This window comes from Vulpes vulpes, chromosome 1 (assembly GCF_048418805.1).
Source record: "Vulpes vulpes isolate BD-2025 chromosome 1, VulVul3, whole genome shotgun sequence".
In the NCBI taxonomy this organism is placed as follows: domain Eukaryota; kingdom Metazoa; phylum Chordata; class Mammalia; order Carnivora; family Canidae; genus Vulpes; species Vulpes vulpes.
In genome coordinates, this window is record NC_132780.1 from 181508844 (window position 1) to 181580932 (window position 72089).

The following is a 72089-nucleotide window of genomic DNA, read 5'->3' on the forward strand; positions in this document are numbered from 1 at the left end:
AAATACTTTTTTCACATGATTTCAGACACTGGTACATTTTGGCAAAATATTACCAAATGAGTATATAAAACTTCATCTGAGCTATGAAGATACAGGGCCAATTAGATTTGCACATAAAGTATTTGGATAAGTGCTAAAAAATTTAACATGGTCAGTCTTCGTATCTTCTAATGAAGAAAATGCTTGAAAAGAAGACCTTTTTAAACTTCAGGAAACCAATCCAACTGAAAATTATATTTATTAATGACTGATTCATCTACATTTTCTTTAAATTATGAAATTACAAACAGCCTTAGTTAATTAAAATCTTTCAATTAATCACTTAGAGTAATTACTTATCACTATAAAGAGTTATGAATATCTTAGTGAAAAAGGAAGGAATTTTCATTGGAATTTAGAATTTTTAAATATACCATTTAGTAATTACACATTGTCCAAGTACACATCCAGCAGTCTGTGGTGAATGCATTTGTGATGACTGCACATGTGTGGGTCAATGAACTCCATGAGAAATCTACCTTAGGTACCCATGATCAAGTACGGACACATCACCAGGTGATCAGCCAATGGCAATATGATTCATGGTTAATTTTTCACCTTGGTCAGACACTTTAAAATTAGTGAAATCCTCTCTTATAATTAGTTTCTATGAATAGTAACTTCCTATTAGAGAAGAGTTTTCCCTTGAAATATTACTTTACATTCATTAAAAAGCATTCTCCTATCTTTTCAAAGACTAATGCCTGGAACTAGATTTGTCTTTAAAACTGTTTCTTTCAGAAGAAATATTTTCTGTCCCTTTTTTACTACGGAGTAAATGTTCAACAGTAAAGATTACCCTTCAATGATTTTTTATTTACCTATGTGTGTATAATTTATACATGCATAATTTTTGTATATATAATGATTTCTTTTGCTATTTCCATTTTGTTTGACATTTATTGTACTTAATCAACAATACGTCCATAATCAATGTCATTTATGGCATTAATTTATTGTATAAAGAAATTACCATATAAAATCATGCAGCCAAGAAATAAAGTTAACATCTGTTATCTTTCCCCTTACTTTTTATTAGAATGTATGCTTTCTAATTATGGCAAGCAAATTTAGCTAGCTGCATAGCTACTTTATTGAATGATTTTGTTTTTTTAAATTGGTACTATTTTCCTTTTATAAAAAAATGTAGCAACTGAAACTACAACCTAAGCTTTCCAACGTAAAATGAAAGCTATTTTGTGCATATGAACCATTCGTATATGACATTGCTTTTAATAATTATATTGTCTAAATAGTTTTGTCTTGTGCTTCTTTTTTTTACATTTTTAAAACACATGTTCATGGTTTGTGATTGACTTCATGATTTTATTTTTAGTTTTTTATTATTTTTTAAAGATTTTATTTATTTTTTTCATGGGACACGGAGAGAGAGAGAGGCAGAGACACAGGCAGAGGGAGAAGCAGGCTCCATGCAGGGAGCCCGATGTGGGACTCGATCCCAGGTCTCCAGGATCATGCCCTAGGCCAAAGGGAGATGCTCATCGGTTAAGCTACCTAGGCGTCCCCGACTTCATGATTTTAATGTTAATAGTTGCCTTGTATTTCGTGAACTCTAATCTAATTATTAATTTGTTTTGGGATATTTAGGTTATTTTAATTTATTTAGTTATAACATTTATGTTTGTTTCGTTGCATATCACAATGAAACAAATTTATTCATGCAATAGTCATCATTATCTTTTGAAAATAATGTTTATTTCTCTGAGATAAATTTCATAGGGTATCATATTTCATGTGAACATGATCACTGAAATGTTTTTGTTATAGTTTTTCAAGCAGTGAATAACCTAGTTTATCAAACTCAGTAGTTTACTGATATGGAATGAGATAATAAATCTATTTTCATCTGTATTAAATAATCCTTTCTAAATAATTCTTAATAAAAATATATCTTTAACCATTCATATATTTTCCTGAATAAATTATTTTACAGAGAAAATTTGAAGTATAATCATGTCAGCACATTTCTGTGATATTTTTTAATCTCTATAAACTTTCAAGTTATTATATAAACTGATAAATGTTCCATTTTCCTTATACTATGTTTTTGTATATTTTTATATGCGATTTACCAGTTCATCATGATTCTATATTAATATTTTACTCCTTTGTTTTAATTGTTTCTAAGCAGATAACATCACATTGTATATTCACAAAAGAGTACTGTTTCAGAGAATAAACTGATTTTGATGTTACTCTAAGAAATGCAAAGAAAGTATCTCTTATTTCCCCTATCAAGGGGTGCCTGGGTGGATTAATCCATTAAGTGACCAAATCTTGATTTTGGCTCAAGTCATATCTCAGGGTCAAGACTGAGCCCCACTGTTAGCTCTGCCTTCAGCGGGGAGTCTTGCTTGAGATTTTCTCCTCTCCCTCTGCCCTTCTCCTGACTGTACACACACACACACACACACAAAAACTCTTTTCTTTCTTTTTACCTGCAGAGAGAAGAGTTCCAGCAACACTGAAAAAATGAAAAATAAAAAAATAATTTTCTAATTATATAGGATAATAAAATATAGTTTAATTATAAACAGAGGAATAGATGTCTCCTTTGTTCATGTTCTATTGTTATTTGATCATGCATTTCTAGAATAACTTAAATATATGTAACTATGTATCAAATTTGACCTAAAAAAAATCAGTTAATCACTGAAAAGTACTAAAATCAATAGTTATTTCTACCATAGATTTACCAAGTTCAATCCACGGAAGCCTTTGGATAGGACACAAAATTTTCCAATTTAGAGAATCATTTATTACTTATAAGGATTATTATTGCACCTAAACTTAGATATCTTTTATATTTCTATGAAATATTAGAATAATCAAAATAGCTATAAATACATATATAGTATATAATGTTCTACAACTATATATAGTTTATACAAAATTGAAGGATATATAATTAATAATATAATGTATGTCTTATAATTATGTGGTAATTAAATGTAAATATACTTAATATATTTCAAAATCTTAATGGTTTTTCTGTTTAACATTTTTCATTCTACCAGCATAGTTATTCACAATGTCAAAACAATTTAATATTTATAAATATAAATTGTCATGCTAATCAAAGCTATTTATAGGATACAAATTCCCCCAACTTTTATGTTGATGTTATTTTGAATTCTATGCCCATAAATAATTCAGTCTTTATAAATGTTTTCAGTAATTTATTTCTTATAATCAATCCATGGTTTAAGTTTGAAATTTGGTAAGTTAGTTTACATGTTTACTAAAATCCTTTGTAACTTTTAATTTAGATTTCATAGTCCCAGGTTATAAGAACACAATATTCTTTGCACCAGTGCTATGGAGGAGAATAGAGTCAATCAGGGAAACATTATAAGGAATGTATGAATAAGTACATAAGTTTCAAATTTGTTGGTGATTTGGAATGTCTTTTTTTTTTTTTTCTTTTTCAGGATTAAACCCAGTGAGAAAACAAGTCAGTTTTCAAGAAAAGGGAAAAGTCAACTTTATTCTTAATTTATTTTTGATGTATTTTTAATTTATTTCAATTAATTAATTTATTTATTTTCAAAGATTTTATGTATTGGGGGGGCGGTGCAGAGACCCAGGCAGAGGGAGAAGTAGGCTCCATGCAGGGAGCCTGACATGGGACTCGATCCTGGGTCTCCAGGATCATGCCCTGGGCTGAAGGTGGCGCTAAACCGCTAATCCACCAGGGCTGCCCTGTATTTTTAATTTAAATTCAACTAATTAACATATAATATATTATTGATTTCAGAGGTAGAGGTCAGTGAGTCATCATTTTTATATATAATGAACACTGGGTATCATATAGAAGTCAACTTTAATTGGAGCCTAGTCTTGTATATAACAATGGTGGATTCTAAAGGTAGGAGGAAATGGCAAAGTCAGAAGTCATAAGTTCAAGTCAGAAAATACACAGATGAATTTGAATTTCATTCTATGTGCAATGCACATAGCCAGTTGTATTCAGTTGGAATTCATAGATTCTGATATTTTAAATTTTGATAATAGAATATGCCAGTAATACTTGAATTTTCTTTATTCTTCTTAGAGTCTTTTGGTCTTCTAACCACATAGAATATGCTTGATCCCCAATTTCTAATCCCATTTTACCGATCCAAATTATGTTTGCAATTGTTTAAATTTATTGAATCATATAACAAACAACAATAACAACAAAATCCTTAGTAATCATACTTCAAAGAAGAGATGATAGATAAGGTCAACCAGAACCACAATAGCTAGTAGACAGCATATACTTGTCTTTCTCCATTTTCTAAATGTATTATTTACCAAAGTGGAGAAAACTCTTTCCAAATTACACATATACTCCACTATGGCTCAGTTAGATATAATCATTAGTCTTGCAGAAAGTACAGTGTTCCTATAGTTCTGACAAGTTAAAAGAACCCGAAATCTGTGTTGCATCTCTGCTAAGGAAAAAAACAAAACAAAAAACAAAAAAACAAAAAAACCCAAAAGACTATAAAAACAAGTGATAGAACTTTGTAGAGGATATCCTCAAAGGATATAAAACTAAAATAAGAAAAATGCTGGTCATATAACTGAAATAGTAACAACAATAAACTTCACTTAAAACCCACTCACACACAAAAAAAAAACCCACTCACACTCTAAGGAGTTTTTAAATTTGTGAAATTTACTAAGTTAAAAGATGTTATGTTTATAATTTTATCCTAGGAGATAAAAACAGGATATAATTTGAGTGCTCATAAAATTTGTATATAAACATTTGTGTTGCAGTCTATTTTTAAATTTGAATGCAATATGAGTTACACATAAAACTTCCAATCATGAGGGTAAAATAAATAATGTACTTAAGAATTATACTCAGTCCACAAAAGGCTTAGAGAAAAATCACTGAAACCACAATACAGCCTAAATTGAAAGCATAAAGAATATGACAAAGTTAATCTCAAATATTTAGTTTGACAATAAATATAAATGGTTTATATTTAAATATAAACTTCTCCATTAGAGAGCAAGGAATCCCAGATTGGTTCAAAGCAATATTAATAACAAATAGAGGCAAGTTTCTATGCATTCCACAATGCATAGACATTAAATAAGCAATGAGTGAAACAGAAATGCAAAAACAGAGAAAGCAAGATCTTGAATATTAATATCAAATAGAACAAGAGGCAAAGCAGAAGTTTTATATTTGACTTTATATCACCAAACATATATTACTTGATAAAGATGATGAGAACATTGCTGTTACAAATGACATTACACTGAAAATAAAAAATAATGTTGATTATAAATAAAAAATCATTTTTGGATGGATCTGATGGATACTAATGAAAACTACAGAGGGTTTTTTAACATATAAGGAATACAGCAGATTTTATTTTTAAATTTACCTAATTGCATACCTTGAAATAGAGAATATGTTTACTTTTCAAATGCTAGTCCAATGAACAATTACAATAACTGATCATACTTAGAAAAGCAATATCAGTTAATTATAAAACATTAGACATTCGACTTAGCACACCTCTGGCCACAATGCAATGCAACCAATAACTGCAACTTTATTTTTTTTTTTTAATGAGAAACAAATGTGAAAATATAAACCAAGACATAAAACTCCCGCAGAAGAAAAATAAATGTTAAAAATTGTAAGTGGACTATGATTCCACAATCACTGGCACACAGAATGTCAGAATTTATAAGATTCAAATTTAAAACTATGATCAGATAAAAAATTCATTGTTATATAGATCTTATTATTAATGCAAATTAAGATAAATGAACTGGATATTTAATTTAGTTGAATAAATGACAATATAGAAAGACCAAGGAAATGGGAAGAAAAATTTAGTATAACTAATTACTTGTGTTCAACTTTGACATCAATCTGTCTAACAGCTGATGGATGGATTTGCCCAGAATTAGTACTTTTTTTAACTATGACTTTAAGGAGAAAAAGATTGTTTTAAAAATAGACAAAAAGTCACAATATATTAGCAATCTAAGACAATTGTATTGACTTAACCAGGAGTTTTTGCCACATAGGGGACTAAAGTAATAATTCCATTTTGTCCCTCTTCATTTTCTTAATTATTGTGTGCTTCTTTCTTCTTCCTCATTTTCCTTACAAAAATTACGATTTCTCTAATATTCTTTTCACAGTTATGGAGTCATCCCTCCCAATGACCAACATTACTTTATAATGTTTATTCATGAAGTTATGCCACTATCATTGCTAAATCCTAGCTTCAGTGGTTTCTCAGATGAAATTTATTATTCTTTAGGTTTCCTCTTTATATGCTGGACCCTATTGCTATGTCATGCTGTGCCTGGTTTCTCTCATGTTCATTTTTGAAAGTCATTTTTGAAATTTATACCACTTTGAAAAAATTCACTTATCCATTATGCATTGAGTGCCTTAGTATTAGTCAATGTGGAAAGTAAATCCAGAAATGGAAATAAACAAAAACTAAAACTAAAAAACATGTCCTTGACCTCATGAAGTCGAAAGTCTAGTACATGGTTGCCCAGATGTGCTTGTTTATAAAACTCCTGGGACATTTGCTAAAAATTCAGATTTTCACTAATATTTTTTAAAGAGTCTAAATTTCAAGATGTAGTCATTTTTTACTAAGCTGAAACCTTTATTTTTAATAAATTTGCCAGGTGATATTTAGGATCAAGCAAATTTGGAAAATACTTGTCCTTTAACTTTAATCATTGATTGCTTAGGCTGAAATATGCATGTAAATTCTCCTGATAGTCTATGAAAAATTCATTTGGATTATCTGGTCATGGGTGTGACCTACATAGTACATCATCTTTTTTTTTTTTTTTTATTATGTTGATCGTACTGAGGAATAACTGAGCTGATAAATCCAGCCTCAAAATTCCCCACTATGATGTTTTTCAGGGCTCTTCACTGGAAAGAAGTGAACTTTTAGGTACTTTGGTGGTTTGGGACAGAAATAAGTACTTCTCAAAAGAATCCTACTTTAAATAACTGGAATTCGGAAGAAGAAAATTTTCTTTATTTTCTTATTTATTTGATCATTTATTTCTGGGAATTTGTTCCAGAAATAATTTCTGGGAATTTATTTCCATTTTTATAAGGCCTTTACTATTGGCCATTTATTACCATATGCTTAGAGGTTCAGCTGCATCAGAATGAGCAATTGAAATTAAAATTGTAGTACTAAAACAAATCCCAGGGTCTCATACCTCAAAATTCTCATTCAGTAGGCATGTTTTGGAAAATAGCCAAAAATTCTAAATGGGGGCACCTGGGTTACTCAGTAGGTTAAGTGTCTGCCTTCGGTTCAAATCATGATTCCAGGGTCATGGGATGGAGCCCCATGGCAGGCTCCCTGCTCAGCAAAGGGTCTGCTTCTCCCTCTCCCTCTGCCACTCTTCCCTGCTTATGTTCTGTTTCTCACAAAAATTAATAAATAAAATTTTAAAAATCTATTGTAAATGAACACTCTCTTTGATTCTAATGGCATAATAATGGTTAAGAAATACTTCTAGGTGGCCAGCAATTTCTCTGAATGGCTACACTTTTTCTCCAGCTGACAAGAGACTGGTCACGTTGTATTAGGAAAAGCATAACTTTAGAAAATGACTACACTAGTTTAGATTCAAGTATTTTATATCTACATGGCTCAGGTTCATCATTTTCATATGTATCATATATGCAAGTGTAAATACTCACCATCTGGACAAGTAATAGTTATAATGTAAATTGAGGAATAAGATTGACTCTCCTCTGGTTCCCTTTCCCTACTCTGATTAAAAAACACTGGTAAATAGTTTATATCCCTGGGCAGGGAAATGGAATACTAGTATTTGTAGGAAACAAATAAACAAGAAAAAATAATACCTAATCATTATATTTGATAATCCTCCTGATAGAATGGCAAGATCACCCTTAAATCAATCATACCACACTGTACGTTATCGTTCAAAAATTCCCTGACACATGTATCCATTCACAGAGCTTATTACAATTAGCTTTTTGGACCTTCATTCTCAAATATTAACAGAGTGAACACCAGATTCTCTAGTATAAAAGATAGAGAATAATATAACCACATCAAATCAGGTAAACACAGAAATAGAAATGACTGTTGGAAATTGAAATAATGGAGAAAGAATTTACACACACACACACACACACACACACAAAGATGTTACGTCAATGAAATAAAAACAAGTTGTTATTACAGAAAAGAAGTACATAATCAGAGAACAGCAGAAACTCTCCCAGGGGTTAAAAATGAAATAGCAGAAACTGAAAATTGGATAGAATGTTTAAAAGAAGAATCCAAGAAAATCTTCCAGAAAAAGAGAACAGAAAGAGAATGTCAGAGGAAGTCAGAGAAGTCAGCCAATGATTTATAGTATTAAATTAGGAGTCCTGGGGTTAAAACAGACAGAAGCTTGCCTGGTGTGTATACATGTCATAGATATAGAGGAAAAGGAGAGAGAGAGAGAGAATGAGAGAGAGTCTGAATGAGAGGAAAAATCAGAAGTCCCATCTAACACAGCCAACAGAGAGAAAAGAGAACATAGAAGAGAAGTAATCTTTAACAATCTTTCATAAAACAATTCCATAACATTCTCAGGACTGAAGAACATGGTTTTGCATATTACAGAAGCTGAATAAATGCCCAGCAAAGATAGATTTTTTGTAAACATCCACACCAAGGTGCATATATATTTTTTTTTAATTTTCAAAACATGGGGGAGAAAAAGAAGATCCTAAAACCTTTCAAAGATGGAGGATGGGGTGGGGATGAAGTATACAAAGAAAATACATAAGCTACATGAAATACAAATTCTCACTGTATCCATTTGCTTTTGAACAGCTTATCGCACTGTACCTTTTCACTGATTCTCATTATAATATATCCTATTTCACATAAAGAGTACAATAAAGAGGCAAGGTCAGGGTGAGGGAGGGTGGGGTATGTGGATGAGGCACTACAGACTTTTTTTTGCTTCACCTTTGCTTTTCTCTAAGACACTCTGAATAATGCTTTTTCTTTAATCCTAAAATGAGCTGATCATTTTAGGATTCAGTTCTCATTTTGGCTTTGAAGTTTCCTTTCCAACTTTAATTGCCTTTGATGGTAGGGTAAGACTCTTGCACAGAAGAATTTATATACTTAGGTTAATATAGCATAAATTAAAAAAGAAAAAGGAAAAAAAACCCTTTAGCTTGAAGCAGCATTTTAAACTGTAAGGACACATCACATTGACACACACTCAATAATAACATTTAACAGCTTTTAACTAAGCTGCTAAGTGTTCTTTTTCCCCACCCCCTCTTGGAGACAGCTGCCCCTTCCAGCTCATGTACTGTTTTTTTGCTGATAGACTGATGTCTTTATTTAGGGAGTTATAAAGCATTGCTTCTAGTCATCAGCAGTTTCAAAAACTAGCCATTGAAGGAGGGATAAAGCCTATTCAGAAGATGGATGACAGCTTTTCATTTGAGGATCATACAGAAGGATATTTCCTTCTATAAAAATAGATTCTACAGTGTAGCTTGAGACTTACATTTTGCAAGGGATAGCCACTCTAAAAAACGACGCTGAAAATTGGAGACTAAAAGACAGAGGCATTCTTTCTTTTCATGTAAAAAGGGCCACACATGTCAAAATTGTTTCAAATCAAGTTATACTATTTAATACAAAAAAGAGGTTTCTAAAACTTGTGCTTACCATAATTCCATTTTTTTAAAAGATTTTATTTATTTATTCATGAGAAACAGAGAGAGGCAGAGACACAGGCAGAGGGAGAAGCAGGCTCCATGCAGGGAGCCCGACGTGGGACTCGATTCCAGGTCTCCAGGGTCACACCCTGGCCTGAAGGTGGCGCTAAATCGCTGAGCCACCTGGGCTGTCCGTTTTTCTAAAGCATTATACTTGGGGAAAAAATGGCAAGCTATCCTATATAAGTAAACATTTTGTTTTCTAAGACCAAATTCTTTCTAATTAAATTAGTTTTGAATGATGGTTCATTACATTGATTAATAAGTAACTTAATAAACATTAAAAAACACACAAAGCTTCACTTCCCACTTCTGCAAAATAGGGATAATAATGCCTAAACATTAAATGTCAGAAAAATTAAATGTTAGAATCTATATAAGGAATTTTGGTAACATTGGTAATAGGCAGCTATGTAGATTAGCCGTAGCACATTCATACATTTATAGGAGGCTTTTACAAAGAGGTGTTAATAGATCAAAACTGCACATCACAAATCATATTTTAGAATATGTTATCATGAAGATTAATTTTTATATGAAGATTACTTTCATTAGGAAATGTACTCTATAATTATTAATTGCCTTTAATCCTTTTGTCCTGATTTACTGTTCTTTATACACTTAACACTGCATCTATGTATCTATGTGTCTATATTTTTTCATTTGACAGTTGTCTCTCTCACCTACCATAATGGAATCCGTGAGCATAGCAACTTTGCTATGACTCTACTATGTCTCCAGCTCCAGGTATAGAGTACACGATTAATATGTATTTGTTGAAAATATAAGTAAGTAAAAATAAAAGCGACTTATTTTTATATTTAGGCATTTAGGCACTCAAACTATACAGAACATAACAAATTCATGCATATGTTTGTTAATTAAATTTATATCATGGTGAACGTATAACATATGAACTTAAAAAAAGAAAACAATATTAGCTTGTCTCTCACCATTTATCTGCTGCCACTATGTAAACATTTGATAGAGAACAACAGAAGGCAGCTATAAACAAAATGACTTAATTCTAAGGGGTGGAAGCATCTTCCTGATAGCATTCAAACTAGGGACTATTTATTCAGGTAAATTCCTCTCACCACATCAACATGGTGAACTTTATAAATAAAGGGAATTTGGAAGAGTAGAAGTAATCTCATATTTAAGAAAGATCTATTCTCACTAGGTTAGAATTTCTACATTTTCATTTAGCCTATACATTTAGGTATTAGCTAATAAGGATAGAAGAGTAATAAATGTGCTTTCAATAAATTTGAACTTTTTCACTGCTGAATTTTGAGCAATCTTAAGAGGACTGATAACTCTTGGTGATCTAAATGTTAGGACTCATGTATTGAGAAGGGGAGATGACAGTATGGAATTTAGGCTATGTGGACCACAGATGTAGATCAGCCCAAAAGACAAAGAGAATATTAAGAGATCATATGAGTCAGGAAGAAGCCATTTAAGTAAGACCTTAGAATGACTGGACATTATAGATGGGGTTTAGCAGGCTAAGACAGAATGGAAGCATCCAGGGGCAAAACAGAATATGATGGGAACAGAGTCAGGGAGTGGAGGATGTTTGAAGAACTGAGCAGTGGTATGCTAGTGTATGTTTAATAAATGGCTTTTTGAAGGAAAAAAAAAGTCAAGTGTGATTTGTGGCATTTACAATTTCCATGGTACCAATACCTTTACTATGGCTTAAGTCAAGTTAAAAAGATTTAATAACTAGATTGCAAAATTATTGAAAATGTGTCACATATACTTGGCTCAGCATGCCAATTGTGGTCAGGAATCATATCTAGGTGAACATGTGGTATGTGGGTCCTACTGGAAATGCAAGTGAGAAATATATTAGATTTCAGGCTAATGAATTCAGACTAATGAATTTGCTCTTTATTCTGTAGGAAATAATGACCTGTAGTAGGCTTTGAGGGGTGTGATGTGTTCAGACCAGACTATTCATAGGCTTTATAATGTTAGAATGAGGTTAATGAATTATAAACTAAAAGCTAAAATAGAGCCATATATTTCAGATTGCCAGAGGAAGTACACACTGAATGTATAAATGTATTTAATGGGAAATAAATTCCTTTCATCATTCTCCTTTTCCTTTTCCCTCTAGTGATATCTCTTTGAAATAAAATCTTGTATTAAAATAGATATTTTACTCTATTCTCTCTTTCCTTTAACTCTCTGTGAAACTTGCTTTTCTAAGAGATCACACTTGCTTTGGCATAATGCAACTTCCCCACATATGAAAATGGAAGAAACATAAAAATGCTGTTATTTTGTTGGCTCTATATCTATCAATAAACCTATTCTTTAGTAATAGTTCTAATTGGTTTGCCATTCTTCACAGAACATGTCCCCCATAACCATCTCTGAATTCATGTCAAACCCCTCTGTGGCAGGAGTGGGAAGGGGAAAAAAATGGAGGCAACTATGAAAAGAGAGAAAAAGGCAAGCAGAGAGGTGCCTCTCCAGAGAGATATGTTTAAAGGCCTCATTAAGGAGGCCCATTTCTTAACCTCCAAGATACGAAAATCCCCATAGATAAGTGTTAGCTCTTTGATATTTATACTTATTTTTGTCTTGCTTCTTATTTTGCCCAAATTAATATGAGCTCTTGAGAGCTAAAGCAAATTTTTCTACTTTTTAGGAATTTTCCTGGATTCTATGTGCTGTGACACATGACAGGTCTGAAATCTATTTTATTAGTATCTCTAATGATCTTACTCTGAGTTTAAGCAACTTTCATTAAAATGTTCAACTCATCAAGTCATGATAAGTAATTTAAAAACTCCTTCACTTCTTTTCTTGATGAAAGACATGTAAAGCGTAATTGGATGCTATTGTTGCAGATAGCATTTGGTATGATTATTCCTGACACTTTGCTTATCACAGTACAATCTTCAGATAAATAAAATAACAACTCACTTCCCTTCACAACAAAGAATATACTCAGAGATAACAATGATTGGGGAATTTTGAAACTCTACTAAATTCATATGTTAATGAACAGCTGTGATGGTTCCCAGGCACATTACTAAAGAGAAGACAATTCCCAGGTTTCTGTACAATCTGAAAACTTTTTACAAAGACTCAAACTAAGAGCTGAAAGCAAAAATATCAATATTTTTCACAGTATGTCCATATGCCTTCGTGATTCTGAATTGTCACTCTGCTTGGGTAGGAAGGTCTAAATATCCTATCAGTATTTTTCTTTATACTCTTCAATCTTTATGAAAAAGCTGATGTCTTAAAAGAGCCAACACTGTTCAAGTTGTTGCAATTGTTTATTTTTTTCTCCTGAAACATTAACGGAGAAACTGAGGGTGCATCAGGAAAGAGATGCTGTTTAAATTAACAATTATGTCAACATATTTGTAAGATAATTACAGCATTTGTTTATTTTCTCCCTCAATGCAGCATGGAAACCTATGTGCCAACCAATGGAATTAGTAGATGGATACAAAGATGATTGAGAGTCCTCAAAGAGCTCTCAGTCAGATGAACTTTCAAAAACATATTCCTTGCCATCACAGATTTTAGAAGTTAGTTGGAGAGGCAAGACATATGTACATGAAATGTAAAATAACCACAAAAATTTGAAATTAGATACATTCTTATATTTCTTCTGTGACTAAGTCCTCTTGGAAATAACACTGAAAATTTATGATTTTCTACCTTTCAGTATAAATTAACATGAAAAGCTATTTAGAAGCATATAATGCTGCTTTCATATCAGGGTAGGATATGGCTACTTGGTTTACTTTATTTCTAGTTGGTCTGTTAATATGATTGGTAAAGATTTGTCACTCTGACATTCACACTGATAGGACATTTTCAATGGAAAGCAATTCAAATAGTTCTCATTGTCTGTTCAGTCTGCTGTGCCATGAATACATGAATGCATCCAAATAATATTATGTTAATCAAGCCTACCAAATGGTAGGTGCCATGAGAAATAGAACTCTTTCTCAACAACCATATATATCCACTAGTATTTGATTTTTTTTAAAGAAGATATTTCAAAAAGAGGTATTAGTTTATATTTACTGTAGTTTGTATCTATATTCAACTTCTAGAAACCTGGGACACTTCTCAACAAACCACCTCAACAAGCTTGCCAAGGCATAACTTTATCACTTAGTTTGGACATCAGGTTATATGTATCCTTTATTTTATTTTTTTGGTCACAATCAGTGTTAGCTACTTCAATTCTGCAATTGCGTAGAAGGCAGGGATAATATCTAACAGATTTAGGGAACTTACTACCTTCTACAGGGCTCAGTACAAATAGTCTTAGTAAATATTTGCACAAGCTTATTTTCATGGTAGAACTTCTTTAACCATTTCTTCTGTTGAATCTTACCCTATCTGTTGATTTTCATCGCCTGTCTTCATTTTAATCTTCTTTATGTACTAATTACTTCTCTAAGGCTACAAACATGCTGAAAACTCTTTCATATTAAAGAATTCTCCCTTGATCCTGGTTTCCTCCCTTCCTCCTTGCTACACACAATAAATTTGCATTCCCCTTCTGCTTAAGTACCTCTAAGGAATATTTGACCCCCTCTGAGCAATTAAATCATAGAATCAGAACTGGTAAACCCCCTAGTGGACTTCTAATTGCCCAATTCAATATACTTCATTTAATTCTTTAATTTGACTTCTGTGACATTTAAATATGTTGATCATTTCTTGAAACCAGCATATCTGGGCCTTTATTCTAATTATCTTCTGACCTTTAAATATTCCTTCCTTTTCTTCACTAATTCCATTTATTTGCTATTTCTTAATCTGATATCTCCCAGGTGCAGTCCTTGGTCTTCCTCTTGGCAGTACCCTCCATTCAAGTGACTTCAATCACCATGCATATGAGGGAATCTAAATCTAAAGTGCATATCAGAACACAGGAAGAAGTTTGCAAAATAGTATCTATGTCCCTCCCCCAGGAATCTGTCAGTAGATTTGGATTGGGGCCATGGTCTCTGGAAATGAGAGAAAAAAAGAGTGATTCTGATGTATGCTCCTGTTTGAGAAGCCCTGATGAATATGGTATTAGGTCTCTAAGCTCCAAACCCATAGATCTAACTGCCTGCTGAGTATATTCATTGTAAGCACTCAGAGATATTTCTTAGACTAAAACAGAAATCATCTTCTCTTCTAATATAAAACTACTGAATCTTCTATATTCCTTAACTCTGTCATTAGCATTATCACCTATGCAATAACCCAAGTTGGAAGCTTGGAGATATAATTGATTCTTCATTTTAATCAATCTCATATGCAGTCTTTCCATTTCTAATGTCATCTTTGTTTACAATTTTCCCTTTGTGTGAATGCTATTGTTTTTCATTATATATATATATATATATATATATATATATATATATATATATATATATCAGAATTCAGTTCTAACTCAATTTTCTAATAACATCTAATCCATCTTTTATACATCATACCTTTCTCTCTTTTCCCTAAAATAATATTCTTGTTTGTGACTCTCATTGTTCTCTATATTATTTCTATAACTATGCTTGAAATTCTAAAAAATCTATATGAATATCATTCTAATAGGCTGAATGTGCCTTGATGCAAGAACCATCAGCTTTTATGATTTTTACTGATTAGCAGAATATCAAACCTATCGTAGAGACTTAAATGTTTGATATGTATGTGTGTGCATGTGTGTGTGCTTAATATTCACATGGATGTGACTAAAGACCTTATATTGCTTTTATAATCTATCATTTTATACATTATTTATGGTTTTCTACATTTCTTTAAAAGAGGTTGGGTTTTGAAACAGTATATATATTTACTCTCTGACATTGATGTTATTTTTAGTTAATGTATAGCACACTAAAGTATAAAGATTTAGAACTTATTCAATTTCACATGGTACATCATTAGTAAAGTCAGAAATCTATCTATAAGACTTCTTATCTAGTGCTATTTCAAATGGAAGAATAAAGTCACAAATATCAGGAATACCAAGATAGTTGCCACTATTCTAAATGTGAGATTTGGAAGAATTTTCAATAGACTCCAATAAGGTTGCGAGTGTCTCCATTTAAATTCTGCTTGAGTATTTAAAACCATTTAAAACCACCTGTTTGTGCATTCAATTTCTCATGTTGCACACATAAATGTGAGTTTTTGCAAGCAAAAACAGATGCACTCCTAAAATGTGTCAGCACATTTTCAAAAGCCTACTGAAAATGTGTCCTCATATGTCTCCAGACTTTGTTATAACTTACATCCAGTGAGCTGTATAAATTGGTTTCTTAAATATCTATTAATGCAAATTACCAGGCCAAGAAAACACCACACAAGGACCTGTAAAATCACAAAATTTAACATCTTTCCTAGGAGGGCACTAAAGAGAACAAAGTTATGCTAGAATTTTTTTTTTATATATCCTACAGGGAATCTTGGAGGTAAAGATAACTTATTAGGATATGTATGCATATATTCTAAATCATTAATGAATTGGGTCATGCCAGTCACCGACAGAAGCCCAAGTCAACTCTTATACCTTGGACCTTAATCATTATAAAATTCTGCACTTTACCCTTATTTTACCCTCTCTCATGTTTTCCAATCTTTAAACCATGTCACTGTACCATCTAGATCCCAAGGTCAATAATCAACAAATCCCCTCCATCCTCAATCTCTGTGTCTTTTTGTTCTAGTTGAAATCTGGCTTTCATGTGATGCTGCTTCCCAAGAAGTCCTCTTTGATAGGAGTGTTTTTTCTTCTGTATCTTTTGTACTGGGGGGCTGCAACTGCCTAAAACACAGGGTATAGGTTCATTCAATATTTACTGAGTCAAGTTGTTTGATGAATTTCGCTCACATTTTCTTTTTTCCTAACTTTTATAAGTACCTTTAACTTTTAAACCTTTAACATTGTTTTATACATTAAACTGCTAAATTATATTAATAAATTATAATTGTTTTCAGTGTACTCAAGGAGTCAAAGTTAGTAGCACATGATTCATAAATGTGTCCTCACTGTCTTAGGCTGATTATTGTAGTATAATGACTGCCAACATGGTATCCACAGAATAGCAACAGGACCTGGGAACTGTTAGAATGCAGACTCTTAGGCTCCACTACAGACCTACAGCAACAGCAATCTGTTTTCACAAACCCTCCTGGTGACTCTGGTAGCAACAAAACTTTGAGAATCACTAGAACATAGATCGATAATGACAAGGTTGACTGTATCAGGATTCTTATGCAGGTGCTTTATTTAGGAAGTGTTTTGGAGTGAAAACTGCAGAGAAGTGAGGGAGAGCATGTTGGCCAAGATGTGAATTCAGCTCAAGTCTAGCCACAATCTAACCCCTGGGGAAATTTGCAGTGTCAATGAATCCTAAATTGAGGCAAGTGAATAGAATTTGTTACTCCTAAATCATGATGGTGCTCCTAGAGTAAAGGAATAGCCTCAAGGCATTTTTGCATAAGATGGCTCTAGTAGGCCCAAGGAAATTCTCACAATGCTACCATTAAGCCTTTGACCTTCAGCACTCACAGAACTTTGGACTAGATGGACTATTGAAAGAGTATAAGAAGGACATGCGTGGCACATGTACTTTATGCCACATTTTATTTGAAATTCCTCAGAAAGAGAGAGAATATTTAGGTTTTTATGAATATTTTCCTTTGGAAAACAATAAAAGAATATTTTATCCACAGACAAAAAAAATAAAGATAAAAATTTCCAGTGCCTTCAAGATAATTTTAATTAGCCCTTCAATCAGGTGCATAATTTACAGTCTTTCTCAACATTTTCTTTAATTTTTGCCAATTCATTTTATCCTCAGTCTTAAAGCAAAAAGGTTTTCAATTTTTTTAATTTAAAATATTTTTATGAAATGACCTCTTGACCACATAATGAATCTATCCTCTTATCTATTAATTCCTTCAAATCCTGAGTATTTTAAATTGCTCAAGCCCTATTTGGTCTAGACGATTATGCTGTTTCTTGTGATTTTACTCCTAAAAGTTGATAGTATGTTCATTTTAGAATCATGAATTAAGCCATAATCCTAAATAAATTGCTCAATAATAATTTAAGCTTCTGAAGGTCTGATTAAGAATGCTAAGGGATTATAAAAAGAGTATGATGACCAAGTATAGGGGAACAAAACGGACTGTCTTCTAAACTTTTTTTAAGTATCCATACTTGGAAATTAATAATATTAAATATTGTTTTCACACTTTACCTTTTAGAAAGAAAATGCAGATGCAAAGTTAGTTCTAAATAATTAGGCACTATTTGAGTAATTTTATAAAAACGTATTAGCATATTATCTTGTCTTGTATTAATTTAGAAAATAGTCCCAAAAGAATTAAAAGACTTTAGATTGTCATTTCTACTGATGCAGAGAACCAGAAATTATATGTCTTGTGTTCTACTGGTAGGCCCATGCTCCTATCTCATCCATTTTAAAATAGTTATGCTTTGTCTCTTTTGTAAATGTGTATATGATAGACAAGTTTTTTTCATAGTTGGGATCAAGATACGTTTTCCTCCAGGTTTGTTTCGAATGCTTCTTCTTTCCTATCTTCTTCCTCCATCAGTTTTTCTGTAGGTTATTTCTCCTTTACCAATTGCTTTGGTGTTATCTATTTCTCTTGAGATATAACCTAAAGAGGATGGAAGTAAAATTATTTTACGCATAATTCTGTATCTATATGTCCTTGATTCCTCTCATTGACATTTATCTTTTTACAAAAAAGTCTAGTCATACTGGTACTCTGGATAGCTCTCCATTTTTTTTCTACTCTTTTCTTTTCTCCTCAATCCATGTAAACCTCTCTGCTCCCCTGTGTGAGGTGATATGCCAAGTTGGTTAAGAACATGCATTCTGGGATGCCTGGGTGGCTTAGTAGTTGAACCTTTGGCTCAGGGAGTGATCCCAGAGTCCTGGATGGTCCCACATTAGGCTCTCTGCAGGGGGCCTGCTTCTCCTTCTGCCTATGTTTCTGCCTCTCTCTCTGTGTCTCATGAATGAATAAATAAAATCTTAAAAAAATAAAAGGACGTACATTCTGGTGAGAGAAGCCTGACTTCAAATTTTGAGTTCTAAGCTGTGGATCAGGTTAGTGAAGCTTTCCATTGCCTACTTCTGAGCTTTCCCATGTGTAAATTGTGGGTAGGTAATGATCTACCTGTAGTAGACATTGTTTGTGCCCCACTGAGATTCCCTTCCTATGGCTGGTGCATAGGTCCCCACAACTGCCCCTTTTCTCTAGCTGATACCTTTCTGCTGATAGCAACCCTCCTATCCAGGAGGTTGACCACTTCACAACCTTACCCTTGTCCTGATAGCAACCAAGAAGCAATGACAGATACATCAGTATGGAAGGCTGACCACTTTTTTCCAGGGGATACAACTCTGGTAGATATTTGTGCTACAGAGATTTCTACTTGCCCCAGAGATTAGGCCAAGAATAGACACTTGAGGCCACATCCTTGCCCAATTAATTCCCTGTCTCTATCCTACTTCCCACATTTCCTTATAGGTTTTACTGCAGTACCTCTTCAATTCATCATGTATGTCCAAATTCTTGTCTCAAGCATTGCTTCTAGAAAGTCTGATCTAAAAATTGTGCTAGCAGGAGTGATTCTAGAAAGCAGGCACAAAGGATGGGATTCTGGAGCTCAGTCATCTATTGGTCATCAGGCAATTAAAACACCATCACTGATGGTCAGTGAAGTATTGATAGATCTTGGAAGTGTGACTGCTAAGACTTTAACCTGTAGTTTAAAAAGATGGAATACAGGTATAGAGTACATACAGGATGTACTTGTCTGTGAAATATCTCTGGCCTTTTAGAAATAGTGAGGGAATAGTAATTATAAGCAGTAGGGATTTTGGTGACTGCTGCTAAACATCATTAATGCTTAAAGAGGGAAAATGACAGGCTCAGGGAAATCAATCATTAATTCAAAACATAGTGTGATAGTCAGAGTATCTCCCTGGCAGCCTCTTACCTCCTGCTGACAGAGCTCAAAGCTAAGCATTGAGTCATCACTGAATTCAAACTAGTACAATAACTACTTGTATTGGTAAATAAGCCACCAAAAATAGGTTAAATCATGGTTTGTATTCTTTGTTTAAGGATTCAGGTAAGCACAAAATATAGTATGGACTGACTTCAATAAAAATTTTTAAGTGTTCTTACTGAAATAATTTAAAAGATATTCATTATTTTTTGTAAATAACTGAGTTTTAGACTGAAATGTCCACATTTTGCAGACAGGAAAGGAATATTGCACATTTTTAATGCCTATGCATTATATGTAATCACTTTTAATTTTCACAAATATCTTAGGGAGGCAGATACTATTCTAATAACCATTATACAGATAGAAAATAATAGGTAAAGAATGGCTAAAACTTTTAAAGGTCAAGCACTGCAAGTGGCAGAGCTAAAAGTCAAAATCAAGTCTTCATTCCACAAAATGCTATGCTGTTTGCCTATATAGTTCTTCCCTTTTCTGAACAGCTGGAGAATTTTTCAATTATAGTTTTTTTATTCTTTATTTTTCTTTGTTGGACATGGGGGAAATGTGTAGTCTGCATACTTAAGAACTAAGGGTGTTGTGTAGAGAAACAAAATTGCCTAAAAAATTCACTTAGTGAAATCATATATGAGCAACATAATCCTTTGTGCTAAACATAGCAGTGGTCTAGACTTAGAGATGCCGTTTCGGACACATAGAAGAGTTCATTTGCATTAAAAGTGAGAAGTCTCCTGGAAAATAAGTCATCTAAGGCAGGGGTAGGATGGGGTGGGTATGAGATGTTTAAGGGCAATGGGAAGATGAAGATTTAAAGGAAGGAAATCTAATTGTGGTCTGTTGTGTTGGTAAGAACTTTTGGGTTCAGCATCTGCAAACTCACTCAGATGATATTAAGAAGTGAGAGATTTTACTGCAAGGATTCACATAGATTGGAAACACAGTCATTTGGAATCTGAGACATATCTATATGCTATTATCTCAAACCTTGAAAGGTATCTTTATATCCTCTTTTCTTGCATCTGTTCTCTTGTCACTAATTCCCTTCATAATATGTTGTCCAGATTGATTGACCTAGTTTATTGGTTCAATGCCTAGTAGGTAGAGATCTTTTTTTAGAATCACTGACCAGTCTCTATATTCTACCTGTGTATCAGATGCTCACCCAAAGAATGTTCAACTTTGCACATGGTATATTTCTTTCATTTTCCTAAGCAGAGGCCTTTGCTTTGGATAGGAAATTTCAGATGGGAGTATTATTTTTTGGCAGCAATATGACTGAGACATTAGTATATAAATTACATTACTCTAATATTTCAGTGATCAAAAATAAGTCATTTCTGAGAGGGAAATGGACGCTCTTAAAAATTACATTAAATCAATACGCATAATTGAGACTCTCTCCCAAAATGGAATGCATATCCACTTTTCCTATGGCTCTGACTTTTATTCTTCTCTTCTAAAGTTGGGAGATAAATGCCATGTTCATCTGTTGAGAGTTCTAATGCAACATGGTATCATCAGTGTTAGTAATAAAGCCCAGATCAGTGGTTTCAGAACTGTTCAAGATTTTAGTTGTCAAAAAAATAAATAAATAAAAATAAAAAAATTAAAAATTAAAAAAAAAGATTTCAGTTGTGGAGCAACTTTGTGTCTTAAATGTAGCCCCATAGACTTACAACCAAATATCACTGAGATATTTCCTTGTGGGTTGATAGCAAAATGCTGGAAAATAAGGACTATTAAGGAAGTTATAGAACTGGAAAGGGAAAATGCTTATGAGAAATTCCCTACTCTCTGTTAGTGCTTGATAAATTGATTTCCTTTATCCTCAGTTCCTGATGGTGCTTCATAAAGACTGACAAGCATATGCAAAAAATAAGTTTTGTAGATTTGAAGCAATTAGCAGAAAATCAATTGGATTCAGAAGATGAGTAAATTCTTAACTGCGTATTTTCAGTCAAGTCACTTAAACTTTCTGGATTTCAGTAGCCTTGATTAAAAAATTATTACTCCAATATGAAATCTGAAAGTATTTACTTTGATAGGTTAATAATATTGGAAGAAAGTAATCAGAATATCAGATAGAACTGATTTTATAAATGAGACCAAAGCCACATTTAGAGTTATAATTTGCAATCTGTGTTAATCTGGTTCCTTCTAGAAGCAAATACTAAGAAAGAATTCAATGTGCAAGGACTATATTAAGCAATTACTTATAAGAGAAATGAGGATGGATCTGTGGAAGGCTGGGAGTGCTGCCAGACAATACAAGTCTGATCCATGAGAATGAGAGAGAAAAGGATGGTTGGTAGAAGTGTCCTACACTGTCATGCATTCTAAAGATTTGGTTAGGCTCTCAAAGAGACTGCAAGTCTACCTTAGTACTAATATATTGCTGTGCACAGACATTGGCTTTGAATAACCCATGGGGAATATGGTTTTGGTGCAAATGTGGCAATGGATTTCAACGTCAGAAGCTTTGCTAGAGGACTGTTTCTCTATAAAGATTCAGGGTTCAGCTCCATGAATTCATGGTTCTCTTGAGCCATTCTTCCTTAAAGGAAACTTATTGTGATAGAACACATCTCTCATTTCTGTGGTTGACCTCTAGCATGTAACTGGTACTCATGTTCTTCTCCACTATCCCCATTCTAAATTGCCCTCACTCTGATCACTTGAGCAAGCTCTGGTTATTTGCCAGGTAAGAACCCTCATTACCAAGGAGTCTCTCTGTCCTTGGTAGTTTTCTCTTCTCAGTCCTGTGCACATTGATGCACAGGTAAAATGGGGCAAAGGAATACCAGGAGGTGCCCTGGTAGATCCTCTGTGTTTAACATATATTTTCCCTTGTTCCCTTTGTATAAAAGCATCCCTAAACAACAACAGCAACCAAAAAACAAACAAAAAAGAGACCAGAAAACAAAACAAAAAAACCTTAGGCTGTTCAGAGTTAATTAATTCTGTCAGGACAGTTATTATTGATCATGGTTGTCTGGCACTGGGCACAAGAATGTCAAACTTGTAATTCAGTGGGACCCTTTCTGTGTCCCCTGGTAAGCTCGTGTTTGAGGGACTCGACACTCCACATAACTCACTCTACAGAGCCCAAAGCTGTCAGACAGAGGGCACAAAATTCCCAGGTGGGTCATTAGGAGTAATGGTAAAAGAAGCACTCCAGCTTCCATATTTTAGTTCCTGGGATCATATATCCCTCTTACTGAAAATGCAGCACAAAAGGATTCTCTGATTTAATAAATACACTGTGTCCTATACGATAGTATCCCATTTTTTTAGACTCTAGAGTTTCAGCTTCACTTTCAGAAGGCCATTCTGGTGTTCCAGGAACATGATGTGTTATGTGATAAATAACAAATTCCATGGTCATGGGCCCACTCTTCCTCCTCTTTTACCAGAAAGTGTGCCCCCTGCCCATACTTGTGGATCAGGCATTATGAAAGTCCCAAGATATTAGTGCTGGTCAAAGATTTGCAGGCAGGAAAATTGATACCTAGAATAGGTATCTAATCCTGTCAGAACAAATGTATGGAACATCTAGGATAGACAGGAATCAATATAGAAAATTTGCCAAAAAGTGACTGATCGGTCATCTAAAGAAATAATGCCTTATTGTGTTGCTGAAAAGATAGGCACATGCAATATAATCATCTCATGAAATAAAATCTATGGCTTACTTGATTTAGAATCATTAAAATCCAATTCATGAATGCTATTCTCACTCATGCCAGTAGCCAAAAAGTTCTTGCAATTATTTAGAAGTATGGTGTCTTCCCTCTAGCAGCCAAGCAAGTTCCTAGAGAGGTTATGCTGGAATTTTACCTTAGTTTTTAGCCTGGCAGCCAGGAGGTCAAGGAAGGGAAGCTCCTGAGAGGGGCATCCGTTGCTTCATGTGGGAGTGGTTTCTGCAACATCTTCTACCACAGTAAAAGTAAAGTAAAAATGTAAAAGTTAGAGCTAATATTATAGAATCTGATTCCTTGTACAAGTTTAGAAAGTCTGAGGGAAGTTGAAAACTTAACATCTTTGGGGATATCCTTTTATATATTATTAGTCAAGATCTCAGGTTTTCCCCACCAGGGCCCGACTTTAAGTAGCTTGGCTTTGGATGAGCAATCAAATGTCTCTAAAACACTGTGACTCTAAAAATTATGACTTCAGCAACACACTTCAGAAGATAAAGACACTTTACAAGTTATCACAGAGCCCTCTGGCTCTCACACTTACCCATTAACTGTGTGTTACCATCCCACAGCCTCCACACATTCTTCTGCAGGGTATCAGTACAATAGCAGTAACCACCCAACTCTGTTGTAGGCATAATTCTTTTCATAATTTTCAAATTCCTTTATCATCACACCTATTACAAAGTAACTCTTCTCTATACCAGGATATTTTCCTAGGTTACTTCTCATAAAATCTTTGATATTGAGGTGCTATTTTTTCCCAATAATTATCCATGTTCCAGCCTATGAACCAAACCTCCAACTCACTGCCTACATTCTGTGACAAATATGTATACACATACACACAAGTAATACCAAAACAAGTAGTATCTATACAAAGTATAAAATGTATATTTAATATACCTTATATTTGATTTTGAGGGAATACAGACAAAAAGAAACCTATGTGGAAACATTGTAGACCACTATGCATTTATACAATCTAAGGAAATTTTGACAAGGCTGCCACAAGACCCTCAGGCCAAAAGCAACCATCAGAAGAGTTTCAATTCTCTGGAATAAGCCTGCTATTCCTTTTGTAAATGAGGCTACTGGGAAAGAAAATGCAACTACAGAGAAAATAAAATTCAAGCATATGTTTTCTAATATATATGATTTTTCAACATATATAGTATATTTATTGAAAAGAAAATTTAAAGGACTGCATGATGGCTGGTGGAATTCAGTGTTCTTTCAAGTAATAAATAGTAGAGTTTTATTTCTTATTTGATTTGGAAACTTAAGAAAGTAAAAAAAAAAAACCATGGAAAGACTCTTTTAAAAAAAAGGAAAAGAAGCAATAAAATATCATTACTGGTGCCCTGTGAATTTTAACAACTTGTGTGGCATGAAACATCAGGAACTCATCAAGGAAGGAAGGCGAATTCCTATTCTGATCACATGTGGTTTAACAGACAACTAATATGTTTTTATCTTTTAAATCATGTGTATGTATATCACAAATGTATGTCTCTGCCTGTTAAACTATGTGCAATCAGAATACAGACTTGCCTCTTTCTATGATGTGTGTGCATATATATATACACACATATACATACATATATGTATTTGTATATAATATACACACATATGTACATGAGTATATGTGTATGTATATACACATAAACACAGACTATACATATATTATATATGCACTTTGATAGGTTACTATAATTGTCATTACTGAATAGATATTTAAAAATTATAATGTTTCATTCCACCTCATTAAATTATCTCTGCTGCATTTCTTATTCATCTTGAAAGGAAATACTATGTCATATTTTATTTGAGATTCCATTGTTCTGAACCATTGGCTATATATTTCGCAATGTAGTGAAGAGCAATGGTGTATGTCTTTTCATAAAAGTCCTGGATAATGAAAGAAGCCAAACTGTCTACAAAGAGTAAGCAAAAATGGATATCCTATTGTAAATAAGACCTTGGAAATGAATGGCAATTCTGTAAAATTTACCATCTATTCTTTGGCTACACTTCTGTAGTAACATCTGTGAAAAGTGAAAACTTATATGAGTATAAGTATGTAAGTGCATGTGCACATATATTTTTATGTGAAAATTTCACACTTAACATTGTTGTTAGAAAAATATTTTCCTAAAAAACGAAAGTATACATTTTTCAGTTATAAAGAAAATGCACTTTAAGAAAGTTGATACCCTGTAGTGTAATTTATTTCCGTGTTTTTAAAAATAAAGCCCACCCTAGGAGAGAAAACTAAATATCTGAGGACATATGAACTGACTAGATTTCATGGCAGAGTTGCTATAGGACTTTAATAAGTCACCTTGGTCCCAAGATAATCTGTTTTCTAAATTACATCAATTGTTAACTACCTCATGTTCAGTATTAAGTAATAAAAAATCCAGAAAGTATACAGAGCTACAAAAAAAAGACTATAACAAAAGCAAAACAACATTTTTGTTGTTAATAATATTAATATTATATATTATTATTATGTAATATTATATATATGGAATATATATGAAAAAATATATATGGAATACATATATACTTTTCTACTGTGTAATATATTTTCAACTGGGGGAAGGGGATAAAAAATACAATAAAAATAAAATAAAAATACATTTTTGTTTAATTTGTTTAATTTTCTACCTATATAGAAGGATAAATCTTTAACTTGCAGTCTTTTTGACTATGGTGAGAGAGCATATAGGTGTGTGAGAGCATGTGTGTATACACATCAATGTAGACACTATAATTGTGATCTGAAGACCAGTTTTGACTTATGTATGAGTCACAGGTCCCTACACTACTGGATTGGGGAAAGGCAATGCTGCTGCTGTGAGACGTTCCTTTGACACCAGACTGAGCTCTGGTTATAGCTCTTCCAGGTGCAGAGTAGCTGAGAGGCAAGAGGAGTTTCTTATTAAAAATGCTCCATAGGGGCAGCCCAGGTTTCTCAGCAGTTAGCGCTGCCTCCAGTCCAGGGCGTGATCCAGGAGACCAGGGATCGAGTCCCTCATCAGGCTCCCTGCATGGAGCCTGCTTCTCCCTCTGCCTGTCTCTCTGCTTCTCTCTGTGTGTCTCTCATGAATGAATAAATAAAATCTTTAAGAAAAATGCTCCATGGCTGGAATCCTGCTTTTACTAACAGCCTATGCCTCTGGGCTTTAACCTTTTAGAGGAGGCTCTAGAAGATTTTCCATTACTGTTTATTATTTTATTTTATTTTATTTTATTTTATTTTATTTTATTTTATTTTATTTTATTTTATTATTTTACTTTATTTTTTTCAAGTTTGTATTTAAATTGTGGTTAGTTAACATACAGTGTAATAGTAGTTTCAGGTGTAAAATTTAGTGATTCATCACTTACATAAAACACCCAGTACTCATCACAAGTTTCCTCCTTAATACCCAACACCTATTCACCCCATTCTCCTGCCCACCTCCCCTCTAGTAACCATCAGTTTGTTCTCGATAGTTAATAGTTAAAGTTTTTTTTGTTTGTTTGCTTCTCTTTTTTCCCATTTTCGCTCATTTGTTTTGTTTCTTAGATTCCACATATAAGTGAAGTCATATGGCATTTGTCTTTCTCTAATTGATTTATCTTGCTTAGCACAATACTCTCTAGATCCATCCATGTCATTGCAAATGGCAAGACTTCATTCTTGTTGATGGCTGAGTAATATTCCATGCATATGTGTGTGTGTGTGTGTGTGTGTGTGTAAATATGTACATCTCACATATTCTTTATCCATTCATTAATGGACATTTAGACTCTTTCCATGTGTTTCTTTAATAGCATTTTACACCTATTTCTGCTATATACCTGGATAACTTAGGTGTCAAATGATGTCATCTTCTTTGAGATTTAAATGCAATAGTTTTTTTTTTTAATGCAATAGTTTTAAATCCCTATCTCATATTGTAGGGACCATATTAACATACCAAATCCCTCTAGATTCCCAAAACTAAAGGAAGGAAGCAAGCATTGTTTAACAATGCTGTATATTTTTCCTAGTCATATATGGATTCATGTTCTGGTTTAGACCTAATAGATCTATTTTCTGAACCATCCATGCATGCTATATTATATAAATGTAATTGGCATACATCCACAAAGAACTTAAAATTGAATGATCAGCAACTAGGCATTTTCTTCTTAGTTTTCATCCACATACCATTTTGCAGGACAATTCTATTATGTTGTACCATTTTACCAATGTATTACCACAAAATTCTTATATGAAACAGCTTAACCATATTTTATATTTTATCAAAATGTCTTAGGAACTCATCATTGACACTTGAAAATAATTTTCTAAACAATCACACTTCTGTACCAGAGTGAGGTTCTGTGACAGTTACAATTCTACCCTCAAGATATAGAATTCTACATAGGACTCTATCTTCCAATTCTTTCCCCATGCTTATAGTATTGGGTTCTCACATTTATTCAAGAACCAGTAAGTACTTACTGACCATACTTTGAATTAGATAAAAAAACAATCACACCTAAGATGTCGAGGACTTAATTCCCATGTTTCACCTTAAGTAAGGCATATACTTTGCCCAGTGTTTTTGCAGTTAAGTATACAAATCAGAGTAAAACATATACTGTAACATTTTATTATAAAATGTATGTCATTAAATATACAACATATTAAGTGAATTTTTTTGCACAAAATTTATGAATTGTATAATATGTATATTTATTATGTCCAATTATTCTATATAACTGAGAAGCAATTATTTACCAATTGTTTTCAAGATATCCAGGGCAGCAGGATTTATGGTGGAGAAAATTATATGCCAATTATCCTTAATGAATGAACATCATGACCAAGTTCTGAGAATACCAAGGAATAGAAACAAAGTGATATTATAGGGTACTAGCTCCTACTTCAAGCTTTATTAATTCCTTCAGTCTGCAAACTTTCTGTTTATTTGCTGATCTTATTGTTTTTTTTTTTATAATTTTACTCTTAGTTCTATATTTTCAGTATTTCTTTTTTGTTTTAACAACTCAGACTGAGGTATTATTGACATAAAATGTACTCAGTATATTAAAAGTGTACAATTTGATAAATTTTAACTTATGTGAATACTTATATATACTATCACCACAATAAAGATAAAGAACACACCCATTACCCTCAAATAGTCACCCAGCTTATTTACAATCCTTCCCACGTGCCCTTCCTCATTGCCCCCAACCCATTCCCTGGCAACTGCTGAAATGCTTCCTGTCAGTATAAGTTAATTTGATTTTTCTAGATATACAACTGAATCATATAAAGTACTCGTTTTCGTGTCACTTTTTTCATTTATTATAATTATTTGGAGGTTTAATTGTGATGTTGCATGTGTTGCATTTTATATGGTAGCATTCCATTTTAAGTGTGGGCAGTTAGGTTTGGGTTTTGATTTGCTTTGTCTATTACAATTTAAGCTGCTAAAAATATTCATGTATAGGTTTTTATGTAGACATAAAAAGAAACTTTCATTTCTCTTAGGCAACTATCTAAGAATGAAATAACTGGTTCATATGGTAGTTGTATATTCAAATACTTGAGAAAATGATAATATGTTTTCCAAAGTGATTATGCCAATTTTTATTTCCACTAACATTGTATAAGAGTTCCAGTACCTGCACAGACTTATCAACAATTGGTATGACAGTTTTTGTAAATTTAGCCATCATAATAAGAATGTAGTAGCATATTGTTGTGATTTTAATTAACATTTCCCAAATGACAAATGGTGTTGCATCTTTTCATGTACTTATTTGCCATCCCTATCTCTCCTAGAGGCAACATAGCTTCGAATACTTTGCCCATTTTTTAAAATTGGGTTTTGCTCGGAGTTATATTATCAATTAGTTTTAAGGGCCTTCTTAGATTTGACAGAATGTTCTATATAGATGATCTTATTATCTCTAAATAAAAACTATTTTAATTTTTCTTTCTACTCTGTATGTGTTTCATATCTTATTTTTGCTTTATTGTACTGGTTAGAAATTTCAACACAACGTTGGGAAGAGGTGATGAAGCAGAAATCCTAGTCTTGCCCTGATGTTAAAGGTGATACCACTTAGTCCTTCGCCATTAAGTATAATATAAGCTGTTGGGGTTTTGTTTGTTTGCTTGCTTGATTTGTTAACAGATATTGAGAAAGACAGAGGAGGGGCAGAGGGAGAGGGAGAGGAAGAAAAAGAATCTTTAGCAGGCTCCACACCCAGCATGGAGTTGGATGCTGTAGGACTCTATCTCACACCCCTGAGATCATGATATGAGCAGAAATCAAGAGTCAGATGCTTAATCGACTGAGCCACCTAGGCACTCCAGCTGTTGGTTTTCCTAGATGTTCCTTGCAAGGTGGAGGATGTTGTATGTTCCTAGCTTCCTGAGAATTTTTATTTCAAAACGGATGTTAGATTTTTCAAATGCTTTTCTGCATTTTTCATCATATTTTTCTCCTATATAGTTTTCTGTTATGATGACTTACTTTCATTGCTTTTCAAATATTAAAACAAACTTTAAGCCTTGGAATAAAGTCCACTGGATCATTATTTAGAGTCTTTATACATGGTTGTATTAGATTTGCTAAATTTTATTCAGAATTTTGCATTTAGGCTCATGTGTGATATTTACCTATAGTTTTTATTTTTCTGTAATATCTTTGATTTTGGTTTCAGATTAAAGGTCATCTCATAAAATGAGTTGAAAGTTTTCCCACTTCTTTGATTTCCTTCCAGTAAGACTTTGTGTATAATGGATATTTTTTTCCTCTTAAATAGTTTGGCAGAATTGTAAAATTCACATGGAAGTAATTTGTGCCTGAATTTTATCTTTGTGGGAAGCTTCTTTATAAGTTTAATTTTTGAAATTAGTTATCTATTTCTTTTCTTAATTTTGATGTCAGTATAGTTAAACAGTGTTATATTGGTTTCAGGTGTCCAATATACTGATTCAACATTTCTATACATTACTCTGTATTCATCGTGTTAAGTGTACTCTTAATTCCCCTCACCTATTTCACCCATCCCCCCAGCTACTTCTTTGGTAACCATCAGTTTGTTCTCTATAGTTAAGAGTGTAGTTAAAAGTCTTTTGGGTCTATTTCTTTTTTTCTCTTTGTTTTGTTTCTTAAATTTCTCATATAAGTGAGGTCATATATGTCTTTCTCTGACTTATTTCACTTAGCATTATATGCTCTAGATCTATCCATGTTGCTGCTAATGACAAGATTCCATTCTTTTTATGGTTAGGTAACATTCTATTATGTATATATGCACCACAATTTCTTTATCTGTTCATCTATCGATAAATACATGGGCTGTTTCCATAATTTGGCTATTGTAAATAATGCTGCAGTAAACCTAGGAATGCATATGTCTTTTTGAATTAGCATTTTTGTGTTCATTGGATAAATATCCAGTAGTGCAATATTACATCATATGGTAATTTTATATCTAATTTTTTGAGGAACCTTCCACTGTCTTCCACAGTGGCTGCACCAGTTTGCATTCCTACCAATAGAGCATGAGGATTCCTTTTTCTCCACATCCTCACCCAAACTTGCTGTTTCTTGTGTTTTTTATTTTAGTAATTTTCCCAGGTATGAGGTGATACCTCATTTTAGTTTCAATTTGTATTTCCCTCATTATGAGTGATACTGAGCAACTTTTCATGTGTCTGTGGCCATATGTATGTCTTCTTTAGAGAAATTCTGTTCATATCTTCTGCCTACTTTTAATTAGATTATTTTTTATTTTTAGTGTTGAGTTGTATAAGCTATTTATATATTTTTTGATGTTAAACCTTTACTGGATATGTCATTTGCAAATATCTTCTCTCATTCAGTAGATTATCTTTTAGTTTTGTTGACTGTTTCCTTAGTTGTGTGGAAACTTTTTATTGTGATGTGGTTGCAATAGTTTAATTTTGCTTTTGTTTCCTTTGCCTCAGAAGACATATCTAAAAAAATGTTGTTAAGGCCAATGCCAGAGAAATTATTTCCCATGCTCTCTTCTTGGATTTTTATGGTTTCTGGTCTCATATTTAAGTCTTTAACCCACTTTAAGTTTATTTTTGTGTATGGTATGATAAAGTGATCCAGTTTCATTGTTTTGCATGTAGTTGTCCAATTTTTCCAACATCATATATTGAACAGGCTTTTTCCCATTGCATGTTCTTGCCTCTTGTATCAAAGATTAATTGACCATATTAGTATGAGTTTATATCTGGCCTCTCTATTCCATTCTATTGATCTGTATGTCTAATTTTTGTCAGTACCATACTGTTTTCATGACCACAGCTTTGCAGTATAGCTTCAAATCTGGAATTGTGATAGCTCCAGTTCTGTTCTTTTTCAAGATTGCTCTGGGTATTTGGAGTCTTTTGCAGTTGCATATGAATTTTAGAATTATTTGTTCTAGTTCTGCGAAAAATGCTGTTGGTATTTTGACAGGGATTACATTAAATCTATATATTGCTGACATTTTAACAATATTTGTTTTTCCAATCCATGAGCATGGAATATATTTCCACTTGTTTGTGTCATTTTCAAATTCTTCCATCAATATTTTAGAGTTTTCAGAGTTATAGTCTTTCACCTCCTCTGTTAAGTTTATTCCTAGGTATTTTCTTATTTTTGTTGCAGTGGTAAATGGGATAGTTTTCTTAATTTCTCTTTTTGCTACTTCATTTTTAGTATACAGAAATGCAACAGATCTCTGCACATTGATTTTTTATCCTGTGACCTTACTGAACGCATTCATCAGTTCTCCTCTAGGAGGAGTCTTTCGGGTTTCCTATATATATACTATCATGCCATCTGCAAATTGTGAAAGTTTTATTTCTTTCTTACCAATTTGGAAGCTTTTATTTATTTGTCTTGTCTTATTTCTGTGGATAGAACTTCCAGTACTATGTTAAATAAAAGTACTGAAAGTGTACATCCTTGTCTTGTTCCTGATCTTAGGGTGAAAGCTCTCAGTTTTTCATCATTGAGTATGATGTTAGATGTGGGCTTTTCATAGATGGTCTTTATTATGTAGAGGTGTATTCCCTCTAACCCTACTTTGCTGAGGGTGTTTTTTTTTTTTAATTGTGAATGGATGTTGTACTTTGTCAAATGCTTTTTCTACATCTATTGAAATGATCATATGATTTTTATCATATTTGCAAATATTAAACCACCCTTCCATCCTAGGAATAAACCCCACTTGATCATGATGAATGATTTATTTAATATATTGTTGCATTCAGTTTGCTAATATTTGTTGAAGATTTTTGTATCTATGTTCCTCAGAAATATTTGCCTGTAATTCTCTCTTTTAGTGTCTTTTTCTGGTTTTGGTATCAAGGTAATTCTGGCCTCATAGAATGAATTTGAAAAATTCCCTTCATCTATTTTTTTTGAATAGTTGAGAAGGATAGCTATTAATTCTTTAAGTGTTTGGTAGAATTTACATGTGAAACCTTCTGATCTTGGACCTTTGTTCATTAAGAATGTTTGATTACTGATTTAATTTCATTGCTGGTAATTGGTCTGTTCAAATTTTCTATTTCTTTCTGCTTCCACTTTGGTAGGTTATATATTTCTAGGAATTTATCCATTTCTTCTCGGTTGTCTAATAATTTCCCATAATATTCTCTTGTAATCCTTTGTACTTCTGTGGAGTCAGTTTTTATTTGTACTTTTTCATTACTGATTTTGTTTATTTAAGTCCTCTTATGCCCACACCACCCCCTTTTTTTGAGTCTGGGTAAAGATTTATCTCTTTTTTGTTGTTGTTGTTTTTAGAGTACTGCTTCCTGGGTTCATTGATCCCTTCTAGTGTTTTTTGGTTTTCTTTTTTTAGTTTCTATTTTGTTTATTTCTGCTCTAATCTTCATTATTTTCTTCCTTCAACTGATGTTTGGTTTTGTTTGTACTTCTTCTAGTTACTTTAGGTGTAAGGTTACATAATTTATTTGATATTTTTCTTGCTTCTTGCAGTTGGCCTATATTGCCTTAAACTTCCCTCTTAGAACAGTTTTTGTTACACCCCAAAGATTTTGAAATAATATGACTTCATTCTTATTTGTTTACATGTATTTTTGATTTCCTTTTATATTTCTCAGTTGACCCATTCACTGTTGTACCATGTTATTTAACCTCTATATATTTGTGTTCTTTCCAGCTTTTTTGCTGTTGGTTTCTAGTTTCATAACATTTTGTTAGAAAATCTGCATGGTATGACTTCAATCTTTCTGAATTTGTTGAGACTGGTTTTGTAGCCTAGCATGTGATCTTCTGGAGAATGTTCCATGTGCACTTGAAAAGAATGCACATTCTGCTGTTTTAGGATGGAATGTTCTAAATATATCTGTTAGATCCACCTGGTCCAATGTGTAATTCAAAGCCACTGTTTCCTTGTTGATTTTCTGTTTGGATGATTTATCCATTGATGCAAGTGGAGTGATAAAATTTCCTATTATTATATTACTATTGACTACTTCCTTTATTTTTGTCATTTGCTGCTTTATTTATTTGGCTGCTCCCATGTAAGGTACATAAGTATTTAAAATTGTTATATATTTTTGTTGGATTGTTCTCTTTATGATTATATAGTGTCTTTGTTTGTCTCTTGTTAGTCTTTGTTGTAAAGTCTATTTTGTCCAATATAAGTACTGCTACCTTGGCTTTCTTTTCACTTTCATTTGCATGATAAATCCTTTTCCATCCCTTCACTATCACCCTGCATGTGTCTTTAGGTCTGAAATGAGTCTTTTGTAGGCAGCATATAGATGGGTCTTGCTTTTTTATCCATTCTATCACCCCGTGTTTTTTGATTGGGACATTTTGTCCGTTTACACTCAAAGTAATTATTGATAAGTGTGTACTTATTGCTATTTTCTTTCCTGTTTTATGGTTGTTTTTATAGTTTCCCTCTGTTCCTTTCTTCTCTTGCTCTTTTTTGTCATGATTTGCTGGGTTCCTTTAGTGATATTCTTGTATTTGTTCCTCACTGTTTTTTTTGTGTGTGGGGGGGTTTTTTGTTTGTTTTTTGTTTTTTGTTTTTTTTTTTGCTTACCTATTATTGGTTTTTGATCTGCTATTACCATTAGATTTATATCTTTTTTAATGTTTTTTTTTAATTTAAAGATTTTATTTATTCATGATAAATGAGAGAGAATGAGAGAGAGAGAGGCATAGGGAAAAGCAGACTCCATGCAGGGAGCCGGATGTGGAACTCCATCCCGGGTCTCCAGGATCAGGCCTTGGACTGAAGACAGTGTTAAATCACTGAGCCACTGGGGCTGCCCTAGATTTATATCTTAAGCACAGAGCAGTCTACATTAAGTTGATGTTCACTTAAATTTACACACATTTTTCCTCCTCTCCTTCACATGTTTTATGTATATGTGTCATACTTTACAGCCCTTTATTTTATAAATCCTTAACTGATTTTTATAGATATATTTAATTTTACTGCTTTTGTGTGTCCTACTTTTCTTTCTCCTACTTGGTTTTTCCTTTCCACTCAAAGAGACAACTTTAATATTTCTTGGTTTAGTGGTGGTAAATTCCTTTAACATTTTTATTTATTTTTTTTTGCCTGGGAAACTCTTTATCTTTCCTTCCTTCTGAATGATGGCTTTGTTGGATAGAGTATTCTTTGTTGTAAGTTTGGTTTTTTTTGTTTGTTTGTTTGCTTGTTTTGTTTTTCTTTCAGCCATTTGGATATATCATGCCTTTTTTTTTCTGGCCTACACAGTTTCTCCTGAAAAATCCACCGATAGCCTTATAAGATTACCTTTGATTGTAACAGTTTTATCTTGCTGCTTTTCAAATTCTCTCTTCATCATCATGTCTTGCCATTTTAATTACTATATATTTTGGTGTGGATCTCCTTGGGTTGATTTTATGAGGGCTTTCTGTGCTACCTGGGTTGAGATTTATTTTTTCTTTTTCTTTTTTGATTTCTGTTTTCTTCACCAGATTAGTTAAATTTTCAGCTATTATTATTATTATTATTATTGCAAATAAATATCCTGCCTCCCACTTACCCCTCTTTTCTGTGATCCTTTATAATGTAAATGTTGTTATACCTAGTGGTGCTGCTGAGTTTCCTTAACCTATTTTCATTCTTTATTAGTCTTTCTTCTCTCTCTTGTTCAGCTTGATTGATTTCTATCATTCTGCCTTCCAGGCTGCTCTTCCACTCTGCTGCTTCCTCTAGTCTACTATTTATTCCCTCTAGTGAATTTTTAATTTCATTTATTGACTTTTTCATCTCCGATTGGTTCTTCTTTATGTTTCCTATCTGTTGAAGGTCTCACTGAGATCCTCCACTCCCTTCTCAAATCCAGTGAGTATCTTTATGACTATTATTTTATATTCTCTATCAGGCATGGTATTTATCTCTGTTTCATTTAGCTCTTTTGCTGTGATTTTGTCCTGTTCTTTCCTCTGGGGCATATTCCTCTGTCTCCACATTTTGCCTATGTCTCAGCGTCTGTTTAAAGGTCTGTATTAGGAAAGTCACCTACATCTCCTGCTCTTGGAAATAATGTCCTTTTGAAGTCCTTTAGCATCCTACAGTGTAGTATCTCCTACTCAGCAGAACCTGATGCTTAGGTATTTCCTAAATGTGTTGCACGTAACCTACTGTTGTGGCCAAGCTGCATTTTCCTTTGGTCCAGTTGTTTACAATGGCTCTCTTTGCCCATTTTTGGCAGGGTTTAGTCTCTGTGTTGTTAGTGGGTTTTTCTGGAGCCTCCTTGGGCTCGACTTGAGTCAGATTAGGCATTTGCCAAAGATGCATTATCACTGAACTGCAGGGTATTTCCCCTCTGTTATCCCCTGAGAAGCTTTAATTGGTGCGTGGGGCCTGCATTTAGACCACGTGTCTGCCCCAGCTATCACTACTGGGGCCACAGTCAGACTGGTGTGGTTATCTTTCACTTTGCCTAAGTAGGAGTTACTTTAGAGTGGTAATGGCCCCTGTCAAGGCTGCTTGCACACTATTAGTCTTGTGGCATCACTTTTTGATGGGCTTCAACGAAGGGCTTATTGGAGGGCACAGGTCTGCAGGTGAACTCAGAGCCAGACATGTGCTGCCTGCAAGTTTCATGCTGCTCTACTGCCAGAGTGAAGTTACAGCCGCTCAAGCCTGCCTAGGCCAGGATGCAGGCAATATTTTCTCAGGAGACTATAGGGCTGGGGGTGCTGTTACCAAGCTAAATAGATGACATTTGTTAGTGTTTGTGCTGTTCTGGTCTCTACAAGTGTTCACGCAGGTAGGCTGGGGAGCTAGAGAGAGAAATTATGCCTACCAGCTCTTTTGAGCTTAGACAAGTCCCTCACAAATCCATACTCCACCAGCACATGGTTTGAGATCAGTAAATATATCTCCTTTTCATATAGTATACCCCAGGCTTCTATCAAATTGCTGCTTCTATGCTCTATCTCAGCAGGGCTGTTTGTTGTGCTGTCTCTTTAAGAGTTGGGACTCCACACTGCTGGGTATCTTAGAGCCTAGCTTACTGATTTTTAAAGTTCCTACTTATTGTTAGGTGTAAAGCCCTACTTATTGTTAGGCCCCTTTGGTATTCAAAAGCAAATTGTATGGAGATTTGTCTTCTCTATGTGGGTCCTCCATGTCTGGGGTCTGGTCTTCTCCCCTCTCCACAGGCACAGTATCTCTTCCTCCTGCAGGCAGCCCTTTGGGTCCCTTTTGCTCTCACTACATTTCAGCCCTTCCTACACTCTTATATGTGGCTTCTTCTCTACATTTGATTGTGAAGAGTTTGTTCTGGCAGCCTTTGGGTCATTTTCTGGTTATTTACACTGATGTATGTGTTATCTAGTTGTATCCATGGAATGAAGTGAGCTAAGGATCCTCCCTACTCTGCCATCTTCCCCAGAAGTCCAGTTATCTATTTCTTTTAGAGTGAACTTTGATGTTTGATAGTTCATGCTTTTTCTAAGGACTTTTTCATTTTGTCTAAGTTGTCAAATTTATTGGTATATGTAATATAATGTGAATTTATTATTTTAGTTTCTGAAGAAGATGCAATGGTATCATTTCTCTTGATATTGATATTTTTTCTTTTTATATTGATGACTTGTCACAGTTTTATTCAATCTATTTGATGTTTACAAAAAAACAATAGTTGGTTTCATTAATTTCCTCTATTATTTTTCTGTTTTTTTCGCTTTGTCAGTTTCTGCTATGGCTTTTACTATTTTCTTTTTACTGTTTATTTTGGGTAAGATTTGCTCTTTTTGTTCTTGTTTGAAGTAAACAAAAAAATTAATAGAACTGTTCAATAAAAATTTTCCTTTGTGCTATTTTAGCTTCATTTCATAAATTCTAATATGTTGTATTTTCATTTTTATGCTTTTCAGAATGCTTTCTAAGTTGCATTTTGATCTCACTGACCCATATGTTATTAAATTATGTTATTTAATTTCTAAAGATATTGTTCGATAGTTTCCTGACACCCAGAGTTGTTGAAGAAATGTCTGATATTTGTTCTTTTGTAAGGAACTGGAATTTTGTCTATGGATTCTTTTAGGAATTTAATATGTTATTCTTGGGACTCCAAAACTTCACCAAGATATCTTGGCTATAATACTCTCTTGCTTGGCACCCTTGTGGTTTGAAATTTCCCTCAATTTTAAGAAGTATTTTTGATTGTCGATCTGCTTTTCCCCATTTTCTTTACTACATTTGATTGATTTTGGAATTTCTGTATCTATTCCCCCTGTCTCATTTTTTTCTTTCTTTTCTTTCTTTCTTTCCTCCTTTCTTTCTTTTCTTTCTTTCTTTCCTTCTTTTCTTTCATTTAAACTGTGGTTCATTTTTGGCTAAGCCAGAAGAAAATACCACCTAATACAGAAGGTTACAATGAATTTTATGGAGTTTAGTGTGAAAAGAGTAGTTGTACTGAACTATAACTGTTTTTTGTTTATTTGTTTATTTGCTTTTACTTCTAGGCATCCTAAAAGAAAGAGCCAAGAGAAAGAAAAATACAATTTTAAAAATAATAACTAATAACAGAATAGAGAGTTAAAGCAGGAGGCCTAAAAGGAACCAGACATTGTTCTTCTAAATAAATTTTAAAAAGGAAAAAAAGAAAGAAAGAAAAAGAATAGAAAAGGAAAAGAACAAGAACTAGAAAAATAAAAAGAAAAAGAAAAGAAAAAAATAGTAGGTCTGAGATGCACAGGCTTCCAGATGAACTAGACATCAATGAAAGGAGGGTTATCAAGGCAGAATGCCAAAGCAAGTATTTCCAAATGTGCAAATAAATTATAATAAATATGTTATACTTTAAAATATATGTGTTAAGTAACTCAGTATTTTTTCTCATTCTGAGTTTTTTTAAGAAGTCTTTTTTAACTGCTCTAAAGTCATTTACCAAAAATATTGTGCTTTCATTACATCATTTTCCTAGTCTTTTTTTCTTTACCATTTTCCTAGTCTTTTTTTCTTTACCATTACAGTTAAAAGTCCTATAAAATACACAAATGTATTTACAAAAAAACTGAGCCAGAATCATTTAAACAACCCTGTTTCTCAAAATTCCTTGTTAACAGTTTTCGGAAATTTCTCAAGGATTGTTTGTTTTTCTTTATCTTCTTTAAGGTTTGTGTATTGTTTAGTTGTTTTAAGATGAAAGTTCCCAGGTCTCCCTTGCCTGGAAAGTCTCTAGAGAAAGCAAGGAAGTTGAGTGCAGTGGAAGGGGTCAAGGGTGGGCACCCACGAGCCTGAGAGTGTGGATGAATCTGGCCTGGCTTAGGGGTCAATGGTTTTGACAGAACTCATGGGGAGAAGAGGTGAGCATGGAGTCTAAACTCTACAAAAGTACAGCCATACCACATCTGAGATTTTATCAGTAATGCTAACATCTATAAGGTTTTCTCTTTTAATTAAAAGAAATGCTTTCCTCTAATTTTTTTCTACATATAGGTATTTCACACTTCTCCTTTTAAAAGGTCTACACGATTATGATCTAAAGAGGGGAAAGAAGCATTTATAGACTTTCATAACAATTATCTTGTTTTGCCAGTTCCTTTTTTAACCTCCTTGTTTTCTCATACTTCATGGTTAATGAGTTTTAATATTTTTGTTGCTTCCCCAAATATCCACCCATTTGTTCATCTTATGTGTTATGCCAGACATACAATATAGAAAAACAGTAGGAAAGTGCCATAGACATGAATGAGGGTAATCAAAGCACATCTCAAAGTACCAAAGTACTATTATTTTCCTGTTTTAAGAGCACTGAAGCATTTTCCTTTTTTTTTTGTTGTTTTTTTGTAGTTTTTAAATTTAGTTTTTTTATTTTTATTTTTTTCAGAGAATCACTCTAAGCTGTTTCAAGAACAGCCAGCCATAAGGCAGAGAGGAGGTTCTCTTCCACCCACCCTCTATTTGACATAAAGCTATACATCTGCAATAAAAACTTTGGTCTTTTGGTTCCAAAATAGCTAAAGGAATAATAGAGATGCTCAGTGCCAACTTCTTAGCTGCCCCCTAGAAAGCAGGCCTGCCACCCAGCTCCCACATGCCTTACTTCAGGTGTCCCTAGCCTGCCTCCAGTGCCTCCCGGCTGGAAAAGCCCTGGGGATCAGTAAGCAGCCTCTCTTCCTAGTTCCGGGCCTTCCACATCACCATTTGGTCTCAAATTATTTTGTTGTAAAATTGCCCTTTTTTGTGTGTTTTTCCCCCTCATCATCTCTGTATGTCATATATATTTTCCTGCAAACATGTGCCCGTTGAACCCCGCAAATTCTATATTTTCCTTAAAGAAATATTACAGCTCACAGAGTATATCTGGCGTGTTCAACTTGATTAATATAAGCTGATGGTCATTGGTTCTCATTTTTAAATATATATAGAGAGAGGTTTGGTTTTTAATGTAGCCCATTCAGCATCCCGCCCTGTGTAGTCCTGGTCTCGCTCAGGGAAGGGACAGGGGTTGAGGGTTGGGGAAGGGGGGCAAAGGAAGAGACACTGGCAATAAATATGGGTGGTTGGGCTTTCCGGGCTGCCTGCCCTCCGAGCCTCTTCATGTCCATCTGGAAGCAGTTCATGGCCTGGCTGCTGGTCTGTGCTCTGACCGGGTTGTTGGAGCTCACAAAGCCTTCACTCTGTTGCTGGCAGAGGGCTGGAAGTTACTGAGAATAGAAAGACCTGCCTTTCCTGACCATAGTCAGCACTGTAGGAGGCTGGACAAGCATACTTCCGACTCCAGTGCAGCCCTGCTGCAGGGGGTCTGTGGTCGTGGGACTCTGTGCTGGGTAGGGGTGGATGTTGTTGGTAAGCATGGCTTCCACTGAAGGTTGCAGGAGGCTGGTGAGCAGTCCGCCCCAGCAGGGGACTGGATGCTAGGCAAGCACCGCTGGTGAAATGATGCCCTGCCAGGTGCTGCCGCCTGAGGCTGGGGCTCTGGGTGAGGCTGCCAGGTCGTTCATGTTGAGAGCAGCAATGAAGGTAGTAGCCATGGGGTTCCAATAGCCATCCTGTTCGCCTGGCGCCAATAGTGCCACTTGCTGCTATGTCAGTGCCTATGTGTCAGTGTCTATGTGTCAGTGCCATGAGCCCTAAACACGATGGCTGTGTGGTGAACATGCACATCTGGCCAGCCACCTGCTGCATTCACTGCATCATGTACTCTGTCCGTGTCAGCAAACTTGACCAGCAGACTGGATGAGGCTCCCACATAGTCTAGCTCTTTCTTTTCTTCTCCTGCTCCTGCTCCTTCTCCTGTTCCCCCTCTTATTCATCCTCCCCCTTCTTTTCTTCTTCTTCTTTCTTCTTCTTCTTCTTCTTCTTCTTCTTCTTCTTCTTCTTCTTCTTCTTCTTCTTCTTCTTCTTCTTCTTCTTCTCCTTCTTCTTCTTCTTCCTTTTCCTCTTCTTCCTCTTCTTCTTTGTTTATAACACTAAGAAAATCCTCTGGGATCTTCCTCCATTTGTTTAATTTGATCTCCAGTATTGTACATTTTTCTCTTCTGCCTGTTATTTGAAATAATTTTAATTTTACCTTTCTGAATTTATTTCAGTTTTTAGGGAATCTAATACTTTTTTTTTATAAGAAAAAATGTTATCCTAACCACCCTGATGAAATTATTTATACTTACTTAAAGTCTCTGACTTTCTTATTAATTCTGTCACTTCAGGTATTAATTCCTTAGTTTGTTAATTTTGGAACTTAAATTACAGTGTTTTTTTCTCAATTTTTTTCTGAATCATATTCTTTTGTCCAGATTTTTAAAAAAACGCACTTTGCTTGAGTACTTACCTTCTGCCCCATTCACACTTCTCTATGCTTCCCTGTGTATTTTAAGGAGTGGGGATTGACATTGCTTAGAGTTCCTTGCCAGCTGGTTTCTGGTCGGGCTCTACCAATGTTAGGAGGAGGAGGATTGATATCGGCAGTAATATAGCAGTGGCTGACACCTATTCTGGAAGAGCCTTTTTCCCACAGTCAGCAGTCAGAATCAGCACCTTGTCTACCTTGGTGGTCTTGTTAATCCCCACATGGCACTTTTTCCCAGGTTCATACTTTGACTTGGGTACTTCCTCTGCTGTGTACAGTATCAATGGCAGAGTCCCTTGTAAAGGTCTATGTACAGCCATGCAACCTCTCCTGTTCATTATGGACTCCAGGAAAATAAGCTCTTCCCTTTGTTCCTCCAACACTGAAAATCATAGTCCTTTCCTGTAGTAACTAATATCTGAGTTACTTATTTCCCTTTTGCTCTCTTAGGCCTTCCAGCACCCATGTAACATTTTTCTGTATTACATTTTCTCTGAAATACATAAAATGATTTCTGTTTTCCTTACTGGCCTTTGAAGATATTCTTACTATCTGTCTTTGGAAGTTTATTATATAGAGTTGCCAGATAAAATACAGGATGCAATATTTAGTATATTCTTATATTAGAGAAATTGTACATTGCCTATCTAAAAATTTAAATTTAATTGAACATCCTACATTTTTGTTAAATCTGATAGCCCTATGGTTATATTCCTCATCAACCTGCTCTTCTGGACATGGTAGATTATGGTTTGGAATATACCCCTCGGAGAGATGTGGCACTGCTGGTATTCTGTATAAGGTTTCTTGCCTATTTCTTGAAGCATCTACCTGAGGCATTGTTCTCCCTATCCAGTTCTACAGTCAGCACTCATTGCCTTAGACCAGCAACAAGTGCAGACGCTGCTGCAAAAACAGCGCCCTTTGGGTTTAGGGAATCATACTGTGTTGGAATTCATCATATGAAATCATTAATGTTAAGGGACAATTTTCTTGAAATGATCCATATCGTTTTATCCAGAATATTTTTTTATTTGAAGATTTATATTCTACTCTTCTTCCATTCAATTGAGCTGAATGTGTGCATCTGTTTATTGGATAGTTAATATGTGAATATACTGAAACATTTAACTTACCAATCTCTAAATATAATAAGCCACGTATGCATGCTATCTTGTCCTATGACACTGTAGAAGATAACTACTTAAATTTCCATTTTTCTTTTAAATTAAGAGAAACAAATGAAAGATAAACACACAGCTTGTGATTAATGTGGAACCTTGAATTTAATCAGTCATGCAAGGAATTTTTGGACTTCATGTGTAAGACCTATTAGATATAATGGCACATCTACTTAGAATCAGGAAGCAGATTTAATTAGACAATTAGTATTTTCTAGCTCAGTTCCCATTTTGATTGTCTTCCCTATTACTCTGGATTTCAACAGATCTCATGTATACTATGCCAACATTTAGTTAAATCCTTTCCCTACTCCATAAATTAAACTTTTTTGGAGGGAGCTTAAATGAAAAACCTGATTCTGCTAAAACAAGGTTATATTTTATTACATTTTCTAATATCTTTGTTTTCTATATGTGGCAAAATATACAAATAGGGTAATTTGGCAATAAAAGGTAAAGATACAGGAACAGTTGTGTATGAGAGAGGGAAAGATGGAAAACATCTTTCTAAATATGAGAAATCAAGTCCATTAAAAGTAATTTTAAGTGAATAAAGGAAAATACTTTAGGCAAGAGCCTGATTTTTATTAACTTAATTCTTTTTTCATGGCTTATAGAAAAATCTAGGCAAATAATTTATCCACTGTTCTATTTGTACTTACACTTAAAAGGAGTTATTTTCCAACTTAAATTATTGAAAAACATAGGCAACTAAATTGTAAAAAAATGAATGCTAAACAATGAATATTAACTCTGTTTTCATTATATATATAATATATATATTATATATATTCCAGTGAAATAGGGGATATATATATAATATATTCAATTGCATTCTGGTTAAGATCGTAATGTTTGGAGTGGGAGAAGCATGGCCAAAGTTATTTAACTCTATGATGTACATTATTCAAACTGCTAAGTAGGACATTTGGTACAAGTTAAAAAAATAAAATTTTCTGTGCCTCTGATCTGTAGTTACATGATTAGGGCAATAAGAAAAGCAAAAAAAAAAAAAAAGAGTGGAACAAGAATATCCATATACCAAATGTTTGATTGTATCTAGCAGGTTCAGACATTACTTGTTGTGGCAAGACTTTCTAAAGATATAGGAGATAATTATACAGGCCCTCTATCTTTGAAAAGTTCAAACACACACACCTAGTTCTAAGGTCACTGTTCATTTAGCCCTCTATGTGGACACTGCTATTTCCCTTTCAAACACTGAAAATATATAAACCTTTATATTTAACTAGATTTCATTATAGGTCTATTTGGTCTCTTATGCTTGTCCTTCTCTAGGGAAGAACAGAACACACAAAGTACATTGTCTAAAATTACCTTATATTTCTCTGAATCTCATGAGAGAATTATAGGCAAACCCTTCCTATAGTAAGATATTTTTAAACATCAAAAATTCAATTGCTAGACTAGGTCCAAACAATGATAATGTTAATAGATTTAAAATGAAATTATTGTCCTATAAAACTATTTCTACTAAGTTCAAAAAATATCCATTTGGAAATATCTTGTAGTTCACCTTGTTTAATTTTGCACTTATATGAGATACAGACTCAGAAATCAAGGTTACATACTAAATTAATTGAAGAAACAGGACCAGATACAATTTGTTGGACATATATAAGCAGTGCGGAATAGATGTTTAATAAATGTTAAAAAATATGTTTCTCAGTCATATGTCATATATATGTCATATATAATTTGTTAATATATATGACATATATAACACATTTCCATAAGCAATGTGGAGTATACAAATATGGAACAGTTTCTCATCCTATACCTCAATCATGTCATATATAATTTAAGAGAGAATTTTATTATTGGTGGAAAAAAAATAAAAACTGATTGAGCACCCAGATGGCTCAATCAGTTGACTTTGGATCAGGTCATGATCTCAGAGTCATGAGATCGAGCTCCACGTGGGGCACTGTGCTGAGTGTGGAGCCTGCTTAAATCTCTCTCTCTCCCTCTCCTTCTGCTCCTCCCCCTGCTCATACAATCTCTCTCAACAACAAGAAATAATAATTAGATATTTCAAAATATAATATGAATTTAGAATGAATATATTTTATAAAATAATATACTTTGTTATCAAATATACATATTCTATGATTTATAGATTTTTCCGGGACAGTTAAGTAGCTGAACTACTAATGCACCTTATGTACAAATACAATATTTTTCCAAAACCTCTTTTTAAGATATCTTTTGGGGATGTCTTTACTCACTTGAAGATCAGTCAGAGGTATAAACTATTGATGGTTCCTAAATTCTTATTTTAGAAAGAGAGGTGGGGCCTACAGCAATCACACAGAGTTAATAGCTAAATAAATAAAAGTTAACAGTTTTTGCAGTTCTATATTGGGTTGTCAACCAACAAGGTGAGAGCTCTGTTATTCTAAATGTTGATCTGCCTTCTTTAATTTCTAAACACAATCGTTGTAGTCTTTGGTGAAAACAGGTATAGCACACAAACAAAAAAAAAAACTATGTTAATTTCTTATAAATTAGTTCGTAATATAATAAATCCATCAAATGATTCATATGTTTCCTAATTATTTTAATAAAACACTATAGAAATTTAATACTTTCTAATACAGAGCAAGTATAAATACATTAGTAAAAAACAGAAGAAAGGTCATCATTCTTCTATGAATAAATTAAAGATGGCTTTATTTTTATATCATTTATGCTAATAATGTGAGAGTATATACCTAGGTTTAAATAAAATATAATTATTTACTTCTCTTAAAGAGTATCATTGTAGAAGAGAATAAACATTAGACACATATTGCTAGACATATGGAAGGATCTTTGCTTTTAGCTTTACAGGAAGGGAATACTAGAATTCTAAATTTTGGAATAAATTTTCTTTAGTGTTATTTGAAGCTGAAGAATAAGTTAATATGTCTTTCCTGAGTTTGTTTATAGGGACTTTGTAATGTCTATTGATAAATTAAGTTTGCAAACACTTGAGCCTGCCAATTTGGCTTCCTCTCACTTTTTAGGCTCCTATACAAGACTATTTAGTAAGGTGTTTTTTGTTTTTAATTTAGGAAAATTTTGTTTTCCCTTCCAGTAGTACCAGGGTCCAAGGTCCAGGGTTTTTTTGTTGTTGTTATGTGGTATTAAGATAAAAATAATTTCTCCATACTTTTTGTCCTGTGATTGTTAATGAATTTTAATGTCCAAAGTCCTTTTAATGATCTCTCCTATTAAAAAAAAGGAAAGAAAGGAAAAAGCCATTTTAAAGTTATGTTTAAGGAAGCATCACAGCAGGGCTGAGTTTAAAGAGTAGGATCTGACTGTCCATTTACTGTCCTAGGGAGCAAAGTACACTTAATTGATCTTTTCTTCAGTTTCCTCATATGTAAGTGGTACAAATTCTTGTCAGGAAAAGATGCTGTAAGAATTAATGAGCAATTCCATTTAAGACACCTAGCTCTATGTCTGACAACTGGTAGACATTTAAAAATGCTTGTTGTATTATTGTTGTCATTGCTACCATTTTGATGGTTCAGTTACAAATATTCCTGAAGCAGTTCAATTCCACTCACAAGAAAAGTAAATAATCAGGAAAAACTTTTGAAGAAATATCATTAAAGAAGATGTAATACATTTATCCAATGTATTTTCATCGGGTAAAATGTATTTTGTACTTGACAATAGGGAATGCAAGTATTTTAATCACTGAGCCCATCGTACTCTCCGGCATTTTAAAAATAAAAGCTTATAGACAATTACAGATTAGTTGATAATTCTTTAAAATGAAACTTTGGCCCGTTGACACTTCTCAGTCCCCATTACAGATTGTCTAGAGGATTGGATGAAGCCAGGAGGCTAAACAAATTATAGAAAATCTATATTAATATACAAATCCTGCAGCAAAACCTGAGTGATTATCAAACTGAAACAGAAATGCTGTTTCGACAATTTTCCTGAGTTATTACTGGACACAAGAATGTGCTGGTTCTATCAGAATGTTTTTAGGTGGAAGACTATCATCTTTTTCCAGTGATCTCTTTGCAGAGAACACAAAATGCACAGAAAAGGTTTGAATATGAGTACTATTCAGAAAGACCTTCTGAGTCTCTTGCCTTCTGTTTTATTCTCTAAACACATGAAAGAATTTAACAAGTGCATAGTGATTTAAAGGATCAAGTAACAAGTCAATAAATTAAACAATATTTATATTTATTTTGATAAAACCCATGTGTTAGTTCTACCTAACACACACACACACACACACACACACACACACACACACACACACACCAGAAAAGTCAAGATAAAATTTCTGTCTGAATTCTATAAGAGCAGAGTCCTAAGAACAGTATATCTGAATCTGTATAACTAGGTCCCCCCCCTTTTTTTTTGTTGAGAAAGCTTATTATGTATCATCAGAGATTTAGATCCTAGATCAGAATATCCCTGGTAAATATAAGAGGCACTAACAATTTATGTAAAGAGATAACACAAGGAAGCTTATTTTAATCACTATCAAGCAGTATCAGCTATTCTTTGAGTAATAACTATCATTCTCCCCAGATTTAACATGTAGAGTAAAGTCAAAATTCATTTTCATCCTTAACTGTACTTCTATTTCCTATCTATGCTAAAGAGTGCTGCTTTTCTCTGCTCTGTAATTTTTGGAAATATTGGCCTCAATCACTATACAATTTTGTCTGCAGTATTCGCTCTGAATCTTTTATTCTATTTGAAATTAAACATCAATTTCATGAACATCAGAGCATCCATTTTCCTCTCCAAAGCATCTGTGTGCTCACACATGTGCCTATATCCACATGTAGGTCTATCTGTGTGCGTGAGGATGTTCACCATAGGAATGTAACATGATTTCTTGAAAACAATGCACATGCATACAGTCCAGACAAAAAAATAGAGGAGGGAGAAAAAAGATGATGCATTGATCAATGATGTAAAAGTCTTTAAAACATAGCTGCATCACTGACAGAAATAGGAAAGTGGCAGAGTTCATTTTTTTTTTTTAGTTCATTTTTAAATGAAGTTGAGGCATATGATACGCGGCTGTTGAGGTTGAATCTGACCAGCAGATTTCCAGATTGGAAACTTTCCCCTCTTAGTTTCCTTTATTCCTAAGTTTAATCAACCCAGCATTCTTTTTCTTATGCATCTACACAATATATAGATTCTATACTCACAAACTAGATAGCTACCCTTTAATAAACATCTACCATTTGATTGAGTGATTTCAACAGACTGTAATAATAACAGATATTATTCTTCTACATTATGGTGAGGATTTGGCTGCTACATACAATTATTAGTTTTCTAGTTATTAGAGTTCTCTATTTAAAAAAAGGTACAATCTCTTTTCTATAAAAAAATGCTATAAAATGCTATCATTACTGGAGCACCTGGATGGCTCAGTGGGTTCAACGTCCAGATTCTTAATTTCAGCTCAGATCATGATCTCACAGTGGTGAGAGTAAGCCCCACATTCCCACTCAGCCTGGAGTCTGCCTGAGATTCTCTTTCTCCCTCTCTCTCTCTGTCCTTCCGCTGGCTCACATGAGCACTCTCTCTCTGTCTCTCTCAAAATAAATAAATGAAATCTTTAAAATATAAAAATAAATTCCAGTCATTACTATATAATGAAAAATCAGGGATGCCTGGATGGCTTAGCTAACAGCATCTGCCTTCAACCCAGGGCATGATCCTGGAACCACGGGATCAAGTCCTACATCAGGCTCCCTGCATGGAGCCTGCTTCTCCCTCTGCCTGTGTCTTTCTCTCTCAATCTCTCTCTCTCTCTCTCTCTCTCTCTCTCTCTGTGTGTGTGTGTGTCTCATGAATAAATAAATAAAATCTTAAATAAATAAATAAATAAATAAATAAATATAATGAAAAATCACTTTTCTGGTGATTTAGTGGAATGAGAATGAGCTACTTTCCATTCTCAGTGGAGATGTATGATTTCTTATGATATTTTATATTCTTAAGTATATTATCCCTTTTCTTAGAAATGCATCATTTGGCCAATCGCTACAATACTTTGTGCATTTTAGTTTGTTAATTGTACTGGATATTTTTTCTTACTCCTACAGTTCTGCTCTCCACTCTCCACTTTGCTCTGTTCCCCAGAAAGCTGATCTTTATGAACTGCACTAAATGATTTCCCTTCTTTTCTGGCTTCCAGTTGGTTTGGCCAGTGGAACTACTAGCAGTGCATTAGTGGTTGATTAGAAAGACAAGATATTTATAAAGCCAGATCCTTCACTGCCTGGTTGTAAGTTGATCATGGTGGAGACCTTCTCTCAAGGGGACAGCAGCCCTCCCCTATACTTGTAGGTGTTCCAGAGTTCTGGTATCAGCTTTCTTCCTTATTACTTCACCCATAGAGGTGGTAACAGATTTCTGCTAAAAGTATCCCTCATTGGTTTCTCTTAACTGCCAACAGCTTTGTAAAACAAAACATCTTAGTATCAATCTCTCTTGAATCACCCCTTTTGTGTGTGCCATGTGTTTCCTCCTGGGAACTTAAATGATGACCAAATTACATTATTTTTCCCTCTAAAATTTTTCCTCCAAGTAATCTTTTTGCAAAAACTTGAGAACTGATTTTATAGCACCTGAGTTTCATATTTCAGATTCTCAGGTGTGGACTTCCTATTGGATATGTCAAAAATGAAGTCTTTTCTACATGATGATTTCAAGTTATTGCAGAAACAAGAGGATCAGTGGGTATGAAACAGTAATTTTAAGCCTGAAAATGAGCTTAGCAAAAAATTCATTTTGATATTTTCTTCATAATTTAAAAGAGAAAAAATATTTAATACTATCATTCTTATCATTATTAAATGTGGCTTAAAAATAGTTTTTAAAGGACTGTGACTCTCATATTCTTGTGAACCTAGTTTTCCACACCACTGAAAAAAAATCCTGTTTCTTTTCCTCACCCCTTAATATTTTGCCATAACACTAAATAAAACTTAAATTATAGAGTAACTTCACAGATGAGGATCATTTACTTATCCAAAGACTTTTAAAAACCTCTGGGCCAGAAATCCTTAATTAATTAGGAGGACAAAAAAATGTAGGTCAACCTCTCTATGTAAGATGGACAAAATATATACATAAGAAGTCACAGAAAATATTTGGTTTTCTCTTAAAGTTCAGGGAAAACAAATGCAAAATGTGATATGTCAGCAAAAAATAAAAAATAGATGGGAGCTGAAGAGGGATTTAAAATTCAGAATAATCAATTTAAAATACAGTATATTGCTTTGGGCTTCTTGTTATACATAAGGCCAAAATCAATAGTTATTATTATTATTTTGCCCACATCTAAGTCTAATAATCCTATAATAAATGGTATTATTGTGTGGTTCTTTGAATTCAACCACTTACAGAGATCTACTATAGAAAAGTCAAGTAACTAATCAAACTGAAACCAATGCAAACCAGTGATTTTATCTGCAAATGCATATGAAAATCAAGAAATGTAGCAAGGTAATGTTTGCTTCCTGATTCTTATTTAAGCTGATATATGCCAATACTGAATTTTTCCATTCACAAGCTACATTAGTGATTTAAGTGCTACCTTAAATCCCATTTACTTTTATTTTGAGGTTTTAATAATGACCTAAAGAAAATGTGCAGAATAAACAGAAATTCCAACTTCATTTAGCTGGTTTGAGTCATCTCTATAACCCTAAGAAAAGCTGTCAATGTTTGAGTTGAAGCGTTAGGGAAGAAATGTCTGAAATAGAGTTTAGATATGAAGAATGAAATGAGATTAAAGAAAGTCTACATTGTCTTTTGTAAACTTAATCTCTATATAAAAACTAGCATCTGAAGAGTAAATCTATGGAGTATTCTTTTGCCAATCACGTCTATTAATTTAAATGGGAGAATGCGTGAAACATTTGCAGGTTTCAGAAGAAGTAAATACATGCCTCCAGGAGTGAAAGACATTAACATCTTATGGTTTGTTTGTTTGTTTTTAATAATATATGTCAATCAAAGACTTATAAATAAAAAAACAAAAAAGCCCGCTATGCCAAACAAATTAGACACAGAGAGCTAAGTAAAGGAAGATGGATAGAATTGTTCATGGGGCAGATAATCTTTCCCCTTTCTTGCTAAGAATAAGCAGAGCTGCATTTGTGGAAACTTAACTAAGCAGAAACCTGCAGTGTCTGCTCAGTGCCGCTGACCTGCCAGCTGGAAAGAGCGCTGAGTTTAAAGGGTTTAAGCTCTCAAAGAAGCCAAGACTTGGCTGATCATCTTGGGCTCAGCATATTGTGAGGCATATGAACACTCTCTTCAAAACTGGCAGAGAAAAAGGAAGGAAAATTGAAAATCTAAACACAGTAGCCAGTTAAAATTCAGACAATTGTGAGGGTTGTGTTTTCTCTGAAGCATTCGCTTATACTCTATGCTATTGAATAAGGAAATGAATGGATTTACTTTTTTGAGGGAAGAGCAGTACTTGAGATTACTGCATTACTCTTTGGTACACTGAAAAAAAAAGGCAAAAGGAGAGAACATACGCATATTCTAGTATGAAATAAAGAAATTTGTGTCATTTTTCTTCATGTGATCTAGTTTCTTTCCACTGTCCCTAGAATTTGTTTATATTATTTACTAACATGTTTTATTATTCATTTTAACAAAATTAAATAAGTTTAAATATATTTAACATAATATTCACCATTCTAATGAATAAACTTCAAAGGCATGCTTTTCCAAATGAGTATTGCAATAATTCAAAAGTAACAATGGCATATTCATTATTCTTACTTTTTAGAAGTAAAAAAAATGACTTGGCTCAAATAGAGTTAAAGATATTAATTTCTGTTCCATTTTGTTTTCTACTTTAACATTTCTGGGTTTACTGTATGAGAGAAAACACAATGTCGCTCCCTCCTGGGAACGTAAAAACATGTTGCCAACAACATCTCAAACTGACACAGTTTTGATTTATTACATTGATTAAAAAAAATACTAAACACATTCAAAGTTCACCACTCCTGGGTACTTGATAGGCTGAGGGCCTGAATGGCAGATGCTGCCCACATATCTGCTATCAGCATTTCTCCTGATTCCACCCAGAACTGCTGAGCTACAAGTTGAGAACTGAATACTTATTGGTCACATTACTGACAAGTTTTTGAGAGGTATATGGATAAAGCATTCACTGAAGTTATAATAAACAGTTTTGCATTATATTTTCATTCACATTTCACAGCTGAAACTGAAGTCCAGTTTCAATGCAGAAAAATGTCTTTTCTGAAGAAAATGAGAAACACATGAGAATAAAATACATCTATCATCTGAGATTCAAATCTGAATGATTTCAAACATACACTTGAATATTAAGAAACTTTTATTTTTTGTATTTATTACTAAATAGGAATTGTTTTAGCTTAATCTCTTTAAATTACTCTTTCAGCTTTGGATTAACTCTGATTAGCGTTTCAAAATATAATTATTATTCTAGAAATCAAAGTAGAATTCAATATTCTACAAAATTTCTACCATGAATAGAGACATTAACTATATCAGTAGGGCAGAAAAATGAAATTTTTAAAAAGCAATTTAGACATTCTTTACTGTTAACACAAATTCGACAGAAAAGGGAGGGTAGGACTTTTTGATTGCCTCCAACCAACAAATCACAGGCTATTTTAAATGGCTCTTTTGTTTGAGAAATACATCCTTTTTTAGGAAATAGGTTTTCTTTCTGCTATGCTCTTGCTCAAAATCTTTTCAGTTGAGCTGTTTTCATTGTGCCAAATTGAAGTTTTTATAAATTGTTTATGGGTGTCAAAGTTCCTTAATAGTTCAGTTGGACTGTTTACTCTCCAAGCAATAGTAAGTAGGCAACAACATTTCTGTCAGTGTTAAAAGTTGATCTGCCAAGTTTTAATGCGTGGCTCAAGCAGGAGAAGCAGTTTGGTAGGGAAGCAAGCTGTCCAGTACTTGACAAGATTTGGTTTGTCAACAGTATGGCTGAAGGTGTTTGACATGATACATTCTTTCTCCATCATACTTCCAGCCCTATGTCAGAATGTATATCCTCACCTGGAGTCAATCTGCTGAATTCTTTTTACCTTTAACAAGAAAAGGAAAACTATGATTAAGGAAAAACAGTAAAGAATATTAGAGAGCTTTTACACATTGATTTTCAATGAGACTACGACTAGAGTTAATGAATGCTTCTATACATCCAGCAGTAAATTCCCTCACCTCTGCATATGAAGAAAAAAAAGTCTCTTAAAAAAAAAAAAAAGTTGTATCATAAGAAATCTACTTTACCAAACTAAGGGAAAGTGCAGACACTGTGCAACTGAAGGAATTGCTCTGCAATCTGAAATGGCTGTCTTACTTGGCTGTAAATCTCCCTCACACAATGCCCGGGGTCTTGCTTGCAGGGATGTAATGAAGTTACACTGCCTGAATGAAAATTTTAAAAACAAATTAGGGCAGAGGACCTTGCCAGCTATACATGATTTGTGGCAGTGCTTATCAGTAGCCAGTGTGGGGTGATTCACCATGAGAACACCAAATCTCTTTGTCCCAGGCCGCCATGTTTCACTCCAGTGTCAATATATCAGGGGAAATGGATGCTAAGCTGTAACAGTCATAGTTAGTGTCAGGCATGTTTGTAACACATGCACAGAGAAATTTACAGCTGGGAAAAACTATTGACACATCCCCTAGTGACTTGTTTTATAGAGTTCTTGCTTCTGACTGATTCAGTAGCAACAACACACCTTTAGACATGGTGACCTCGCTGATCTTGAGAATGTTTTCAACATAGCTGTATGTATTAAATTACTTTATGAATTAGAGCACTTAAAATCACCCTGTAGTATCTGTTTAAAGAGAAGTTCCTCAAAATTCAAAGTCTATCTTTTAAATATTTATATAAGTACTCATGAACTAAAACTTTACTAATTTGGGACCCGTGTGTGGCTCAGTGGTTGAGCATCTGCCTTTGGCTCAAGGTGTGATTCCAGGGTCCTGGGATCGAGTCTCGCATCTGGCTCCCTGTGAGGATCCTGCTTCTCCCTCTGCCTGTTGTCTCTGCCTCTCTCTCTCTCTGTATCTCTCATGAATAAATAAATAAAATCTTAAAAAAAACAAACTTTACTAATTTGAACTTTCTGATAACTCAGACCAAGAACAATACTCTTTTCTATTATCTCTAAATAAAGAATATTTTATACCAATTATATGTTATATTAACCTTATAAATTTTTGGATTTGTTTTATACAATTTCATAAAAATAAAAACTCTTTGTAGACACCAGAGGCAATTTAGAGACATTTTCATAAATTGACTATTAGCTTAAAATAATTTTTATTAATACGTTAAAATTCTTTGCTAGCTTAGCTAAACTTAATTGATATAAAGCTTATTTTCCTATTTCGGAGAACACATTATCAGAGTTAGCACCTATCAGGCTGAACACACTTCAGCCAACTCTTCTGTCCTGTGTACCCAAGACATACTTTTCAAACATGAGATCTTTGTACACCCATGGATGTTGGAAGAGGAGATTGCAGGATTTTAAAAATAGAATGTGTTATAACTGGTTAAAGAAAAAAAAAAGTGGTGGTGGTGAAGGTGGGGGGTGGTGTCCAAATAATGAAATCAATGTTAAGGCTAAACAGGAGCCTGATGGGCAGTAAAAGAAACCGATCCTAAGCACTTAGAAAGCAAAGCATATCCAATCAATGGGACAATTAACCTTTATTTCCAGAAGTGGCAAAACCTGATCCTTGATTCTGCTCAGAAACAGATTAATGTAACAGGCCTACAACTGTCCTCTACCAAGTTGTCTAGTCATGTAATCTTCAGATGCTTTTTCTAGTATAGTAACAGAGTTTTCTTTTCTTTTTTCTTTTTTCTTTTTTTTTTTTTTTTTGTTTGTAACAGAGTTTTCTGAATATTTACATCTGGAGAAATGACACCATCACTCACATGCCTCAAATAGAAGCTGAGAGGAGATCAAATTGGAAGACCTCTCCTTGAACAATTCCTGTGGCCCCTATATCTTTAAAGTCTCTCTGAAAATTGTCACCTCTCTCAGGTTTGCATTCCATTTTACAAGTACACAAGAAAATATATGCAGTCAATTTGAATATGATTCCAGTTTAAGAATTACATCTATTGTTGTCATAAGCAGTTCCAATTTTAATCATTTCTGATATTTGTGTAAACTGTACATTTAATATTCCATTGGATTGAGAATGGGTGATCTAGACATGGTCAGCCAGTAGGTACTGCAGGTTTTTCCTCTTGGTATGGAACGACCAAACTGCTTCTTAAAAACACATTTTTAAAGATTGCCATAAATGCTAATCTATTAAACACTTTTGGCTCATAAATTTGTTTTTGTCCTTAATGGCAAAGATGAATGTCATAACCAAGAAGTTGAGACCAAAGCAATTAATATCCATGTATCTAAAATAATTTTTCTGCTTTATTTCTCTTGACTGTCCCTGGAATTCAGGAACAAAGTCCCAATGCTACCCTTTGCTCTTCCTTCTTCTCATAGGTCAGCTACAATCAATGATTCCTCTCTATTTTTGTCCCTCTCAGCCCCTTTTCCAACTCTGATTATTTATATAGAAAAGCATTACTTTTGAGTTACTACAATAATCTTATATTTGTATTTATTGACTTCAGTTTCTTTACAGGTCACTCTGTACAACTACTTATTTAAGCTTCCTAAAATACCAGGCAAATGGCCTGCTCAAAATTTTGGATGAGACCCCATTGGATGAATGTCCAGGGCATATTCAATTTTTTTGTCCTCTAATCATGTCATTTTACTGCATCCTACAAGTTTTGATTTGTAGTGTTTTCAATGTTTTCTAATTTCTACTTTGATTACTCCTTTGACCCAATGGGGCAAAAAGGAGTTTCTAGATGCTGGCTATGTTTTATTTCTTGACTAGGGTAGTGATTATATGGTCTGGACTCATTTTACGTTTATCTATATGTAGAGAGGTATAGTTATGTTTGAATACTTTTCTGCACTGAGTTACTCTTCAATTTAAAAAAAAAAAAGTTCATTTGAAAAACAGACCAAATATTTGAGTAATAGAAACACTTCAACTTGGGTTGTTGAAATTAGAATCCAAAGTGTGTTTTGAGGCAACCATCATGTTACACAAAGTAGGACACCTCCTGAAAATGGATCCAATTAATGGAAACCAGAGTTTAAAAATGTAAAGAAGGCAACACTGACATAGACCTAAGAATATATTACTTTATTTGTCTTTAGATACAAAGTATAAATTGTATGCTATAATAGCAAGTGTAAAAGTCCAACATTATATGCCAAGCCTTTACTAAAACATTTAATAAGAATTTTCTTCTATAATATTACATAGTTAACTTTCAAATATACTACTTCTTAGTTACCTTTTTGTTAGTGATTCCAGGGTGATTACAGAACCTACTATGTATATTATCAATCGTTAAAAGCTTGTTGAAGTTTACTTGCTTTGTGGAGCAGCATATGGGTACTTTTTATAAATGCACTAGGAAGGATTGGAACAAATGTGTTTTCTGTAGAGTTCTATATATAAATGCCAATCAAATTCTAAGGTTAAATAATTATGCTGTTCAAATACTTATAGCCTTCCCTATATTTTTATTCCTGTGTTCCAATCCATAGTTTAAGAGTTGTATTGATTTGGGGCACCTGGGTGGCTCAGTGGTTGAGCAACAGCTTTTGGCTCAGGTTGTGATCCTCAGTCTTGCATCGGGCTCCCTGCATGGAGCCTTCTTCTCCTCTGCCTATGTCTTTGCCTCTTTCTCTGTGTCTCTAATGAATAAATGAATAAAATCTTTTAAAAAAAGAGTTGTATTGATTTGCAGTTTTAGAATTCATTTGACTATTTTATATAGCCTCTAGGTTGCTGTCAACATTTATTGTCATTACAACTCTTGAAATATTCATTATTTATTTATTTATTTACTTACCAGAGACTAAATACTCCAATTTCTAAATCTCCATTTTATCTGTTTTTATCACCTGTTTTTTCTCTTGGTTTTTAGTTATTTCTTTTATTATGAATTATTTTGGTTGGATTTTTAATTGAATAGGGAAAGTTAGTATAAAAATTAGATGATTTTAAGGAATAAGTAATATATTCATAAAGATTTTCCTTCCCTTTCAGGTTAGGTACTATTTGTATTTTTGGCTGGATAATTCTTTGTTTTATTCTTTGTTTCATAAAGATGCCAGATGCAACTCTGACAATCAAAATTGTTTCTATACATGGTCTAATGTCTCCTGGGGGTTGACTCTGGTGTCATCCCTGCAATAAGAACTAATGCCTTAACCCATTAGGAGCTGAGTTAAGTTAAAGTTTGTTTAGGCCTTTTCTAGGCCTAGAGTATTTATCAGTTTCCAACTTTGAGTCCCCCACCTTATGAAACTAACTAAAACTTTTCTACATCTTAGTCCCTCAACTACCTATTCTGGCTCAGGTTCTCAGCAGAATTCCCATTCTCTGCTTCTTGGCAAATATCTGAGATGAAGGTGATGCCAAATGTCAAATTCACTTTCTGGACTTTTCTTGCTATACTGATACATTCTCAATCCCTTTAAAGAGGTGCTTTATATTAGCTTTCCAGCTATTTTAGTTGTTTTTGAATGGTTGTCTTGTGTAAAGTAATCTAGCCTGCCATTGTCAGAGGCTAATTTTTTTTTTTTTTTTCAGACCAACTGTTTAAATGTAGTTTCAGGGATCCCTGGGTGGCGCAGCGGTTTGGCGCCTGCCTTTGGCCCAGGGCGCGATCCTGGAGACCTGGAATCGAATCCCACATCGGGCTCCCGGTGCATGGAGCCTGCTTCTCCCTCTGCCTGTGTCTCTGCCTCTCTCTCTCTCTCTGTATGACTATCAAAAATAAATAATTAAAAAAAATGTAGTTTCACGACTGAATTTTCCTATCCTTATTGATCTCGTGGGTGTCACCTGCTCATCCCGGAATAAGTCACTGTACCCAGGAAAACAAAATGCTCAATTTTCTGAGCTCTATGTCCATACCCAAAGATGTGGATGTGGTAAAATTTACTTGAAATATGTAGAGATAGATGATGGGCAGTTCTACAAATAATGGCTGTTACCTAAACAAGCAAACAAAGAGGAGTAGTTAACAGCAAAGATTTTGGCTTTTTCTTCATGACATGATGTGTGGGAACAGCCTTAAATTAGGAATCAGAAGTGAGTGTGTTAGCCAGATTCTTGAATTTTTTTCTTCATTTGTAATAAAGTTTGGGTGGGTCATTTATAGTAAAGAGAGGGGAGGGGGGAAACACAGGTGGATATTGGCAGCCGAAAATCAATAGTTTTCTACCAAACAAAAGTGAAAGCTGAAATAAAGCTGTTGCTCTATTAAGTGTTAGATTCCAGGGAGCCCTGGGTGGCTTAGCAGTTAAGCATTTGCCTTCAGCTCAGGGCGTGATCCTGGAGTCCCAGGATCAGTATGAGACCTGTATGGGCTCCCTGCATGGAGCCTACTTCTTCCTCTGCCTACGTCTCTGCCTCTTTCTCTCTGTGTCTCTCATGAATAAATAAATAAAATCTTTTTAAAAATTCCCTTAAAAATATTTTACTGATTTATAACACATTTTCTTAAAAATTTAATCTCTAAACATTAAGTTTAAGAGAATATATTTTGAATGTCTGATATACTAATTGAACTCAGTGTATGAGGAAAATTGAATAAACAGAAAGAGACTGCAAGTTAACTCAGAGGGAACTGGATTTAAAGATAGATATACTTTCTCATTAATGTTGGTGAATCACTTCAAAATATTATATGTCTTGTGGTCAGAAAATGTTTTACCTACTACCATGCATTTGTCATGCCTGGTAGACAAAGTAATGCATTGATTTCGGATATCTGGAATGGGGAAAGGGAGAGAGAAACTAATAAATAGCAACTATAAACTATCATCAAGTCCTTTGTACACAATTTTTTTTAAAAAGCAATTTTTGTATTGAAGTATACATATAATTAAATATGAGAAAAGCATTATTTAGGTGTTTTGTTAGGCAGGCATTTTTAGTGAAAACACTAAGTAAAGTCAACATGAGGTGTTCTGAAACTATTATTTTTCAATTGTAAATGATTGCCTTTATGGTTATCAGTTGTAATGAATGGTGATTGGTGTTCCTCAGATAAGCATGTACTACCCTATCTCATTAATACTATTACTATCACCATTTCAAATCCTGATTAATTTATCAAGTATATTATTTATATGTGTGTATGCATGTATCCATTTATAGACACATACCTAAATTTGACCATTGATTTAAAAATCAAACGCTTAGTGTTTATTTCTATTAATAGCATGCACACAGCAAACAAGTATTGATAAAAATGTTCACTCTCTTGGTAGTTAGGCTATTATATATCAATTCCCTACCATTTCTGTATGCATTGTTGCTAATAAAGCCCAAGTCAATTTCTACCCAGAATCATCCAATTTGTTTATTTAGTTTATGAAAACAGACTGCCTGCCAAGTGCTAGCCAGCCATCTCTCACTCATTTGCCATTGGCAGAAAACTATCAGAAGAGCTTATTTCAGAGGATCACTGCAAATTAGACTCACCTGTCTTTCAGAAATTAAAACTTCATTTTTCATATATATATTGAATATATTTTTATATTTTTGTTTTTTGCCTTTTTTAAAGTTTTTTTTAAAGTTTTTAATTAAGTTCTAGATAACATACAGTGTAATATTAGTTTCAGGTGTACAATACAGGGATTCAACACTGCCATAAGAGACTGATGCTCATCACAAGTGCACTCCTTAGTCCACATCGCCTATTTACCCCCACCCTTCCACCCATCTCCCCTCTGGTAAGGTGTTCTCTATAATTTAGAATCTGTTTCTTGGTGTGCCTCTCTCTCTGTCTCTTTTTTTCCCTGTGTTCATAAAACTGCACTTTAAGGTGGGTGGGGAAATGCATAAAATAGATGAAGGGGATTAAGAGTATCTATAGTGATGAATATAGAGTAATGTACAGAACTGCTGAATCACTATATTGTACATCTGAAACTAATATAATTGTATATTAATTATACATTAATTATACTGGAATATAAGAAAAACACTGCATTTTATACTTGTAGATTCTAGTATGTGTGAGAAGGAGGGGGAGGGAGGAATGGAGAAAGCAGTATTGATTTGCATAAAAAATGGTTGAAGGGCAGCATTATGATAACTTTTATCATAAAGGAATATCAAACTTTGTATCTATGACATATTTGCATTTTTAAATAGGCAGTAAATAAATCATTAATGACTGGGACAATTATTGAATGTAATTTGGTAAGAAATTCACAGAGTATAAAAAGACTAAGAGATTCTCTGAACCTAGAGAATAGGCAAAATAGGATTGACCTGCCATCACAGATGAAAAGGTTTTTATTTTCCAATTCCATTAGTAATATAACTGGAACCAGAGGAAAAATTGTAGAAGTACGGATTGGTTAGCTTAGCTTTAGTGGACTTCAGGAGAAAAAAAGTCACTATTGCAAGTTCATAACTAAGATATCAAGCTGTTCAAAATCCAAGTGTTTGCCACAGTACAGGCGTATTTCACAGAAAACATATACATACACTGTCAATTTCTTTTCTGCGACTGTCATAGTAAAAAAAGAATGTCACATTTCTTTAAGGAAGAAACAGTTTTTGTGATGATAAAGTCAAAATGTTCTAAAGGAGTTTTGTTTTTGTTTTCCTAATGCAGATAGAAAGAAAAAACAACAAGAAAAGTGCACTTAAAAATACTTCCACTAGCCTATGTCATCATTTTCTGAAATAAAGAAAACTTATAAATATACATCTAAGTGAAGAGAAAAAAGGACAACCATGCTTCTTGACATCATGGGAATTAACTTCTTCAATTAACACCTACCCTGGAGAAAGGAGAGGGGAGAGAGTGGCGTCCACGATATAGCAACAACAACAAAAGCTAAGAGATGCAGTGGGACAGAAGATGATTCTGAAAATGCTGTGTGGACTGTGGGTGGTTGTAGCCCAGATAGATTTTGGCCAGCCATGGTGGTAAGAGAATGATGGATAAGACACAAATTTTAGTTGGAGTTTGTTATTCATCCCCATATTCCACTTTCCCTCCCGCACCACCACCTTAGAACAGTCATCAGCTGGTCCTTTCTGGGGAAGTCAGTGGGTACTATTAAAACCCCACAAAAGCCTTATGATGAGGTGCTGAAGGATGTACATGAGATATGATTGATTTTCTATATATTTTAAATGATTTTTATAAAAAACATTGCCTTTTCCCAATGTTCCTCCCTTTCAGGATTTAAGGTGAAGTCCTAAAACTGATCTTGTGAAAATTATAGCAAATACATGGAATTAACAATGGTTTGATGATGCCTGGACTTCTCTACCCAAGGGTTCTTCCTCTCTAGCCTTCTTGAACTCATGTGAGCCAGTTGCTAGCCTTCAATCTCTTAATACATATTTTAAAGTAGATGATAGAACCAGGAAAATAAGGACTCATACAATAAAGAAACCTAAATATTTAAAGAGAATGGTTACCTTTAAAGGAAGAAAGACTAAACATTATATACCATCAGAAGCAGAAATATTAGAACAGCCAGACCAAAAATTTAAGAAAGTAAATAAGTTATACTAGAAAATTCAATAGGAATGAGAAATCTTAAAAGAGCCAGGAAGAAATATCAGTTGATATAAAAAAGATGATATAACGATATAAATTAAATTTATAATAAATTTAATATTTAAATTATAATAAAGACATGATAAATGAGAATTGTGAATAGAATTCAGCTGAGGATAAAGTTGTTTAGTCAATCATATAAAGGAATCCTCTCAGAAGGAAACAAGAAAGAGAAAGAGAAATTGCAAAATTTAAGAGCTATGAAAGATAAAAGGAAAACGACATTCAGATAAAATAAATTGTCAAAAATACATAGAGAGGAATTATTTTTTTAATGATAATAATTTCCCTGAATTAGGAAAGGATAGCCTAAACTATATATGGAGGAACAAAATGCCAAGATCCACCAACAACAGAAAAGAAGAAGGAATTGCTTAACTTATATATTACTGTAAAATATTATAATTAAAATGGCTTGGTATTCGTGAAGGGATAGACTAAATTGATCGGTGGAGATCAAAGAGAGCCTAGACTCACATTAACCTAAAACCTTGAGAAATGATACAAATGAAATGAAAAAATCCCTTGGGAAATAAGGAATAATTCAATAAGTGGGGTTGGAAAAAACATCCCTAACTCATTTCATACACAAAAATAAACTCTGAATTAAAAACTTAAATGTGAAACAGAAAAATTTAAAACTTATAGAAAAAAATGCACTGTGTATCTTTCTGATTTGAGGAAAGATAAGAGATTTTAATAAGTACAAAATCATAAAGGAAAATAATACTAAACGTAGCACTAAAATTAAAATTAATTCATCAAAAGACATTTAAAGAAAGTAAAAGTTCTTTAAATGTTCAAGAAATTGAGGAGATGTTCAATATTATTATTAGCCAAAGAAAAGCAAATTAAAACATAAACGAGATACCAGTTTAGAAATATTTGAGTGGCACAATGTGAAAGGACTGACCATATCAAAGATTTGAGGGTCTTTACATAATCTGTATTTCTAAAACATTTCCAGTGAGAATTTTCAGCCACTTTCTAAAACAATTTGGCAATATTTTATAAATTTGAGAATCATAAAGGAGCAACTCAGGTCATCTACAATGAAAACTTCTGAGTAAGAATTTTATAGAAATGATCTTTTCATTACCAGGAAAACTGGAAGAAAATGAAATACTCATTGGCCAAAAATGGACAAAAATAAAATATACTGATTCCTACTATATAGCAATAAAAATAAAATAATAGCAGGCAAATTTAATAATGATTAATATTTTTAGCACTGTATCTATGTTGGAAGAGAACTCCTAGTAGAAAATACATGTAATATCATTTTATATTGATTGAAAGCAAGTAAAAATTATCTATATATTATTTAGGCATTAATTATACAAGTGATAAATGAGAAAATGAGAATATAAAAATAGCAGTTATTTCTGAAGGGAAGACTTCAAGATGATACACAGGGAGGTTTGCCTAGTTAGATATAAGTACTATAGAGTATGCTAGTTTTGAGATTGGATGATATGTTCATGGTGATTTAATATATTATGAAATATATGAATAAAAAACATAAAACAGCTTATGAAAATGGACTATGCATAGACACAGGATGATAATGTCCTGTAAACAGAGAATTGATGACTTCTGTTCTATATATCTAAGCTTGGATTTAGCAAAAATGCAAATAAGGGGGCATAAAATAAACTAATTTGTGTCCTCAAATTCTTATTTTTTTGCTACTAAAAGTAAATTTGTTTCTTTCAATCTAAAAATCAAACCATTTTTTCACTCATTAACGCTCATCTTGGAATCTCTACACAATTATTTTTAAAAGTTTTTAGTGGCTATAATGGTCTACTGAAGAGAGTACAAAATATACCTAAAAGATAAAAAATCAAAATTAATGGAAAATATAACTAAGAAAACAGTAGATATAATTATATTTTCAAGTTATAGACACGATTGTAGTTGGCAACTTCATACAGACCATATACCACTGATTTTATCATTACAATATTTAGGTATCTTGTATGATCCATATTTTTTTCTCAAAAACATTGTTATAGGGAGCAGCCCGGGTGTCTCAGTGGTTTAGTGCTGCCTTTGGCCCGGGGCCTGTTCCTGGGGACCAGGGATTGAGTCCCATGTAGGGCTCCCTGCATGGAGCCTGCTTCTCCCTCTGCCTTGTGTCTCTGCCTCTCTCCCTCTGTGTGTGTGTCTCTCATGAATAAAAAAATAAAAATCTTAAAAAAAATTGTTATACAAGTAACTGATTATAGTAGACAGAGTTCACTTTTTCCCTTTTATATTGGGATATAATTCACATGCCATAAAATTCATCCTTTTAGTGTACAATTCAGTGGCTTTTAATATATTCACAAAGTTGTACAATTGGTATCATTATCTAATTACTGAGGATTTTCATACTATACTCATTAGCATCACTGCTCATTCCCCACTTGCCCCACTCCTGGCAATTACTATGGTCTCCACAGATCTGCCAATTCTGCATATATCACATCAATGAAATCAGGCAACACTGGGCCTTTTGTTTCTGGCTTCTTTCACTTCATACAATGTTTTCAAATTTCATCTATTTTGTACCATGAATCAATATTTAATTTTTTTTATTTATTTAAATTTTAGTTAACATACAGCACAATATTGGTTTCAGGACTAGAATTCAGTGATTCATTACTTACATGCAACATCCAGTGCTCATCACAACAAATGCCCTCTTTAATACCCATCTAACCCATCCCCCACCCACTTCCTCCATCAACACTTAGTTTTTTCTCTATCTTTAAGAGTCTTTTATGGTGGCACCTGAGTGGCTGAGTCAGCTAAATAGTCAAATCTTGATTTTGACTCAGGTCATGAGAAAGTCCTGCCACAGGCTCAGCAATGGAGCAGGGAGCTGCTTAAATTCTCTCTGGTGCTCTCCTGCCCCCTCCCCACCATTTCCTGTGTTCCCATTCTCTCAGAAAAAAAAAGAGTCTTTTATGGCTTGTTTCCCTCTCTCCTTTTCCCCCCTTGCCATATGTTCATCTGTTTTCTTTCTTACGTTCTACATATGAATGAGATCATATGGTATTTGTCTTTGACTTCTTTCACTTAGCATAACACACTCTGTCATTCTTAGTTTATGGCTAAATAATATGCCATTGTATGGATATACCATAGTTTGTTTATCCATTCATCTGCTGATGGATATGTGGGTTATTACTAGAGTTCGGCTTTTAGGAATTAATGCTGCTCTAAACATTTGTGTACAAGTTCTTGTGTGGACAGAGGTTGCCAGTTCTCCTGAGTATGTACCTAAGAGTGGAATACTGGGTCATTTGGTAACTCTATGTTCATTTTTTGAGGAAATGCTAAAACAGTTTTCCAAAGCAACTGCTTCATTTACCATCCCACCAGCAATGTATGGTTTTCTAATTTTTCCACATCCTCCTTACCACCTAATATTGTCTACCTTTTTTATTATAGCCATTCTACTGGGCATGGAATTTTTATCTTCCTGTGGTTTTGATTTTACAATTCTCTACCAGCTAAACAAGTTGAGCATCTTTTCACATACTTATTAGATATTTATGTATCTTTTTTTGAGAAATGTCTGTTCAAATCCTTTGCCAATTTTTAATTTGTTGATTTTTGTTTTTATTGTTAAGGTATATACAGAATTCTTTATATACTCTGGATACAAATATAAACAAATCAAATCATAAATATAGGATTAGAAAATATTTCCTATTTTTGACTTGTCTTTTCACTCTCTTGATAGTGTTCTCTGAAGGAAATAATAGTAATGATAATAATTTTGATAAAGTACAATTTATCTATTTTTGCTTTGATTGGTTGTGTTTTAGTTGCCATATTTAACAAGCCAATGCTTAATCCAAGGTCTATGGCTTCTTCTAAGAGTTTTATAGTTTAGCTCTCAAATATCTCAAATATCTATATGTTTGATCTATTTTGTGTTCATTTTTTATATGATGTGAGGTAGAGTCCATCTTCATTTTTTTTCTGGTTTTTATACAGTTGTTCTGGTATCATTTGTTTAAAAGACCATATTAAGGCAGTTAGGATTTTGATTGGATTATACTGAATCTATAGATTGATTTGGGAGATATTACATCTTAACAAAACCAAGTTCTCCAATACACAAACAAGGCTACCTTTTCATTTATTTCAGTGATGTGGTTTTCAATGTACATGTCTTTTTTTTTGTTTTGACTTTATTACTAGGCATTTAAGTCCACTTCATAATTCCATTTTCATATTGGTGTATACAAATACATTTTCTGTATAGTGATCAGGTATCCTGCAACCTTTATTACTTTACAAAAAGTAAAGTACTTTTTGTACTTTTAAAAAGTACAAAAAAAGTTTAAAAACTTTTTTAAAAAGTTTTAAGAACTTTTTGTAAAGTTCTTAAGATTTTCTGTATCCTGAAGAATATGGAATTTATAAATAGAGATATATTTGTTCCCTTCTAAACTGGATGCCTTTTGTTTCTTTTTCTTAATTACCCTGGCTAGAATTTCCAGTAAAATGTTTAATATTAGTGGTGAGAGGGGACAGCATTGTCTTCTTCCTAATCTTAGTAGAAAAACTGTCTGTTTTTCACTATTATTTGTGGGTTATTTGCAGATGCCTTTATAGGTTAGGTTCCTCCATGTTTTTAGTTCATATAATATTTGTTATTAAGAAAGGGTATTGAGGGCAGCCCAGGTGGATCATCGGTTTAGTGCTGCCCTCCGCCCAGTGATCCTGGAGCCCCAGAATCGAATCCCACGTCGGGCTCCCTGCATGGAGCCTGCTTCTCCCTCTGCCTGTGTCTCTGCCTCCCTCTCTCTCTCTGTGTCTCTCATGAATAAATAAATAAAATATTAAAAAAGGGGTATTGAATTTTATTAAATTCTTTTTTGCATTTATTGATCATGTGGTTTTTGTTTGTTATCCTGTTAATAAGTATATACAATTGATTGACTTCTGATTTCTGTATTTTGAGACAGATTACCATACCTGGTTTATATTCAGTTTGCTCCTGCAGTATACTTCTTTCTATATCTTGCTGGATTCACTTTGCTAGTTTTTATTGATAATTTATATTTCTATACTCATAAGTGATATTGGTTTGCAGTTTTCTTTTCTTATGATGTCATTGGTTTTGCTACCAGGTTAATAAAGGCCTCGTAAAATGATTTTGTAAGTGTTTCCTCTTCTATTTTTTTGGCAGTTTGGGAAGAAGTGATGTTAATTCTTCTTGCATATTTCACCAGTGAAGTCATCTGTTTTGGTGTTTTCTTTGTTGAAAATTGTTTTGATCACTAGTTTACTTTTTTGGCCTGCTAGAAGTCTATTCAGATTTTCTATTTATAGTGTCAGTTTCATTAATGTATGTGTTCCTAGAAGTTTATCCATTTCATTATTTAAATTTAATTTGTTGTCATACAACTGTTCATAGTATTCCCTTAAAATACTTTCTATTACCATAAGTTTGGTAGTGATTTCCTCAGTTTCATTCCCAATACCAGTCAATTGTATTCTTTTATTTTACCTCCCTTGGTCAGTCTACATAATAATTTGCCAATTTTGTTGATCTTTTAAGAAAAATAACTTTTGCCTTTGTTGATTTTTTTCTGTTACTTTTCTAGTCTCTAATTTATTTCCACTCTTTTGGGTTTTTTTTTTCCCCAGTAAGTTGTATGCCTTTTTTATTCCTTTATCTTTCCAATACTGTTTTCTTTTGTTTTGAATATATATTTTTTAAAGATTTTATTTATTTATTCATAGAGACAGAAACAGAGAGAGAGAGGCAGAGACACAGGCAGAGGGAGAAGCAGGCTCCATACAGAGAGCCTGATGTGGGACTCTATCCGGGATCCCCAGGATCACGTCCTGGGCTGCAGGCGGCGCTAAACCACTGCGCCACCAGGGCTGCCCTATTTTGAATAGATACTTTCTACAGCTTCTGTCAAATTCCTTTATTCTTTTTTTAGTAATTTTCTTAGGTATTACCTGTGAATGGCAATATTTTAACTTCTAACAAGCTAGTCTGCAATAATGCTACCATAAATGCAATAGAATACAAAACTCTTCTCTTACATAGCTCTATCCTTCACTCATCCATTGTATGGTCTTCTCATACAAATCATATCTTAATTCATTTTATACTCAACACAAATAATTGTTTATTTAGTTATCTTTTAAGTAGGATAGAAGACAAAAAGAGTTTCAAACAAAAATTACATTTATACTGTTATTTTACTTTTATCTATGTAATTACCAGTGCTCTTTATTTCTTCCCATGGAAGTTATTCTCTAATGTTATCCCCTTCCAGTCTGAAGGGTGTTTTTCATATCTCTTATAGGGCATGTCTGGTGATGACTCTGTTTTTGGTTATCTGGAAATATTTGTTTCTCCTTCATTTTTTTAGAAAATTTATTTACTTATTTTAGAAAGTGTGACACAAGCAGGGGGAGGGGCAATGGGAGAAGGAGAGAAGCAGACTCCCCACTGAGCATGGAGTCTGGCACAGGGTTGGATTTCTTGACTCAGATAATGACCTGCACTGAAATCAAATTCAAAAGTATGACCTCAACTGTCTGAGCCACCCAAGTGCCCTGATTCTTCCTTCATTTTTGAAGGAGTCTGCCGTCAACTGAATAAGTCACCCAGGTGTCCTTGTTCTTCCTTTATTTTAAGTATAGTTTTGCTGAATAGAGAACTCTTAGTTGACAATATTTTCCTCTCACCACTTTGTTTTTTGTTTTGTTTGCTCATCTTTTTCTTTCACCCCTTTGAATATGTCATCCTGCTGCTTTCTGGCCTCCATGGTCCTGAGGAAATGTAGCTCAATATTATTGACTATTCCCTCTACTAGATGAAAGTTTTTCTGTTGCTGCTTTTAAGATATCCTTTATCTTTGTCTTTCAAGTGTTTGCTTAGGATGCATCTAGTTTGAGTCTTCTTGAATTTATCCTGATTAGAGTTTATTTTCCTTATTGGCTATTTAGATTAGTGTATTTTGTTGAATTTGTCAAGTTTTAAGCCTTTATTCCTTCAAAAATTTTTTTCTCTTGTTTTCTCTGTCTCTTCTCATTCTGGGACTCCAGTTATGTAGCTTTTCGTACGCTTGATAATATCCTGTGGATGTCTGAGACTATTGAATTGTTCTTTATTCTTTCCCCCAACATTTGCTTGATCCATGAAATCTCAATTTATCTATCTTCATGTTTGCTGAATTTATTTTGTAAGCTCAAATATGCTATTCAGATCCTACAGTGAATTTTTCATTTTAATTATTATACTTTTCACCTCCAGTAACCTTTTTTTTTAGATTTTTAAAAATTTATTTATTTGAGAGAGAGAGAGAAAGAAAGAGAACAGAGGGAGACTGAGAGGGAGAAGCAGATTTCCTGCCAGGAAGAAAGACTGATGTGGGGCTTAATCCCAGGACCCTGGGATCATGACCTGAGCTGAAGGCAAATACTTTACTGACTGAACCACTCAGGTGCTCCTCACTTCCAGTACTTCTATTTGGAGATCTCTCTCTCTCTCTATCCCTATATATAGGTCATATATATATATATATATTCATATATTCATACATGTTCATATATTCATATATCTTTAAATTATTTATTTATTTATTTATTTGAGAGAGACAGAGAGAGAGAGAGAGAGAATAAGCACAAACAATGGGGAGCCGTAGAGGGAGAGGGAGAAGCAGACTCCTCACTGAGCAGGGAGCCTCACTGAGCAGGGAGCTCAATCCCAGGACCATTACCCAAGCCTAAGGCAGACACTCAGCTGACTGAGTCACCCAGGTGCCTCTATATATAATTTCTATGTATAGTGAAACTCTTTATGTGATGAGTGAGACATTATTCTCACACATTCTTTTCATGGCTTCCTTTGGTTCTTTGAACATATTTAAATTTAACTAATTTTGAGTTTTATCTAGTAATTCCAGCATCTGGGCTGCCTCAGAAACAGTCTATCAGCTTCCTTTTTTTCTGTAAAAGAAACTTTTTTTTTTTTTTAATGCATACTGTTTTTGGTGAAAGAAAAGGATATTTTATGTAATACAATATGACGACTCTGGCAATCAGGTTCTCCCTCTATCCTCCTTGGTTTGTTGTTGTTTGCTTATTTATTGATTATTCTGAACTGAGTCTGTATGAATATTTTGTGTGTCTGTAGCCCAAGTCTCTGATTAGGTAGTCAGCTGATGATCGGACTGAGATATTTTTATCTGCTTGGAACTAATAAGTCTCCTGGTCTCTACCAAAAGGCTCCATGTACATTTTGAATCATGACTCCAACACTCAGCAGGTAGTTTTCAACTACACCTTAACCTTTACATCTTCTTTCAAAATTAGTCAGAGTTGAGGCTTTAGAGGCTGTTAAATCTTTCCTAAGAATGCACAACACTCTTGGTTTGTGTATAACCCTACATATGTATATGCCCTTCTACATTCCTTGGAATATATTGAAACTTTTAAAGCCCCATATGGATATCTCACTTCACAGCTTTTTCTTCTAAGTTTTTTGGTTAGCTGATTGTTTTCTCCAACTATTATCCACTGCCTTGGGCAATTCAGTCATTCAAAAATTCAACAATTGCTTCTGATTGTTTTTGACAAACATTCCACAGGAGAAGACTGCTTGGACTGAGCAAGCTCAGAGTCAGGTCCAATAAATATGGTCTCTTCAATAAGGTCTCCCTGAGAACCACAGATAAGTCAAATAATGACAATTTCCTGAATGGGGCTCTGAAAGTACTCCAATCCCATGCAGCCTCTTTCCATTTCTGCCAGATTGCTGATTTTTTACTGTAATTGTTGATATCAAAGACTGCTGGAAGCTGAGGAGGATTGCATTAAATTGTGTTCAAATGCCATAAAACTTGTAGGGTTCCTGGGTAGTTGGTTAAGTGTTGGACTCTTGATTTCAGCTCAGGTCATAATACCAATATCTCAGCATCCTGAGATTTGAGCCCTGTGTCAGACTCTGCGCTTATCACATAGTCTGTCCCTCTACCTCTTTCTGCTTGCACTCACTCTTTGACATAAATAAATAAATAAGCAAACAAACAAATAAATCTATCTAAAAAAAACAAAAACAAAAAACATAAAGCTCATTTTTTTCTTAATGAAATTCAGCTTTTCCCCCCACTGAATAAACATTCCCTTGATTGGTCACAGTCTGGTTAATTTGAAGAGTTCTAAAAGGTTGATTCTGACCATTTTTGCCAGCGTTCTTATTGCTTTTATAATAGGAAGAATTTCTAAGAGGATTTCCTCTGCCATTTTTACTCATGTAATTATGACAAAGTTATTTCTTAAAAAATAAAATGACATTCATTGGATTGACCCCACTGAATTAGTATATTTTTGTATAAAATGAAATCTTAAATTGATTTTTAAACCATAAATTAAAGGGCTATTATAACAGCTGTAACATTTACAATGGTTAAAATCATTGGTTAATCAATTCTCTTGTGTGGTATAAAAACTATAAACCTATCAGAAGATGTTTATCTCACAAGTTTTAAGTTACAATTCAGTCTAATTACACACCAATAAAAATAGTCTTTCCATATAATTTTATTCTTTTTCTTTCTGAACAAAGTTAATTATGATTTTTGAAGATGCAGAACCCAATTCCTTAACAAAAAGGCAATTCTAAATCTAATATGTTAGAAGAAATCTTAGTTAATAACATTGGGTTATTGATGAATACAGCAGTTATTATATGGTAAACTACATTAGAATTTGTATATTTTTTTCTTTTTATAAAAATATTTTATTTATTTATTCATGAGACACACACACACACACACACACACACAGAGGCAGAGACACAGGCATTGGGAGAAGCAGGCTCCATGCAAGGAGCCTGATGTGGGACTCGATCCCGGGTCTCCAGATAATAATTTGAGAATGGGAGTTGATAAATTTTACATATTTTTCTTTTTTAGGCCTATTTATTATTCATATTTATCGTGCAGCCTCACATGAAGAATAAACAAACCACTAATAACTTAGTATCCCTTAAAAAGCAATGAGAAGCTAGTCTAAAGAACTTTAAAGGACTGATAAAAATTTAGGAGTTAATGTGTAATGTTAACTAATATATTGGTCTGATGTCAGTTAACAAAAGAATATAAAATAAAGACCACAATAGTGCTCATTTCTGACTAATTGTTTTCTGCAGAAGGTATCCTGGCTGATGGTCAAATTCACACTTAA

The 72089-nt window shown here is 33.7% G+C and overlaps 1 pseudogene; it reads right to left on the reverse strand.

The window, feature by feature from the left end:
• Window positions 1-40527: 40527 nt before the first annotated feature.
• Window positions 40528-53713, reverse strand: LOC112923135 (CUGBP Elav-like family member 4; annotated as a pseudogene).
• Window positions 53714-72089: the final 18376 nt, after the last annotated feature.